General features: G+C 43.8%; 1 protein-coding gene across 1 annotated transcript; it reads right to left on the bottom strand.

Annotated features, from left to right (window-relative positions):
* Nucleotides 1–33,509: 33,509 nt before the first annotated feature.
* Nucleotides 33,510–62,056, bottom strand: ANGPTL5 (angiopoietin like 5). The gene is made up of 7 exons (XM_040422476.1): nucleotides 61,993–62,056; nucleotides 61,132–61,235; nucleotides 59,580–59,673; nucleotides 56,464–56,564; nucleotides 44,190–44,310; nucleotides 34,200–34,385; nucleotides 33,510–33,905 (listed from the first exon to the last, which is right to left on the bottom strand). Exons 1-7 carry the CDS (start codon nucleotides 62,054–62,056, stop codon nucleotides 33,586–33,588), a joined length of 990 nt encoding a protein of 329 aa, XP_040278410.1. The 3' UTR covers nucleotides 33,510–33,585.
* Nucleotides 62,057–72,089: the final 10,033 nt, after the last annotated feature.

The following is a 72,089-nucleotide window of genomic DNA, read 5'->3' as shown; positions in this document are numbered from 1 at the left end:
CTCTCAACCAGCATGGGTATATGTAAAATGACACCCCAAAACACATTCCCCAACTTCTCCTGAGTACGGCGATACCAGATGTGTGACACTTTTTTGCAGCCTAGATGCGCAAAGGGGCCCACATTCCTTTTAGGAGGGCATTTTTAGACATTTGGATCCCAGACTTCTTCTCACGCTTTAGGGCCCCTAAAATACCAGGGCAGTATAAATACCCCACATGTGACATCATTTTGGAAAGAAGACACCCCAAGGTATTCAATGAGGGGCATGGCGAGTTCATAGAAATTTTTTTTTTTTGCCACAAGTTAGCGGAAATTGATTATTATTTTTTTTTTCTCACAAAGTCTCCCTTTCCGCTAACTTGGGACAAAAATTTCAATCTTTCATGGACTCAATATGCCCCTCAGCGAATACCTTGGGGTGTCTACTTTCCGAAATGGGGTCACATGTGGGGTATTTATACTGCCCTGGCATTTTAGGGGCCCTAAAGCGTGAGAAGAAGTCTGAAATATAAATGTCTAAAAAAATTTACGTATTTGGATTCCGTGAGGGGTATGGTGAGTTCATGTGTGATTTTATTTTTTGACACAAGTTAGTGGAATATGAGACTTTGTAAGAAAAAAATAAAATAAAAAATTTCCGCTAACTTGGGCCAAAAAAATGTCTGAATGGAGCCTTACAGGGGGGTGATCAATGACAGGGGGGTGATCAGGGAGTGTATATGGGGTTATCACCCCCCTGTCATTGATCACCCCCCTGTAAGGCTCCATTCAGACGTCCGTATGTTTTTTACGGATCCGATCCATGTAAAGGGGGGTGATCACCCCATATAGACTCCCTGATCACCCCCCTGTCATTGATCACCCCCCTGTAAGGCTCCATTCAGACGTCCGTATGTGTTTTGCGGATCTGATCCATGTATCCGTGGATCTGTAAAAAACATACGGACGTCTGAATGGAGCCTTACAGGGGGGGTGATCAATGACAGGGGGTGATCAGGGAGTCTATATGGGGTGATCACCCCCCTGTAAGGCTCCATTCAGATGTCCGTACGTGTTTTCCGGATCCGATCCATGTATCCGTGGATCCGTAAAAAACATACGGACGTCTGAATGGAGCCTTACAGGGGGGTGATCAATGACAGGGGGGTGATCAATGACAGGGGGGTGATCAGGGAGTCTATATGGGGTGATCACCCCCCTGTCATTGATCACCCCCCTGTAAGGCTCCATTCAGACGTCTGTATGTGTTTTGCGGATCCGATCCATGTATCCGTGGATCCGTAAAAAACATACGGACGTCTAAATGGAGCCTTACAGGGGGGTGATCAATGACAGGGGGGTGATCAATGACAGGGGGGTGATCAGGGAGTCTATATGGGGTGATCACCCCCCTGTCATTGATCACCCCCCTGTAAGGCTCCATTCAGATGTCCATATGTGTTTTGCGGATCCGATCCATGTATCCGTGGATCCGTAAAAAACATACGGACGTCTGAATGGAGCCTTACAGGGGGGTGATCAATGACAGGGGGGTGATCAATGACAGGGGGGTGATCAGGGAGTCTATATGGGGTGATCAGGGGTGATCAGGGGTTAATAAGAGGTTAATAAGTGACAGGGGGGGTGTAGTGTAGTGGTGTTTGGTGCTACTTATTACTGATCTGCCTGTGTCCTCTGGTGGTCGATCCAAGCAAAAGGGACCACCAGAGGACCAGGTAGCAGGTATATTAGACGCTGTTATCAAAACAGCGTCTAATATACTTGTTAGGGGTTAAAAAAATCGCATCTCCAGCCTGCCAGCGAACGATCGCCGCTGGCAGGCTGGAGATCCACTCGCTTACCTTCCGATCCTGTGTGCGCGCGTTCACAGGAAATCTCGCGTCTCGCGAGAGGACGTGTATATGCGTCCAGGAGGAATGAATCGACCACCTCCAGGACGCGTCCCTGCGTTCGGCGGTCCGGAGGCGGTTAAAAGTGCAATACCAAGCGATCAAAAAGGCATATGCCCCCCAAAATAGTACCAATCTAACCGTCACCTCATTCCGCAAAAAATTTGCCCCTACCTAAGACAATCGCCCAAAAAATAAAAAAAAATATGGCTCTCAGACTATGGAGACATGATTGTTTTTGTTTAAAAAATATCATTGTGTAAAACGTACATAAATAAAAAAAAAAGTAGACATATTCGGTATCGTCACATCTGTAAAAACCTGCTCTATAAAAATATCACATGACCTAACCCATCAGATGAACACCGTAAAAAATAAAACCAGTGTCAAAAAAGCCATTTTTTTGGCACCTTATATCACAAAAAGTTTAAGAGCAAGCGATAAAAAAGCCTAAAATAGTACCAATCAAACCGTTATCTCTTCCCAAAAAAAAGAGCCCCTATTCAAGATCAGGGCCATAAATATTGAGTTTTGTTTGGCTGTTAACCCTTGTTTTGTAACTGAAAAAAATGGATTAAAATGGAAAATCTGCCAAAAATGTGAAATTCTGAAACTTCATCTCTATTTTCCATTAATTCTTGTGGAACACCTAAAGGTTAACAAACTTTGTTAACAAGTTAACAAAGTTTGTAAAACCAGTTTTGAATACCTTGAGGGGTGTAGTTTCTAAAATGGGGTCATTTTTTGGGTGGTTTTTATCATGTAAGCCTCACAAAGTGACTTCAGACCTGAACTGGTCCTTAAAAAGTGGGTTTTGGAAATTTTCTAAAAAACTTCAAGATTTGCTTCTAAACTTCTTAGCCTTTTAATGTCCCCAAAAGATAAAATGACATTCCCAAAATGATCCAAACACATAGTAGACATATGGGAAATGTAAAGTAATAACTATTTTTGGAGGTATTACTATATATTGAAAAAGTTTTTTAATTTTTTTTACTCAATTTTACTACTGTCATGAAGCACTTACTATAAAGTTGCAAGAAAAAGTATGTGAACCCTTTGGAATTATATGGATTTCTGCACAAATTGGTCATAAAATGTGATCTGATCTTCATCTAAGTCACAACAATAGACAATCACAGTCTGCTTAAACTAATAACACACAAATAATTAAATGTTACCATGTTTTTATTGAACACACCATGTAAACATTCACAGTGCAGGTAGAAAAAGTATGTGAACCCCTAGACTAATGACATCTCCAAGAGCTAATTGGAGTCCAATCAATGAGATGAGATTGGAGGTGTTGGTTACAGCTGCCCTGCCCTAGAAAAAACACACACCAGTTCTGGGTTTGCTTTTCACAAGAAGCATTGCCTGATGTGAATGATGCCTTGCACAAAAGAGCTCTCAGAAGACCTACGATTAAGAATTGTTGACTTGCATAAAGCTGGAAAGGGTTATAAAGGTATCTCCAAAAGCCTTGCTGTTCATCAGTCCACGGTAAGACAAATTGTCTATAAATGGAGAACGTTCAGCACTGCTGCTACTCTCCCTAGGAGTGGTCATCCTGTAAACTGACTGTAAGAGCACAGCGCAGACTGAGGTGAAGAAGAATCCTAGAGTGTCAGCTGAAGACTTAAAAAAGTCTCTGGCATATGCTAACATCCCTGTTAGCGAATCTACGATACGTAAAACACTAAACAAGAATGGATTTCATGGGAGGATACCACAGAGGAAGCCACTGCTGTCCCAAAAAAACATTGCTGCACGTTTACAGTTTGCACAAGAGCACCTGGATGTTCCACAGCAGTACCGGCAAAATATTCTATGGACAGATGAAACCAAAGTTGAGTTGTTTGGAAGAAACACACAATACTATGTGTGGAGAAAAAGAGACACAGCACACCAACATCAAAACCTCATCCCAACTGTGAAGTATGGTGGTGGGGGCATCATGGTTTGGGGCTGCTTTGCTGCGTCAGGGCCTGGATGGATTGCTATCATCGAAAGAAAAATGAATTCCCAAGTTTATCAAGACATTTTGCAAGAGAACTTAAGGCCATCTGTCCACCAGCTGAAGCTCAACAGAAGATGGGTGTTGCAACAGGACAACGACCCAAAGCATAGAAGTAAATCAACAACAGAATGGCTTAAACAGAAGAAAATACGCCTTCTGGAGTGGCCCAGTCAACCCAATTGAGATTCTGTCCTCAATCCGATTGAGATGCTGTGGCATGACCTCAAGAAAGCGATTCACACCAGACATCCCAAGAATATTGCTGAACTGAAACAGTTCTGTAAAGAGGAATGGTCAAGAATTACTCCTGACCGTTGTGCACTTCTGATCTGTAACTACAGGAAACGTTTGGTTGAAGTTATTGCTGCCAAAGGAGGTTCAACCAGTTATTAAATCCAAGGGTTCACATACTTTTTCCACCTGCCCTGTGAATGTTTACATGGTGTGTTCAATAAAAACATGGTAACATTTAATTCTTTGTGTGTTATTAGTTTAAGCAGACTGTGATTGTCTATTGTTGTGACTTAGATGAAAATCAGATCACATTTTATGACCAATTTGTGCAGAAATCCATATCATTCCAAAGGGTTCACATACTTTTTCTTGCAACTGTATGTGATGAGAAAACATTCTCAGAATGGCCTGGATAAGTAAAAGCGTTTTAAAGTTATCACCACATAAAGTGACACATGTCAGATTTGCAAAAAATGGCCTGGGCAGGAAGGTGAAATGTGGCAGGGTCCTTAAGGGGTTAAGCCATCGATCATGATGGCAGCTATGGTACCTGCACATAAGGCACATGCTTGAGAAAGGGTCAGATCCAACAAAACGTCGCACACGCATGTCTCCACACTCATTCCCCTCTGACAGTTGTAGTGTACGGGGACTGTAATTCCCGTCACTACAAAAGTGTCACTTGGTGTGCTGTCGTCCCCCCTTAATTATGGGGAAGTTGGTATATGTCATCTTTATAAATTGTCATGTAATGTAATGTTATGTATTTCCCTGTTACTGTGAAACTTGCATGTACAGGCCTGCTAGGGGTGTCATTCCAGCTTCTAGTCACTAGAGGGAGCTAGAGAGCCCTAGTTTATATAAGGCCCAGACAGGGAAGCAAAAGTCAGTCTAGTCTAAAGTCAGTCTACAGCAGTTGGAGTTTAGACTATGTCTGAGTCAAGCCCAGGCCTGAAGCCTGCGGACCAGGAGAGGGTATTGTAGTCCCTGTAACCGGGTTCCAGATCCAAGGAGAAGGTTCCCCTCCTGAATTCCCATATGCCGAAACAGGAATACCTCAGTTAAAGAGCCTGAGGAAACTGAGAGGGAGACAGAGGCAAAGCGCAGAAAAGCAAGAGGTACTCAAGATAACAGAGGAGGTACTTTATAAAGAGAGAACCAAGGATATACGCCAGAGTTAAGGTATTGGGCCTTGGAGAAGATTTTCTATGTCCCAGGATCAGTCAGGAATAGAGTGCAAGCTCCTGTACTGCAAGTCCTGTGTTTCACACTCTGAAGTCACCTTGCTTAATCTGTATTGCCTGCATCGACCGTATTGAAAAATCAACTGTATGCAAAGGAACTGTGCTTCCATTAATGTCTCTACATGGAAACTACTAAAGTTGGAGTTTTGTTTTAACATCACGTGGTTCCTCAGTTATTCCTGCTATCAGCAAACGGCGTGCCACCGTTTAATTGGCACTGGCGTCACGAACATTTTCCTACCATCAGCTGCCTATGCAGAGAGTCAGCCGTCTCAGGTTAGTGTCATTGCACTACTACACCCAGGAACACATTTCTACACACAACTTGAGTACGCTGCACCTCTCTTTTGGCGTCACGAACAGGATACGCACGCTTTCTAGTGCAAGAAGCGTGAACTTTGTGCCTTATACAGTTGCCCTGTGACCAAAGTGACAAATTGCCTGTTTATTTAAAGTGGACTTTGTGAACTGAAAATCATACCAAAAGTGTTCCTAAAACCTCTAAAAAGCGCTGTGCAGTGTTGCGCTACCAAGAGGAAGGAAATCGCCACATCGGAGTGTGGTTTTGTGGACTTTTCATCATCCTGCTTGCTGTCAGTGAATAGACAGCGTTTCTTGCTAAAGATGGCCGCTGAGGCTACTAAAATAACTGCCGCGTCATCTTCATCCCGAAAAGGCGGGAAAAATTGGCGCCTTTCTGAGGAAATAGCGGGAAGGAGTTCAAGGTCAGGCGCCACTGCTTATCTGGACATTTGCATGTCTGCCAGCATGGACACCGCCTTCCATATACTGGAATACCTGGGGGGCGGCCTCCCAGTGCGAGGGGAGGAGCTGGCTGATTTAATTGATGCGACCCTATCGCTCTCCAGAGAAGGATCGAGCATGTTGGAAAGTGAACAGAGCGTTGCTGCAGCGTCCGCACCTGAGATTTCAAAAATGACTGATATTGGTGTAGAGCCAGAGGAGGCTCCACCGGCCTACTCTCTGGGACCGGAGAAACCCGCCTGCCCGCCACGGGAGAAAGAACCAGAGCCCTGCTATGGCTCCTGGAGAGACTTCTTTCAACCCTCTTTCAAGTGGTCGTCACTTATGGCAGAGATCCGGGAGGCCGCTATAAAGCGGAATACAAAGACCAAGATCTATTATGAAGAGTTGACCAAGACAATCCATGAAAGACACACCAACACCCAACCCCGCCTGGAAAGGAGAAAGGGAGTGGTGGTGTCCTTTGACAAAACCCGTGGCTACGGGTTCATACAAGATTACCTGACTGGCAGAGACTTATATGTTAATAGAAGGTCTGTCAAGAGAGACTACCTCCCTTCCTATCAGCACAGCCTCCGCGAGGGAGAGGAAGTGGAGTTCACCCCTGCCGAGAGCCTGAGAGGCCCTTATGCCACTGCCGTGACCCGTCCCAAGCGAGTACCTGAGGACTGGGAGGCAGAAGAAGAAGACTACTCTGGCTGCGAGCGGGAACCGGAACGCTCTCCAGAGCCGGCCCATCACGCCTTCCAGGAGCGGAGCTCCTTCATTAGGCCTAACGTCTTCTGGCAGCCAACCGTGTTGGAAAAATGGGTGAGCCCTTACCCTTCCCCCGAGCTGCCTCGTCGGGAGAAGACAATGCAAGAGATGGAAAATCTAAAGGGACTTCGGAATACCTTTGAGAACATCCGGAGGGGTCGGAGACCCGATGCATCACCAGAACCTGCAGAGGCCGAGTCCGCGCCATCGGTGACTGTACCTGCGCCGGCGGCGCCAGCAGATGACCGCGACTCTGACACGGAGAGCATCGGTGAGCAGATTGTCCGGCTGGAGGAGAAGTTGCGGGAGCTGCGCAAGATCGCGACCGCCAGGATCCAGATGCCGCCAAAGAAGGACGAGGTAAGGGTGCCTGTCACCACCCATAGACTACCTTCTGCTGCCACCGCTCCGCCAGTGCCCCAAAGAAGACCCCCTGTTGCTGTGAATTGCTGCACAGAGCCCACCGGACCGCTTGCGGCGGCGGTATCCACTCCACTTCATCCCACAATTATCATGCCGGGACCGGTACGGTCCACCCAAGGGTTTACCCCTAGGCCCATGGGGCCAATACCTATTAGGGGTCCCTTCATGTTGCAGCTTCCCCCTAACACTGTTATGTGGGCCCATCCTCCTGTAGAGGACTACTACAGGCCGTACTTGCCAGCAGAGCCGGGTAATGATGACATACCCTTGTGAATCAGCCTGCTAGGCCTTTGATTTATTTCACCAATGATAAATGCTGTTAACCCTTCCAGGACAGGAGTCCTATGTTTCCTGGTCGTTTGTTGCTGCTGCCAGTTTATCCACGGCTCAGTGGTGGGTGTTGACCACTGAAGTATTAAAGTCAACAAAGCCAAGTTTGTTTCCAGGACCTCCTGCCTGCTTTTGCTACCCCACGCCAAGTTGTGCCTGTTCCTGAGTTGCACCTTTTACCCTTAACCCCCTTTTCAGGTTGATCAGGGGTATTACAGCACTTGTCTTTGCTGTCATTTTATTGTGCAACTTGATACTAAGGAACCGTGCCCGGAGACAGACTCAAAAGAACCTGAGCCTCTGAGATTTTTGCTCTTTTAAAAGGAAATGTGCCCAGAGATGGACTCCACCGCACGAGAGCCTCTGTGATTTAATAGGAAAATAACCTGGGTACGGACTCATGTTTGTTCTTTGAGCCTCCAAGAACTTTTATACTGTTTTATCTATTTTGCTGTTCTATTATGGACTTATTCATTGTCATGGACTATCCTGGTTATAATGTTACGCTGTGCCAGGTCAGCGCCCCAGTTCCATTCACTATCCTGAGAGAAGAGAACGACGCCCCTTGTCATCACCCTTCACCTTTGCCAATTGGACCTGATATGAATGTAAATGCAGATGAATTACATGTATGTATGCCTGCATGTCTCTTTTTCTGTTTCAGGTAGAGATTCCAGTTGGGCGAGCCCTGATGGAGTACGAGGTCGTACTCAGCTTAAAGCAGTGGGGTATGTAGTGTACGGGGACTGTAATGCCCGTCACTACAAAAGTGTCACTTGGTGTGCTGTCGTCCCCCCTTAATTATGGGGAAGTTGGTATATGTCATCTTTATAAATTGTCATGTAATGTAATGTTATGTATTTCCCTGTTACTGTGAAACTTGCATGTACAGGCCTGCTAGGGGTGTCATTCCAGCTTCTAGTCACTAGAGGGAGCTAGAGAGCCCTAGTTTATATAAGGCCCAGACAGGGAAGCAAAAGTCAGTCTAGTCTAAAGTCAGTCTACAGCAGTTGGAGTTTAGACTATGTCTGAGTCAAGCCCAGGCCTGAAGCCTGCGGACCAGGAGAGGGTATTGTAGTCCCTGTAACCGGGTTCCAGATCCAAGGAGAAGGTTCCCCTCCTGAATTCCCATATGCCGAAACAGGAATACCTCAGTTAAAGAGCCTGAGGAAACTGAGAGGGAGACAGAGGCAAAGCGCAGAAAAGCAAGAGGTACTCAAGATAACAGAGGAGGTACTTTATAAAGAGAGAACCAAGGATATACGCCAGAGTTAAGGTATTGGGCCTTGGAGAAGATTTTCTATGTCCCAGGATCAGTCAGGAATAGAGTGCAAGCTCCTGTACTGCAAGTCCTGTGTTTCACACTCTGAAGTCACCTTGCTTAATCTGTATTGCCTGCATCGACCGTATTGAAAAATCAACTGTATGCAAAGGAACTGTGCTTCCATTAATGTCTCTATATGGAAACTACTAAAGTTGGAGTTTTGTTTTAACATCACGTGGTTCCTCAGTTATTCCTGCTATCAGCAAACGGCGTGCCACCGTTTAATTGGCACTGGCGTCACGAACATTTCCTATCATCCCCTGCCCTTGCAGAGAGTCAGCCGTCTCAGGTTAGTGTCATTGCACTACTACACCCAGGAACACATTTCTACACACAACTTGAGTACGCTGCACAGTGTCCCCACATTAAACTCCAATATGTAATAAGTCTATGGATTTAGGATAGGGCCGTTTTAACACATTGGTGGGCCCAGTCCCGAAATTTCATCAGTGCCTCCACACTCCCTGAAAATTGTCATATCTTTCACAGTATTGATGCTTCCTTAGTGTCTGCACACAGTAGTTGTAGTGCCCTGGAGCAGTGGTACTGGAAGTCTGGACATTTGTGGACATTTACCCCTATTTCCCCTATGCAAAGTCATGAACTTTTCATTTTACTTTACTTTAAAGGGAGTCTGTCACCTACCTGACCGGTTTCAAACAGGTGACATGACACAGATGTTACCCGTGTTTAGTTTTTATCGTATGCTAATGAGCCGTCGCAAGTGCCCAGGGGCGGAGAGTTTTCTGAAAGTGCCCCAGTTCCCCCGCCTCACTCGCGCCTAACTCCGCCCCTCAGTAAGCTCAGGCCAGCCCTGTGGCTCTGTGACATCATATTTACCTGAGTGAGGCGGAGGAACCTGGGCACTTTCAGAAAACTCTCCGCCCCTGGGCACTTGCGACGGCTCATTAGCATATGATAAAAACGACACTTGGGCGATTTGAAGCATCTGAAGAACTAAACACGGGTAACATCTGTGTCATGTCTTGGTGCCCCACTGAACAATGTCACCTGTTTGAAACCGGTCAGGTAGATGACAGACTCCCTTTAAAGGGTCAACTTGCACTGACTTATACTGTTTAATACTGTGTAACTGCATTTTATGTTTGCTGTGATACATACAGTATCTTGCTCATTTGCACTGTATTTGCACAGCACTGTGGAAAGGGTTAATGAATACTGAGAGACTTTTTGGGACTTTCTAGCTAACAATGAGAAGCTGGTAAATTCCACAGTTACCATAAGGGTTAAAGAAGTCTGCATTTTGGAGGGAAAAAGCTTCTACAAATGCTGGCTAGTTTACCACCAAGACCAGACATACTGACTAGAGATGAGTGAATTTTATATTTTGAAATTCGTTCACACTTCGTTTGTCGGTAAAAGGTGAATTGCGTTATGGATTCTGTTACCACGGACCCTAACGCAATTCTATGACGGAATGTATAACGGAATGCCTTTAGAGGCATTCCGTTATTCATTCCATCATAATAGAAGTCTATGGGCTGCATAACGGATCCGTCCTGTTTCCGTTATGCAGTGGAGGACTCGCCTGCGGGACGGATCCGTTTTGCAGCCCATAGACTTCTATTATAACCGAATGAATAACGGAATGCCTCTAAAGGTATTCCGTTATACATTCCGTCATAGAATTGTGTGATGGTCCGTGGTAACGGAATCCATAACGCAATTCTGCTTTTACCAGTAAACGAATCGCAAACGAATTTCATAAGCGGAAATTCGCTCATCTCTAATACTGACCTGGTTTAGTCCTGTTATTATGTCTGAAAACCTGTTTTTGTTTGAAAAAACTGCAGTCTCATTGCCATTGAAGCTCTAATGCAAGTCTATGAGAGACAGGAATTGTAACATTCCAACCAGGCACTCAATCACCAGGAAATGTACCGAGAACAGATATTTATTATATCCAAATACTTAGAAACATATCAATATGAGCAAAAATATCCAAACATAATAGATGATGTATAAAGATATAAAAAAAATATGGTTAAAAACTAATAAACAATACACACAAGATAATACTGTGTTTTCCTGTCTGGCTCAGTGAAGGCAGTAAATTGCTGCAGATATGTGAGTCTGTAATGGGGAAGACAGGAACACATCTTATCAACTATATACAATGTTATTGAATCCAAAAGAACGGAAGCTCTATGTACTCCTGTTGTATCTACTTCATCCAGTAAACAAATATATCCAGAATAAAAAATGTCCTTTTTATAAAGAAAAAATCAGTGTTCAATAATTGTAAATACCGCATAACAATCTCAATTCTTCATGATTCCATTTCACTCTCTAATTGATGACCATGATTGTATACAATAAAAATTGATTTGATCAAAATATTATATGCAGATAGATTTATCAGTCGATACTCCTATTAGATAGTTGTGCTCTTCATAAGGCAAGTGGTAGTATTGTGAGATGGGGAAACAGCTCTCCTTGTCTGAACACTGTGATTAAATTAAATGTTCTGGACTGACATTTTGCTCTTTGGCCACAAAATGCCGCTGTTTCCTAACGCAGCTACAGACTGCACATATATCTCCATGTTTATGAGAGAGCAGGGCCGGCCTTAGGCCTTTAGGCGCCCTGTGCGAGAAAGCTTTACAGCGCCCCATAGTGACCACGCCCCCTCAGTAACCACGCCCCTCCATAACCACACCCTTTCAGTGGTCACACCCATTTCTCCAATATCTGCTCAATTTAAAACCTTCCATTCCGTTAAGTCCCCAAAAAACAGATTACAAGCTATGATAAAAATACAACTTTTATTCAAAAGGTATTAAACTTCTAAGCACAATATAAATCATTCATATCAAATAAAACAACAGTAGACAATCAAGTGGTAAACAATAAATGTTAGTGCTGATAATGTGGTAGTGTTACCTGCAGTCCTATGTAAAACCACAAATAACACTAGTGCTGATAATGTGGTAGTGTTACCTGCAGTCCTATGTAAAACCACAGATAACACTAGTGTAGATCATGTGGTAGTGTTACCTTAGTCCTTAGTGTGCCTTCCTGTGTCTATCGCACGGACTCCATGCTGCTGGCGCTGCCTCCTCTTTCTTCTTCCTCCGCACAGAACGTCCTGATGCAGCTGCGTCAAGACATAGGAACAGTGGGCATGGTGATGGTGACACACAGGAAGAGACACACACACACACAGGGACGGACACACACACATACATATGATAAATATGATCACATCACAGTTCCTGCCTGTCTGCTTTGGTAAAGCTGGGCTATGCCAGGCTTTAGCAGAGTGGGCACAGGACAGTGGACACAGGGCACGATATGTATGCAAGCACAGCTGAGCGAGTGCAGGGCAAGGGCCCGCATACACATTACTCCTCCTGCCTGTCATACCCCCCCCCCCCCACACCGGGCATTTTGGGGGGCATTAGGGGTTGGATGATGCGGAGTGTGCACATAGCCACCAATCATATCCCCCCTCCTAAAGGTAACTGATGTGCTGGGGGATAGGAATATGATTGGTGGCTATGTGCACACTCAACATCAGCAGCAAGGAGTTAAAGTCCAACCCTTAATGGCCCCCAAAATCCCTGGGGGGGGGTTGATGTAGTAGCAGGAAAGCACACTGTCCCCCTGTCCTCTCTGAGCCCCCCCCCCCCTCACCCATTGCACATTTTTTCCATTCCAGATGGGCCAGTGGGCTGGCAGCAGCACATCCCCCCGCCCAGTCACCATGGCATTGGCACATTTCTCCCTGTCCCCTCCAGATGGGCAGCATCAGCACATCTCTGTCCCCTCCCCCCACCCCTGCGTCACCATGGCATTGGCACATTTCTCCCTGTCCCCTCCAGATGGGCAGCATCAGCACATCCCTGTGACAGAGATGTGCTGATGCTGACCATCTGGAGGGGACAGGGAGAAATGTGCCAATGCCATGGTGACGCGGGGGGGGGGGGCAACAGAGACTCTGTCCCCCCCCCCCAGTTACCATGGCAAGATTGGCACACTTCTCCCTGTCCCCTCCACTTGGGCAGCATCAGCACATCTCTGTCCCGTCCCCCCATGGCACTGTTGGCACATTCACATAAATCATAATCATTTCTCCAAATAAAAAATACCTATATGTTCTCTAGCTGTAGTGCTGCCGGCTGCCGCGTGGGCCTTGCTGTGTCTGCTGGCTGGGCGCGCTCTGTCTTCTCTCTGGGGGCGGAGCTCAGTGGCTACGCTCCAGCAGCCACTGGTCTGCTCTCTTAAAGAGACAGCAGGCAGGCCAGCCAGGCAGCAGAGCGGAGCTCAGAGCGGCCCCGAGCCCCGCCCCCTCCTCACTCCTTCAGTCCAGATCGGAGCGCAGTGTCACACTGTGAGTGTGACTGTGTAAGTCCGCCGCCCGCCCGCAGGCCCTGCAGAATAAAGATTCAGAGTCACCAGCGGATGCAAAGAAGACCCGGGTCGGTAAGATCGTGCACGCACCTCATCACAGTGTTAACGCCTAGAGACTGAGACCAGGTTGGTAGTTAGTTAGTTAGGGTTTCTGTTTGTGTCAGACCACAAGTGTTACTCCTGTTCATTTCAAGGACTTCATAACTTAAAGCGACATTCCACATTGGGGAGCTGATAAAATTCCCACAAACTCAAGTCAGGCTGGCATTTTCTTGCTCAGGAGGAATACTCAGGCACGTGTTACAGGACCAGTTATGGGAGGGGGAATACTGTAGAACTTGTTAAGATTGTAAACTGTTGTTCTGCACTGCAGGCTAGCCCGTACCACACACCCATACAGTGGTTCTTGTTTTTAGGGTAATAACAGGTAAGGTGTGGCAGTTTAGTTGTGCCCGCCAGCAGGTAAATTGCTTCACTTTTATCCTACATCCATCGGAGTGCAGCACAAGGGTCTCAGCCTTCGGGTTGGGTGTATGTAAAGTGATTGTATGTTCTCAGCATTTGTCGTTGTGTTTATTGCCACATTTAAGTAAAATTCTGTTTACAGTATGACTAATCTGGTTTCATTCATGGATCAATGTACATATTTGTTAGCAAAAAAAGAAAGTCCGATTTCATTCATAAATCAATGTACATGATAGTTAGTATCAGCAAGTAGCTTGATCCGGATATACCTGATTAGTTTTCATAATTCATACTGTATACATATTATGTTCCTTATTCAATATAGATGAGTATGTATATATATATAGCAACTTAATCGGTTGTTACCGCTATACATTATGCATTATATACCGTTCTTTGTTGTAAAAGATAAAATGTTACCACATTGTTGGTTTCTCCAGAGTGGGTCTTTTGCTTTAGCGGTATTTAACTCTTAGGCCGGACCTCCTGACTCCCCATATCGCAGCCAGTGCGCTCCCTTGTTCGGCGTCCCATGTGATCAGACTATCTGTTTGATCTCCGATTGTCACGGATGTAATAAGGGAGAACACCAAAAGACAACAAGAAGGAAGGGTAAAGACACTAGGCCTCACCGCTAGGGAAGGAAAAGGGTCACCACCTATAAAACCCTGCTCCTGGCCTTAACTCCTATCCGTATGGGCACCTCTCGATGGTAGAGATGCCCATACACAGTAACAAAGAAAACCCTGGTGGCCCTCGGATGCCCTAAAGGTAATGACAGGGCAGAGACAACCCGTTCCTTCCCTGGTGAAGGAACTAGCGTCTCGCTGAGGCCTAGTAAACAACCAGGGGGGGGGAATACAAAACACAAAAAGCAGAACACTTAACTTCTGAGGATGATGGATGAACAGGACTTCAACACAAACCACACTCCAGCTCTTCCAAAACCAAATGAAGCTATCCAGAGCAAGGAGTGATGGGTAAAGTCAGACTAAATAGGGATGGGTAAAGGTCACATGATCCACACCTGAACAGGAGGTGTGGACATACCAGCAACACACAGACAAAGTGAAACCAAAAGAGGCTGTCAGATCACTAATGTGCAGATAATCTTTCAGACCTTCTAAGACCTGTCACAGGAGTGACACCAATGCAGTTACTTAGTATGCTTCAGATCTTTACATGGTTGCACTACTGTATCAAGTGGCAAATAGAGGTTATGCCGGGGGTCTCTCTGGATTACTGTAGTACCAACGGTTATGTCAGGGATCTCTCTTGATTACTGTAGTACCAAACAGTACTAAAGATCTGAAGCATACTAAGTAACAGCGCGCTGCATCGGAGATCAAACAGATAGTCCGATCACGTGGGATGCCGAACAAGGGAGCGCACTGGCTGCAATGCGGGGAGTCAGGAGGTCCGGCCTAAGAGTTGAATACCGCTAAAGCAAAAGATCCACTCCGGAGAAACCAACAATGCAATAACATTTTATCTTTTACAACAAAGAACGGTATATAATGCACAAGGTATAGCGGCAACAACTGATTAAGTTTCTAAATATATCATCATCTATATTGAATAAGGAACATAATATGTATACAGTATGAATTATGAAAACTGATCAGGTATATCTGGATCAAGCTACTTGCTGGTACTATCATGTACATTGATCCATGAATGAAACCAGATTAGTCATACTACCACTTGCATTATGAAGAGCACAACTATCTAATAGGAGTATTGACTGATAAATCTATCTGCATATAATATTTGGATCAAATCAATTTTTATTGTATACAATCATGGTCATCAATTAGAGAGTGAAATGGAATCAAGAATTTACATTGTTATGCGGTATTTACAATTACTGAACATTGATTTTTTTCTTTATAAAAAGGCAATTTTTTATTCTGGATATATATGATTATTGGATGAAATAGATACAACAGGAGTACATAGTGCTTTCGTTCCTTTGGATTCAGTAATAGTGTATATAGTTGATAAGATGTGTTCCTGTCTTCCTCAGTTACAGACTCACATATCTGCAGCAATTTACTGCCTTCACTGAGCCAGACAGGAAAACACAGTATTACTGTATATTGTGTGTATTGTTTATTACTTTTTAACCAAATATTTTATATTTTTATACATCATCTATTACGTTTGGATATTTTTGCTTTATATTGATATGTTTATTTGTATCTGTTTGTGCTGAGTTTCTCCACTCCATCCCTCCCACTAGAAGGTTCTAGTTCAGCCACAAACTGTATATAAGGAGAGCAGTCAGAGGCCGTAGTGTTCTGCAGTTTGGGAACAGTGCTTAGCAGAAGAGACTCCGCCAGACTACTGAGTGACCAGAACAGTGCTTAGCAGAAGAGGAGACTCCGCCAGACTACTGAGTGACCAGAAGAAGAATCACACATGCCAGTAAATGATGGAGCAAGGAGTTGATGGCTCACTGCTTCACCATTGTATTCAACTGTATCTGTTTCCTGAGAGTTCAGATACAGTTGAAATTGGGAAATGCCACATCCCTCCCAGGCCTGAAATGCCACATCTCTCCCAGGTCCGAGTAAAGTAAAGAGAGACATTTATTCTTCTACTACTGGCACATGTAGGGCACTCCAGCTACCATCAGGGCACTCCAGCTATCATCAGGCAGCTTCAGAATCAGGGTGTGCCCCAAGGGTGCACCCGCCTTTCACTACATGGCCCTAGGGAGCAACAGTGAGCCACTATCACTCCCATTCTCTGCTCAGGCTCCTCATCGGCTCACTGCATTGGTGGCTGCAATACCGTTGCACCATTTGCCTTAAGGTTAAAGCAGCCCTGATTTAGGCAAACCACTTTTGTGTTACTGCACTACAGTGACTATTGTACTATACCCCATTGAACTGTATTGAATTTCATCCTTTTTGCTAAAGCTGAACATTTTAAAGAGATGCGCACTTGAGTTTTGGTCTCTCAGTGGTATCAAACCTACATCTGAAGGTCCTTACTCCAGATATGGAGTATGCTTATTACTTGTCTATGACAGCTTCCCAGATGTCTTCTGTAGCACTGCCACAAAAGGATGAGATCATCTCTACAAATATCATTCCATTGTTATGTATCCAGTCCCAAAAACTCTGCATCGGGGATGGAGGTCAAGTATGTAGTGTTGATAAAATAAAAAATCACAGCATGGAAGTCTTAATTACCTTTGTAGACTTTTACCCGAGCCACATTTTTGGATCCAGCCATAGAATCGGCTGATAAAGTGTACGGTTACTATTGTTATTGTGTTATCAAACCCATATGTGTTGCTGCTATTGAGTTCAGCCCATTTGTAAACACTCAGATTTTCCCATCATAAAGTATAACAGACATCCAACATTATATAATACATGGCACTGCTAGAAGCACAGATGCAAACTCACTTTTGTAGATTCCATTATCAACACGTATGTGCACATTTGTCACGTAAAATATTTTTTTACAAGATACGTGCATGTGACGGAAGAGGTCCACATTCTACTACATTGTGTTCTGATTTCTGCATTTCTCTTTTAACTCTTTTTTTTTTTTGCATTTTGGTTTTTTGCTCCCCACATTTCAATTGCCATAACTCTTGTTGTATTTTTTATGGCACCATTTAATTTACCATGCCTGGTATTGGAAAACGCTAAAAATATTCTTTGCGGTGTTAAATTGAAAAAAACAAACACAATTCTTACAAGGTTTTTTGGGTTTTGATATTAGTGGCGGTAGCACTGCACGCTAAAAATGACATCCTTATTCTGCAGCTCAATGCGATTACGGCGATACCAAATTTGTATAGGTTTTTTTGTTTTACTACCTTTACAAATATAAAAACCTTTTTATTTTTATACATCACCATTTTCTGACAGCCATAACAGAGCAGTGCACAGCTCAGCAGGAAGCTTACCATGACAGGCCTGGGAAGCTTCATCAGTTCCCAGGCTGTTACAGTAACCAATCAGAAGGCAGAGGGAGCCGCATCTCTCTGCCTAACCTCACAGATGTTGAAAGCGGCATCTGAGGGGTTAAATGACAGGATTTGCTGTGATTTCCATTTCCTGTCATTGCGGCCAGGTGTCTGCTCCTATTATACAGCCGGCACCCACTTCGTATGGAGCGGGCTCACTGTAGCAGACCACACCATTCAAGCCCTCAGCTACTGTGACATACAGGTACTTCATGGCGGCTGAAGGGGTTAACTTTCAAGACGTGCTTTTTCTGATTGCTTGTGGAGCTGCAAGTTTGGGGATCGGTGCTTTTTCCCTTTGAAGCTGCTCTCTCTGCCCTCTCTTTCCTCAATCCTTTAAGCCTCATTCACACGTCCATGTCCGTACTCAAATCCGTGAGCAGCTGGTCAGTGATGCATCCAGGAAGCTGTCTGTGAAGGATCCGTGTGTCCGTTTTTTGCTGTCCATGTTGAATCCGTGTTTCACTGACACTGAACAGCTGAAAAATAATTTTCAAAGAATCTCTTCTTAATGATCCGTGAAACACGCATGCAACGTGGATGGCATCTGTGGTTTTCATGGACCCATAGACTATAATGGGCGTGATGGATCCATGAACACTGACAAAAGAGAGCATGCATCCGTGCTAAAAACACGAATCAATGGACCGTGCTAAAACACTGATGTGTGAATACACACATTAAAATGAATGGGGAAGTGTGCTGTCCGTGGAAAACACGTACAGCACACGTCCGTGAAACACTGACGTGTGAATGAGGCTTTAGGCCCCTTGCAGACGAGCATGTTCGGATTAGGTCCGGATGCGTTGCGTCTGCGATCAGGGAAAATCGTGCGAGTAGGTACGCAATTGCAGTCAGTTTTGACTGCGATTGCGTTACGATGTTCAGTTTTTATTGCGCGGGTGCAATGCGTTTTGCACGCCCGTGATAAAAAACTGACTATGGTACCCAGACCCGAACCCGGACTTCTTCACTGAAGTTCGGGTTTGGGACCGGTGTTCTGTATATTTTATTATTTTCCATTATAACATGGTTATAATGGAAAATAATAGCATTCTTTAATTCAGAAAGCTAAGTAAAAGGTCCATTGTGGGGTTAAAAAATAAAAAATAAATTAACTCACCTCATCCACTTGATCGCGCAGCCGGGCTCGTCTTCTTTCTTCTTCTTCTTCTTGCAGGACCTGGCTGGAAAAGGACCTTCAGTGACGTCATCGAACTCACCACGTGGGGAGCGCGATGACGTCACCGAAAGGTCCTATTCCAGCCAGGTCCTACAAGAAGAAGAAGAAAGAAGACAGTGAATGGGTCCGGATTCAGTGCGGGTGCAATGCGTTCACCTCACGCATTGCACCCGCGTGGAATTCTCGCCTGTGTCAAAGGGGCCATAGTCTTTATGCTTGGATCTTTCCCCTTCCCTCTTTCACACTGACATGGTTGTACAAGTGGTTATTGCTGGAAGTAAATGCAGCACCTCAATCTCCTCTAGGATATATAACATACTAGTAAAAAAAACAAAACACAATAAGCACAACCTTATTCTTTAGCCACCTGTGATTTTTGATGCATTTTTTTCTGGTCTTTTTTGCACACAGTGGGGATGATTTATCAAGACTGGCATTTCCATACACCAGTCTTGATCCCCTGTGTGCTGAATAATATGTGCACAGCCAATTACCGTCTTTTACACTTTATAAGATGAAGTGCTCACTGCGCTCACTAGTATGCAGGAGGCGCGGGGAGCTTTGACTGTACTCACCCTTCCTGGTTTTCTTCCCTGGGGCTGCGCTGCACTGTCCTGACATTGTATGCAGTCCAGTCACAATGCAGCGTGTGCCCAGAGAAGAGCCCCCATCCATCAGGCCCCCCATGTCAGCCATCATGCCCCCATGTCAGCCATCATGCCCCCATGACAGCCATTAGCCCCCCATGTCAGCCATGAGCCCCCATCCATCAGCCCCCCATGTAAGCCATCATGCCCCCATGTCAGCCATCAGCCCCCCATGTCACATTTCCCCCCTTCCATGTCACATTTCTCCCCCTCCTTTTTACATAATCCCCTCTGTCACATCACCCCCATGTCACATTTCTCCCCCTCCATGTCACATTTCCCCCCCCTCAAGGCCTCAATGTCACATTTCTCCCCCTCCATGTCACATCACCCCCTTCATATCACATCACCCCCTTCATGTCACATGATGATCACATCATTACCCCCTATTGTGTCACATTTCTTTCCCCCCCCCGGCTGGACCTGGCCCCATCCCCATGTCACAGACTACCATGTTGCCATGCTGCCGGGCCCGTGCCGCTCTGTGAGTGAGGGCCGGGGCCGCACAGCGCACGCAGGCTGGGGTGGGCGGCCGGCGGCTCTGCGGCGCTACTCACAAGTAAATGATAAAAAAAAAAGAAGGTTCATTTTTCCGCCCTCCCCCAGGGTGCGCCCTAAGGCAGCCGCTTGGGCTGCCTTATTGTAGCACCTGCCCTGGGTCTGATATGGGTGGTTTATGGAGGTCTGATGGGGGTCTGATTTGAGGTCTGATAAGGGGGGTCTAACATGGAGGTCTGATTAGAGTCTCATCTGAGATTTGATATGGGTGTGAGATCCGAGGTTTGATATGGGGATCTAATCTGAGGATCTCTTATGGAGGTCTGATTTGAGGATCTGATATGGGGGTCTGATCTGAGGATCTGATTTGGGGGTCTGATTTATACGTCTGATATGTGGTTCTGATTTGAGGTCTGATATAGGGGTGTGATCTGATATGGAGGTCTGATCTGAAGATCTGATATAGGAGTCTGATCTGAAGATCTGATATGGGAGTATGGGATATGGGAGATCTGATACGCATTATGAACAAGGATAGTACGGAACGCACGCAGATGTCATCCGTATTTTTTGCGGACCGCAAAATACATACGGTCGTGTGTATGAGCCCTAAAGTGTTTTTTTTGTACTGGCACACATTATAAGGGGTATTTTTGTATTGGCACACATTATAAGGGGGTATTTTTTGTACTGGTGCACATTATAAGGGGGCATTTTTTGTACTGGTGCACATTATAAGGGGGCATTTTTTGTACTGGCACACATTAGGGGGTGTTTTTCTACTGGCATTCATTAGGGGGCATTTTTTTCATCTGCATGGTACTAGTATTTGCAGGGGGACTGGCTCTGCAATAAAGTATTAGGGGGCACGGTGGGTACAGTTTTGGGGGTGGCAGGATGGGCTTTTCAAAAGGTGGGAGGATGATGGAAAAGTAGGAAACTAAGATGTCTTTATGTCAAACTTTGCAGAGACAAGAGATGGTTGAAAAAATCATCATGGCGGTCTGGACTGAATGGAGAAGATGAACAAAAATGTACATCAGAGGAGACGTCACTGAATGTAAGCGGTATGTGGCACTGTATTCTCCAGTATGTTTTGTAGTGTGAAGTGTAGGTTGAGAATTTGGCGTGCGGAGATGGAAGGGGTGCCGTTTCAATTTCTGCCTCAGGCAGCAGAAAGGCTAGGTGTACTCCTGCCCCTTGCCACAAAGCACTGAGGTAAGGGGGCTCAAGCTGAACTCTTTCCCTATGGACCATGAGACTTTATCTACGCCACTGGTGTAAAAGCTTTAGTAAATGTCCACCTGTGTGTCTTGCCATTAGCATTTTTCTCATGGCTCACAGAGGTGATGTCAAAACGCCTGAAAAAACTGCATGAAAGAGCTCCAGCATGATGGGTTTTGAAAAGAAGTCAGAAAGACATAAAAAGCCACCTAATGAAAAAAAAATTCAGGAGTAAACAACCACTTGTGTGTCCTGCATTTCATATTTCCCATAGACCGTCAGCAACATACAGAGCTGGCATTTTTACTGCGAAAAATAATGCCAAAAAGCAGTTATAAAAAAAACACAATAAAAACTACAAAAGTGTAGAAAAATTACAGAATAAAAACCTGTTTGAAATCATCCCTAATGGGGTTTTGCAAGTTCCTTATCATATACAGTCAGGTCCATAAATATTGGGACATTGACACAATTCTAACATTTTTGGCTCTATACACCACCACATAGAGCCAATGGATTTGAAATGAAATGAACAAGATGTGCTTTAACTGCAGACTGTCAGCTTTAATTTGAGGGTATTTACATCCAAATCAGGTGAACGGTGTAGGAATTACAACAGTTTGCATATGTGTGTACCACTTGTTAAGGGGCCAAAAGTAATGGGACAATTGGCTTCTCAGCTGTTCCATGGCCAGGTGTGTGTTATTCCCTCATTATCCCAATAACAATGAGCAGATAAAAGGTCCGGAGTTCATTTCTAGTCTGCTATTTGCATTTGGAATCTGTTGCTGTCAACTCTTAAGATGAGATCCAAAGAGCTGTCACTGTCAGTGAAGCAAGCCATCATTAGGCTGAAAAAAACAGAACAAACCCATCAGAGAGACAGCAAAAACATTAGGCATGGCCAAAACAACTGATTGGAACATCCTTAGGCCCCTTTCACACGGGCGAGTATTCCGCGCGGATGTGATGCATGAGGTGAACGCATTGCACCCGCACTGAATACCGACCCATTCAATTCTATGGGGCTGTGCACATGAGCAGTGATTTTCACGCATCACTTGTGCGTTGCGTGAAAATCGCAGCATGCTCTATATTCTGCGTTTTTCACGCAACGCAGGCCCCATAGAAGTGAATGGGGTTGCGTGAAAATCGCAAGCATCCGCAAGCAAGTGCGGATGCGGTGCGATTTTCACGCATGGTTGCTAGGTGACAGTCTATTCACTGTGTTATTTTCCCTTATAACATGGTTAGGCCTCATGCACACGACAGTATTTTTTCACGGTCCGCAAAACGGGGTTCCGTGATCCGTTTCCGTTTTATTTTCCGTGTGTCTTCCTTGATTTTTGGAGGATCACCAGACAAGAAAAGTGAAAAAAAAATCTAAGTCAAGTTTGACTTGAAAATGATAGGAAAAAAACGGACACGGATCACGGACGCGGATGACAATCTTGTGTGCCTCCTTGTTTTTTCACGGACCCATTGACTTGAATGGGTCCGCAAACCGTTGTCCGTCAAAAAAATAGGACAGGTCATATTTTTTTGACAGACTGGAAACACGGATCACGGATGCGGATAACAAACGGTGCATTTTCCGAGTTTTCAACGGACCCACTGAAAGTCAATGGGTCCGCAGAAAATCACGGAAAACGGAACAACAGACACGGAACCCAACAACGGTCATGTGCATGAGGCCTTATAAGGGAAAATAATAGCATTCTGAATACAGAATGCATAGTAAAACAGCGCTGGAGGGGTTAAAAAAATTTTTTTTTAATTAACTCACCTTCTCCTCTTGTTCGCGTAGTTCCCGGTCTCTTCTTTACTTCTCAAAAGATGAACTATCGGCTAGGACCCTTGGTGACGTCAGATCACATGCTCCAATCACATGGTACATCACCACGGTGATGTACCATGTGATTGGAGCATGTGATCTGACGTCACCAAAGGTCCTTTAGCCCACAGCTCATCATTAAAGAAGTAAAGAAGAGACCGGGAACTACGCGAACAAGAGGAGAAGGTGAGTTAATTTTTTTATTTTTTTTTAACCCTCAATTGATCACCTACTATGCATTCTGTATTCAGAATGCTATTATTTTCCCTTATAACCATGTTATAAGGGAAAATAATAAAATCTACACAACACCTAACCCAAGCCCGAACTTCTGTGAAGAAGTTCAGGTTTGGGTACCAAACATGCGTGATTTTTCTCACGCGCGTGCAAAACGCATTACAATGTTTTGCACTCGCGCGGTGTTCCCGCAACGCACCCGCACATTTTCCCGCAACACCCTTGCAGCGTTCGGGTGTCCGCCTGGCCATGCGGAGGCGAGCGGATCCGTCCAGACTTACAATGTAAAGTCTGAACGGATCCGCTCAGGCTACTTTCATACTTAGAAAATTTTCTAAGTTTTAATGCAGACGGATCCGTTCTGAACGGATGCGAACGTCTGCATTATAGGAGCGGATCCGTCTGATGAAACATCAGACGGACCCGCTCCGAACGCTAGTGTGAAAGTAGCCTAAGATGAAGACAGAAGGAGATGCCGGGCTCCGCGATCAAGTGGATTAAGGTGAGTTAAATTATTTATTATTATTTTTAACCCCTCCAGCGCTATTTTACTATGCATTCTGTATTCAGAATGCTATTATTTTCCCTTATAACCATGTTATAAGGGAAAATAATAATGATCGGGTCTCCATCCCGATCGTCTCCTAGCAACCGTGCGTGAAAATCGCACCGCATCCGCACTTGCTTGCAGATGCTTGCGATTTTCACGCAACCCCATTCACTTCTATGGGGCCTGCGTTGCATGAAAAACGCAGAATATAGAGCATGCTGCGATTTTCACGCAACGAACAAGTGATGCGTGAAAATCACCGCTCATGTGAACAGCCCCATAGAAATGAATGGGTCGGGATTCAGTGCGGGTGCAATGCGTTCAACTCACGCATCGCATCCGCGCGGAATACTCGCCCGTGTGAAAGGGGCCTTAAAAAGAAGGAACGCACCGGTGAGCTCAGCAACACCAAAAGACCAGGAAGACCACGGAAAACCACGGAAAACAACTGTGGTAGATGACCGAATAATTATTTCCCTGGTGAACAAAACACCCTTCACAACAGTTGACCAGATCAAGAACACTCTCCAGGAGGTAGGTGTATGTGTGTCAAAGTCAACAATCAAGAGAAGACTTCACCAGAGTGAATACAGAGGGTTCACCACAAGATGTAAACCATTAGTGAGCCTCAAAAACAGGAATGCCAGATTCGAGTTTGCCAAACAACATCTAAAAAAGCCTTCACAGTTCTGGAACAACATCCTATGGACAGATGAGACCAAGATCAACTTGTACCAGAGTGATGGGAAGAGAAGAGTATGGAGAAGGAAAGGAACTGCTCATGATCCTAAGCATACCACCTCATCAGTGAAGCATGGTGGTGGTAGTGTAATGGCGTGGGCATGTATGGCTGCCAATAAAACTGGTTCTCTTGTATTTATTGATGATGTGACTGCTGACAAAAGCAGCAGGATGAATTCTGAAGTGTTTCGGGTAATATTATCTGCTCATATTCAGCCAAATGCTTCAGAACTCATTGGACGGCGCTTCACAGTGCTGATGGACAATGACCCAAAGCATACTGCAAAAGCAACCAAAGAGTTTTTTAAGGGAAATAAGTGGAATGTTCTGCAATGACCAAGTCAATCATCTGACCTGAATCCGATTGAGCATGCATTTCACTTGCTGAAGACAAACTTAAGGAAAATGCCCCAAGAACAAGCAGGAACTGAAGGCAGTTGCAGTAGAGGCATGGCAGAGCATCACCAGGGATGAAACCCAGCCTCTGGTGATGTCTATGCGTTCCAGACTTTAGGCTGTAATTGACTGCAAAGGATTTGCAACCAAGTATTAAAAAGTGAAAGTTTGATTTATGATTATTATTATGTCCCATTACTTTTGGCCCCTTAACAAGTGGGAGGCACATATGCAAACTGTTGTAATTCCCACACCGTTCACCTGATTTGGATGTAAATACCCTCAAATTAAAGCTGATAGTCTGCAGGTAAAGCACATCTTGTTCGTTTCATTTCAAATCCATTGTGGTGGTGTATAGAGCCAAAAATGTTAGAATTGTGTCGATGTCCCAATATTTATGGACCTGACTGTAGATGGGGATTTGACTCTTGTCACCCCCGCTGACTAAGGCCTTTTGCACACGAACGTGTGCGACTCGTGGCCGTGCTGTACGAACACCCACCATGGGGCAGCCGCAGCGGATCGCGGACCCATTCACTTTAATGGGTCTGCAATCCGTCCGTTCCGCAAAAAGATAGGACATGTTCTATCTTTTTGCGGAACGGATGTACGGAAAGAAAACCCATGTGCTTCCGTTCCGCACCATTCTGCATCTCCGGATTTGCGGACCCATTGAAGTGAATTGGTCCGCATCCGTGATGCAGAATGCACAAGGAACGGTGCCCATGTATTGCGGATCCGCAAATGCGGTCTGCAATACGGCCATGGAGCGCACACCGAATGGCTTTTTCAGTATTTTGCGGTGCGCAAAAAAACGGATCCGCCAAAAATACGGATGACGTCCGTGGGCATTCAGTTTTTTTGCGGAACAGAACAGCTGGCCCCTGATAGAACAGTACTATCCTTGTCCGTTATGCAGACAAGAATAGGACATGTTCTATCTTTAAACGGAATGGAAAAACGGAAATACGGAAACGGAATGCATACGGAGAACATTCCTTTTTTTTTTGCAGACCCATTGAAACGTAAACAAGAGGCCTAACTGTCTGAAGGAACCATGGCATTCATGCAAGTTCTGCAGCCTCTTCATTCTTCTGTCTGTCTACTTGCACTGCCTCTACTTAGCACAGGTGCAGAGTTTTTTGGATAAATATGACCTTACCTAGCGTTCTTCACTAGCCTTGTCCCTCTCTTGGAGGAGTGATATCAGGAGTGCATAGAGTCTGTGTAAACAGAGGCTGTAAGTCACCACACACTGTGCAGTCATCCCTATACACATACTGGACATCTCGGGAACGCCACCCACACACTGCAAAATCCGCCTTCAGGGTCACTGGAGCAGAATACAACTTGGTAATAGTAAAAAGAGATGGAGGACTAATTTTGATGGCATAGCAATCAGACAGAAAGGTAACGAGAGTAAATTCTCACAAGGAAAACGCTAAAAACGGGTAATAAAGCAATTTAAAAGGTGATGTATTTTAACATTACAGTATTGTTAGAAAAAAAGTTAAAAGTGCAGTTACTCTTTAAATATATCCCATTCATCTAGTTTTCACAACCGTGTTGGAGGAAATTTCTCTTGTCAAAATGTCTCTTGTGTAAGGCCGGGTTCACACGAACGTGTGTGACCCGTGCCTGTGAAGCGGCCCGCAAATAGCGGGCCGCAATGCTTGTTCGCCGGCCGTAGGTCAGCCGCATCGGATCGCGGACCCATTCACTTTAATAGGTCCGCGATCCGGCCGTTCCGCAAAAAGATAGGACTTGTTCTATCTTTTAGCGGAACGGAACAACGGGACGTAACCCCAGGAGGCACTCCGTAGTGCTTCCGAGGGGTCCCGTCCCGTGCGGCCGTTCCGCGATTCCGGATTAGCGGACCCATTGAAGTGAATGGGTCCGCATCCGTGATGCGGAATTCACACGGAACTGTGGCCGTGTATTGCGGCCCGCGATTTGCGGGCCGCAATACGGCCACGGATCACACACGTTCGTGTGAACTTAGCCTAAGGCCTCGTTCACATTTCCGTTTTTCACTGACGTGTGCCGTCCGCATTTTCCGCGGAGAGCACACATAGTCATTGATTTAAATGTGTCTGTTCACATTTCAGTATTTTTTTACTGACTGTGGGTCAGTAAAAAAATCACAGGGACATGCACTACTTTGATCCGTGATGCGGACCAAGCACACCCATTGAAGTCTATGGGTCCGTGAAAATCACTGACACACATCCGTTTTGCGTCCGTTTTTCACTGAAGACTAAAAGGAGATTCTTTGGAAATTTGAAGTGAATTACGAATGACACACGGATGGTAAAAACGGACACACGGACCAACCACGGATCCGTCACGGACAGCTTCACGGATGAAACACGTACACTTTTTTAACGGACGTGACACTGACACGGAAATGTGAACGAGGCCTAAGGATGATGGTTGTGCCCAAAGAACTGGACTTTATCTATAACTGCAGCCTTTCACAACTGTCCCAACTGTGTCTCTGTACTATCGTGGGTCCGTATGTAGACAGGGTTGGTGATGACAGAATTCATTGGATTCAGCAGTTTAAATGTTGAACTAATGCTTTATTTTTCATCCAAGTTATACAGTCACTTGAGTGAATCCATGGCACCTAAACATAAAAAAAAATACCTTTCCCATCTGGCCTCATCTAAAACACTCAGCAACACATGGGAGATCAGGCTTTCAGCAAGTAGGACATCCAGCTTTCAGGCTCTGTTTTTATCCCTGCAGTAAATGAGCCCAGCAGCCACACCTGGGTTTGCCTCAGGCAAGGGGAATGTGTTGTACTAGAGTGGGGAGGGAATGGCACATCCCACTACTAACACCTACATATCATTCCATAAAAATCCAGCCCAAAAAACACTTTAAATAAAAGTGTCTGAGAAACTACACTTTGCTGAAACCATCCAGCTTTCCTAGATTCTTTTACCTCACCCATCTGAGCATTCTGGGTGAGATATACACCGCCTCCAGTACTTTACCAGCCACCATGTTACAGTACTCAGATACCCCCAGGACTTAGGCTACTTTCCGTGGATCTGCAAAAACGCATCCATTACAATAATACAACCGCATGCATCCGTCATGAACGAATCCGGTTGTATTATGTCTTATATAGCCATGGCGGATCTGTCATGAACACTATTAAAAGTCAATGGGGGATGGATCAGTTTTCTATTGTGTCCGAGAAAACTGATCCATCCCCATTGACTTACATTGTGTGTCAGGACAGATCCGTCTTGCTCCGCACCACATCGCGGACAGAAAACGCTGCTTGCAGCATTTTTCTGTCCGCGATGGGGATGCAACCAAACAGAACGGAATGCATTCTGGTGCATTCCATTTCATTCAGTTCAGTTTTGTCCCCAATGAATGGGGACAAAACTCAAGCGTTTTCTTCTGCTATTGAGATCCTATGACAGATCTCAATAGCGGAATTGAAAACTCTAGTGGGAAAGTAGCCTTACTTTATGGATGAATTGCGCAACAGTCACAAAAATAACATATATCAATCGCCTATCAGCACTAGCAGAAAACAAGGTGCTAAAATAGTGGATCCCTGAATACACAGTAAACACACAAGACAAGAACAAGATACAACTGTGGAACAACACATCCAAGAATATAGAACAAAGTACAAAACATTCAGATGGGAATGCACCTAGCAAATACTATACTAACTATACCTGGAATATATAAAGGCTCAGCAATCAGCAACTCTGCCCTAATCAACAAGGCGAAGCCAGGCGATAACCAAACTCAGATTCAGATGCAAGGCACAACTGTCCAAACTAAGTTAACTAAGTAAGAATAAAGCAAAAGACCCATGTTACTCATAACAGCTTAGTCATTAGTTTGAAGTTCTGACATAAAAAAGGTAAAAATATAAATAAATGTAAAGTAATAGAATGTCCTGCATATGCTACAGTCACATGACATCCATAGATTCATACAGCATTGTTTTCAATTATCTTCTACCAACATCTGTAGCTAATTTACCCACTGAGTAAAGCAATGGTTTGTCCTGAGGAGACACCAAAAATATATGACATGAGAAATGAATTAAGATTTCTTTTAATAGCTTACGTCTACGTCTGTTTATCCTTCATTTCCGTTACTATCAGTGACATTCGGTACATATAAGATTTATATAGTTTGTGGTTGTTGGAGTTCATAACCAGGCCACGTATGGAAATTTTTGTACCATATGACCCAACTGTCCTATTGTTCATACAACTGCCCTCTAAAAAGCACCTAAAAAGGGCTGCAGCCCATTCACACGTCCGCAAAATGGGTCCGCATCCGTTTTCAATAGGGCCGGAATGTGCTGTCCGCATCCGCATTTGCGGATCCGCACTTCTGTTCCGCAAAAAAATAGAACATGTCCTATTCCTGTCCGCAATTGCGGACAAGAAAAAACATTTTCTATGAGAGTGCCGGCGATGTGCGATCCGCAAAATGCGGACCGCACATTGCCGGTGTCCGTGTTTTGCGGATCCGCAAAACGCATACGGGCGTGTGAATGGACCCTTATAGATGGTACAGCGCTATACAACTCGGAGCTTGTACATAATACACCTTCGTGAGTCTCAGGGCAGACTGGCTATTGACCCTACCAGGAAACTTCCCAGTGGGCCAATGCTCAAGGAGCCACCTGAGCCACTTGCACCCTACTCATGGCCATCAGCCAGGTACAAACCGGCCTAATTCTCCCAGTATTAAGAAACATTGGGAGTGCCACATGTTCAGTCCTTAGGTATACTACAATGGGGCAGGAAAGCTGATGTTCCCTCCCCGACATCGACCATTAAAGGTCACAGGCCAAGCCTGAAGCCTTTGAAGTAGTGAATCAATAGTGCTGGTGGTCGCAAAGTGATGACATCATCGCAACCACCTGCGTTAGGACAGAGATGGCAGGATAACATCAAGGTGACAGCCTATGCCAGAAATAAGGCATCTCAGGCCACAGGCCAAAAAAGGACTGTGGCCCAAATGGCAGATGTCGGCATGGAACAGGAAACAGGTGAGTCTTTTTTTTCTTGGCCACTTGAAAAGCATTCTACTAGGGGCACTATAAGGGGGATTTTTATTATTACTGAGGGCACAATAGGGGCAGTCAATGCTGGAGGGCATTGTTATTGCTGGAGGCACTATAGGGGGCATTATTGATACTGGGGATACTATAAAGACTTTACTAATTCTGGAGGCACTATGGGAAATTATTATTACTAAGTAACTATAGGGGCATTATTACTACTGAGGGCACTATAGAGGGATTATTAATCCTGGAAGCACTAAAGGGGGCATTATTGACAGTGGGGGTACTATAGGAGCATTTTTATTATTGGGAGTACTGAAGGGGGCATTATTATTACTGGTGGCACTACAGAGAGTATTATTACTAGTAGAGGCAGCTCTCTAGCTGTTGAGGGTATTCTGCTTGTCATAATAATTTTTGCATGATACTACTATTTTCAAGGGCACTATTTGTACGGCACTATTATTTATCCAATATAATATTTGCGGTCATCTGGGAGCACAGCTAGCAGTGTTGGGGTTAGCAGCAGGATGACACTTTTGGGGCACCACAATGATGATTTCATGTTAAGAAGGTGAGGAGGAGGATGGAAAAGTGAGGAATCTAAGAAATCTGTGTAGCAAAAATTAAAGCAGAAATGAAATATGGCTGAAAGTAGTCATCATGGCGGCCAGGCAAAAATAGAGAAGATAAGGAAAAGAAAATATCTTCAACCAGAAGAGATATCACTGGATGTAATAGTTAGGTAGTGCTGTTTTCTCATGTATTTTTGGTAGTGCTGAAGTACCAGGCAGCTTGTTGAAGGTAGGGCTGGCCCGATGCTATGGCACATGTCTCACCTCCTCAGTCCCTTCCTCTATATCTTAATTAGAAACAATTGGAGGAAGAGAACAACAAAACATGATAGCTGGAGCTGCCACCACATTTGGCAGCTTTTGGGAAAGTATTTTGTGCTGCACTGTGGGATTTGTTCTCCTGGGAAGGTATTTTATGCTGGGCTATGGTATTACCAACCCTTTCATACTTGTTTTGGTCCTGACTTCTACCAATTTGGACCCATCTACAACATAGGGCCATGTTTAGTTTTTCTCCAGGGCCACTTTAAGTTCCCAATCTGACGCTGCTCACGTTTGATGACAGTGATGTAATAAAATTCATCAAATACTATGACATCACTAACAGAGACTTTCTATTTTAAGAGCACTAAAAAAAGTTATCATTTTAGACCAGAAATTGCTGTATTATTACAACCAGACCTTGTCCATTGCATTGCAAACCTACTCCCTCTGCAACAGACCCTCTGAAACCCATAATAACATAATAAATAAAAACTGATTTTTCATGTTATGCTGTAATAATATGTCCAACAGTAAGTAAAAATGGGAAAGAATAATTGAGTCATTTAGCTTCTTTTTATTGAATTTTGAAAATGAATAAAACATGAATAATGCAATTAAAATGATCTTGTAGTAAAATACTGCACGTCGCTGCAGTTAGATTTCATTAAGGGAATGTCAGACGAATAAAACTAAAATCATAAAACATTGGAAATTTTTTTCCCGCAACACAAAAGTACATTAAATTTAATACATATATTATTTCACCTTCAGTTGGATTGCATTGAGAAAAGTATTAGGCAAAGCACAGAACTTGATTAAAAGCATTACAATCCAATAGAGGCAAAGGGCCCCACAGCGGTTTAAAGTACATTGACTAGCAAGTTGAAGAACCCCCAAGCATAGGTGTCATTAATCATAATGTACGACACATAGAGGAGGACATAAAACACAAAAACAAAGGGGGGGGCACACTGATATATATATATCAGGAACCCAAAGCAGAGATCAAAATGGGTGCTCCCATAATGGCGCCAGGTTGTGCACCCCAGGGCAGAAGGATGTGGTGCTTGTTTCCCCTCCAAGCCCTGTCCAAGATAAGGAATCTAAGAAGTCTGTGTAGCAAACTCAGCAGAGATGAAATGTGGCTGAAAGAAGTAATTATGGAGGTCTGGGTCGAATGGAGAAGATGAGGAAAGAGAATGAACAGGTTTTTGCCACAGAGCAGAAAATGCTGGTTGTGGGCCCCCTAGCAACTTTTGTCTGATTTTATGCTACGTAAACCCTTGGGGACAATAGCAAAGAAAAGGTCAAGTCAGAAACAAAAGGGGAAGACAAGAAGGAAGGGACAACCCGAAAGATGGGAGGGTGATCTAAAGGAGCAAAGCAAAACCCAGAGGATAGCTAGGCTGGGGTAAAGCAGTATTAGGCTACTTTCACACTGGCGTTTCTGGGTCCACTTGTCAGATCCGTTTCAGGGCTCTCACAAGCGGCCCAAAACGGATCAGTTCAGCCCCAATGCATTCTGAATGGATAAGGATCTGTTCAGAATGCATCACTTTGGCTGCGTTTGGTCCCCATTTCGTTTTTTCGATGGTCACTAAAACGCAGCTTTCAGCGTTTTGGTGACCGTCTGACTATGCGGAGCCTAACGGATCCGTCTAGACTTACAATGTAAGTCAATGGGGACGGATCAGTTTTTCATTGACACAATATGGTGCAATTAATAACGGATCCGTCCCCCATTGACTTTCAATGTAAGTCAAGACGGATCCGTTTTGACTTAGACTTTTTTGAATTATTAATGCAAACATATCCGTTATTAACGGATACAAGCGTTTGCATTATTCATGGGGATCCGTCTGTGCAGATACAAGACGAATCCGCACAAAACGCGAGTGTGAAAGTAGCCTTAGTCAATCCACTTAATCCACTTAGGGTTAAATTACCAACTGTGAGCCCAAATTACAAAGTTGTAGGAAGGCATAGAATCCCCCTCCCTATCCTCCATGCCCCGATGTGACAAGACCCCGCCAACCTGCTTTTCTATTGTACATGCTCAGTCCTCAGGATCCACAGAGGCAGACATAAGAATTACGGACAGAGACCAAAGGCAACAGGATTTGTAACCAAAGGAGGCACGTGGAGAGACAAATAAGTTCATAACGCTAAAGAAAATGAAAAACTTGTTTATTACAAAGATGTTTCTTGTTAACTCCCTAATCACTGTGGGCCCACTTAATGGGAAAACCCCTTTAAGTCACATTTTAGCCTTTTTTTCCCCATAATCTTCTCATTCTTCCTGGTCTGTGAGTGTGATGGGCCAAATACAGTCCTGTGCAGCATATAGAGGAGGACTCTTGTGTATCAGATGGAACTTCTTGTGACCACTAGTACTCAATAGTGGTCACCAATACAGGATGTAAGGTGGTTGCTAGGCAACACGAACACTTACATCCTATTGGAAACTCTAAGGGGACAGGGGGGACTGTAAGAAGAGAAATAAGCACAGCGGCATATAATATAGGTCTTAAATACGCTAAAAACTAATGATGCAAATCATTTTTCATTTATAAAACGGGTAGTGAGTTCTCTTAATTTTCATTGAAGCTGATTTAATCTTAATAGTCGTATTGTTCTCGATCCACGTGTCCCACTGGATCCCCGATATGTCCACGCCTCTAGTTACTCGGTGAACACCGTTCAGGTTGGCTAAACCACACTGGCTGAACCACCAGCCGCTCCTGCTCTCGTGCTGGCTGCAGCTGGCCACTTTGGTGCCATTGACGAAGCAGGAAGGATAACAGTTATCATTGTCCACATCATATGTACTGAAGGGGACGGCATTTTGGTTGTCCTCTTTCCGGTTTCCCCTTATAGCATCACCTAAACATGAATAGACTGTTAATAAATGCAAAATATGAAAAAAGGTGAGAGCATGCAAATTTTCACTAAAAAGGTTGTCTCTGTCAATGTCGGGAGTACTTCAGGTGGGGCTAATACTGAACGGACATCTCAAATTCATTGTCGATCAGAGGTCATTTCTGTTCATAAGGAAGCCCTAAGCAGAAAAGCCCTCCTCTTTGAGCTCCATATGCCCTAATGGAGCACACAGGCAGGGTTGACTTCATGAGATGAACCTTATAAAGATATTGGAAACTGACCTGATAAATACTTTACCTGCAGTTCCAAAGTAGCGTCCAACATGCATTATAAATGCCGTCTTCTCATCTTCGATCCAAAAGCTATCATAAGTTGCATAGGCTGAAGAGCCATCTTCTGCCTCTAAGGCTATATTCAGCATAAAGCTCGTGTTCTTCTGATTGAGAATGCAGAACGTTTTCTTCAAACCTAGCCAGAACTCACCTGCAAGTACAAAAAAATAAAATTAAATATCGCATTGAGATTCAGTATCAAAGGGTCTTCCACTTGTGATTATTCCTTTTGGTTGGAAAGTTCCCAAAGAAATAAGTTAATATAAATAAGGATGTCCTGCATCTAGGACCCTCCACTGATCAATTGCTTTTGATGGAGACACTTGGGAGCAAGGGTTCAATTTCCCTGCAGGCTTGGATCCGTGACGTTCGAGCTGGGATGGGAAGCAGAGGCAGAGACTTGATGCTACAGACGTTCCCCGTGAATCTTATGCTGGGATGTAAACACAGGGTGCGGGTCACAAATCGAAATTATGCTGTAGTCAAAATGTACTCAGAACTTCCATCATCTGACTTACATAATGCAGTGAGGTTGACTGCTGGTGTTTTTATTGTGTAACTCGAAAACCCCTTTACAGGGGTGGATTGGCCATAGACCCTACAGGGAAATTTCCCAGTGGGCCGATGCCTAGGAGTGCCACCCCAGCCAGGTACATAATGTTCTTATTCTCTCTTACGCACCTGGCCAGCAGCCGCAGGTGCCCTCCTGAATTCAACTGTATCGACATCCTCAGGACAGAAATACAGTTGGATACTGTGACACGACTGGCAGTTTTCTGTGCTGGGGCAGTTGGGGTGGTATATTACTCTGCACTATGGTATTGTTGGCCTTGCTTACTTCTGTTGGCCCTGCCTAATTATGTTGCCCCGCTTTCATATGGCCACTTTTACCTTTTTTTTCGAGGGTCACTTTTAGTTCCCAGTCCGCCCCTGCCCAAAATGTCTTTTGCAGGGGATCTGTGATTATCAGATAAAACAAAGCTTCAAAAAACATGCATCACCTATATATTTTCTTTACTAATTAAAACCAGATAATTCCTTTTTTCATATCTTATTTATTTTCAATTTTTTTTTAATTCTCTGAACAATATTATGGGGGGCAACCATCATGCCTGAGCTACTGGTAACTTAGAGATATTTAGAGATATGCTTTTCAATAGCCACATGGACTATAGGACATAATGGACATGACATGGTCTATTGACATATAGAATTTTTCTAGGCATGTTCTGTGAGGGGTAGTAGATACATTGAGGGGTAGTAGATACATTGTGAAGATCACCTATTGTGAATGGTTGATCCTTTGCTAGACCTAGTTCACACTTCAGCGATTTGGTCAGTGATTTCCATCAGTGATTGTGAGCTAAAACTACAAGGTATAAATAGAAAGATCTGCACCTGTTCTGTTTTTGAGCTGCACCTGGTTTTGGCTCACAATCACTGTCCAAAATCTCTGAAGTGTGAACTCGGCCTTATCTATACATGAAATCTGTCTTTGTAATCCTGCCTGTGAGGATAAGGAGATGACTGCTGAGAAGTGATCACAGAACAGGAAATACCATCCTACCGTATCATTAGGCTTAGTGTCCAGTGTGAAAACTGTACCATGTTAGTATTTTTTTAAAACACAGTCACATGGAAAATCAAAAATAACATCACCAAAAAGTCTTTAAAAATGTGGTTATCATATTCCCTTTAAGAAATTAATCAGTACAGAATGTTGGATCTAAAATGATATGATGTTGAAAGGTGAAGATTCAATTTGGGGAGGCCAAAACCAAAAAGTACAAAAAAAGATATTTCTGGCAGAATTTAGAAACTTCCAAGGACAATGAATTAAAACCTGGGATTGTCTGTAGTAATTATACATACCTCAGAAGTTTATCTATCATGCTTGATAAATGTGAGACATCTGGCAATAAGGCAAACACAGGGCCACCTGTCCATAACACTTGGCTTTGTAAAGTCATCTCTTCCTAAACAATGTTGTTCCTATTTTCCATTTGCTTATTAAACTGTGGTGCGGGTGGGCAGACCCATGAGTCACAGGGGCCAATGAGTCAGTGCAAAACAGTCTGGCCAAAATTTCTCAAGAAACCTTCTAATGCAAATTAAATTAGAGGAGTTTTCTACAGAAAACGGAGAGAAAGATAAGCAGATGCACCTCTGCATATTGTATGTCAAATCCTCAAAATTGAAAATGGTTTCCCGAAACTTTCCTAATAATGGCTTATCCTATGGATAGGTCATCAGTGTCTGATCGGTGGGGGTCTGACACTCAGGGTCACCACTGATCAGCTTTTTGAGAAGGCACCAGCGCTCGCATTAGCACTGTGGCTTTCTCTCAGCTCATCAAGCACAGTTCTGTACATTGTATAGCGGCTGTGCTTGGTATCGCGCTCAGCCCCATTTACGTCAATGTGGCTGAACTGCGCCTAGGCCATGTGACCGATGAACATGACGTCACTGGCCTAGACTAAGCTGAGAGAAGGCCGCGGCATTACTGTCAGAGCCAGTACCTTCTCAAAAAGCTGATCGGCGGGGGTCCCGGGTGTCGGACCTCCACCAATCATATACTGACAACCTATCTAGAGGATAGGTTACCTGTAGAAAAGGCTCGGAAAACCCCTGTGTAATGCTTAGTAGATGTGCCTAGTGTCCTCTTTGTGCAGCAGATCCGCCAATTCCCAGGACCCTCTTCTTTCACTTAAAGGAATTGTCCGGGCTCTTTCTATTGATGTCCTATCAGGATAGGTCATCAATATCAGATCGGTGGGGGTCTGACACCCGGCATCCCTGCCGATCAGCTGTGTGAGGAGGAGAGGGTGCTTGCAAATTTACCAACTGCCATAGTGGTAAGTATGGTTGAATGGGGTTGTCCGGGCATTTTTTACTGATGAACTATAACACGCATAGGTCATCAATATCAGATCGGCGGGTGTCCGACGATCAGCTGTTTGAGGAGACGGCGCACGCGTACTGCGTCGGACACCCGCCGATCTGATATTGATGACCTATGCGTGTTATAGTGTTGTCTCCCGTCTCTCTTCCTGCTCTGCTGCTGTATGTCTATGGAACAGCAGCAGTGGCATCTCCTCAAACAGCTGACCGTCAGACCGCCGCCGATCTGATATTAATGACCTATGATGAGGATAGGTCATCAATAGTACACTGCTCAAAAAATAAAGGGAACACTTAAACAACACAATGTAACTCCAAGTCAATCGCACTTCTGTGAAATCAAACTGTCCACTTAGGAAGCAACACTGAGTGACAATCAATTTCACATGCTGTTGTGCAAATGGGATAGACAACAGGTGGAAATTATAGGCAATTAGCAAGACACCCCCAATAAAGGAGTGGTTCTGCAGGTGGTGACCACAGACCACTTCTCAGTTCCTATGCTTCCTGGCTGATGTTTTTGGTCACTTTTGAATGCTGGCGGTGCTTTCACTCTAGTGGTAGCATGAGACGGAGTCTACAACCCACACAAGTGGCTCAGGTAGTGCAGCTTATCCAGGATGGCACATCAATGCGAGCTGTGGCAAGAAGGTTTGCTGTGTCTGTCAGCGTAGTGTCCAGAGTATGGAGGCGCTACCAGGAGACAGGCCAGTACATCAGGAGACGTGGAGGAGGCCGTGGGAGGGCAACAACCCAGCAGCAGGACCGCTACCTCCGCCTTTGTGCAAGGAGGAACAGGAGGAGCACTGCCAGAGCCCTGCAAAATGACCTCCAGCAGGCCAAAAATGTGCATGTGTCTGCTCAAACGGTCAGAAACAGACTCCATGAGGGTGATATGAGGGCCCGATGTCCACAGGTGGGGGTTGTGCTTACAGCCCAACACCGTGCAGGGCGTTTGGCATTTGCCAGAGAACACCAAGACTGGCAAATTCGCCACTGGCACCCTGTGCTCTTCACAGATGAAAGCAGGTTCACACTGAGCACATGTGACAGACGTGACAGAGTCTGGAGACGCCGTGGAGAACGTTCTGCTGCCTGCAACATCCTCCAGCATGACCGGTTTGGCATTGGGTCAGTAATGGTGTTGGGTGGCATTTCTTTGGAGGGCCGCACAGCCCTCCATGTGCTCGCCAGAGGTAGCCTGACTGCCATTAGGTACCGAGATGAGATCCTCAGACCCCTTGTGAGACCATATGCTGGTGCTGTTGGCCCTGGGTTCCTCCTAATGCAAGACAATGCTAGACCTCATGTGGCTGGAGTGTGTCAGCAGTTCCTGCAAGACAAAGGCATTGATGCTATGGACTGGCCCGCCCGTTCCCCAGACCTGAATCCAATTGAGCACATCTGGGACATCATGTCTCGCTCTATCCACCAACGTCACGTTGCACCACAGACTGTCCAGGAGTTGGCAGATGCTTTAGTCCAGGTCTGGGAGGAGATCCCTCAGGAGACCGTCCGCCACCTCATCAGGAGCATGCACAGGCGTTGTAAGGAGGTCATACAGGCATGTGGAGGCCACACACACTACTGAGCCTCATTTTGACTTGTTTTAAGGACATTACATCAAAGTTGGATCAGCCTGTAGTGTGTTTTTCCACTTTAATTTTGAGTGTGACTCCAAATCCAGACCTCCATGGGTTGAAAAATTCGATTTCCATTTTTAAATTTTTGTGTGATTTTGTTGCCAGCACATTCAACTATGTAAAGAACAAAGTATTTCAGAAGAATATTTAATTAACTCAGATCTAGGATGTGTTTATTTTTGTGTTCCTTTTATTTTTTTGAGCAGTGTATAAGCCCGGTCAACCCCATTTAACCATAGTTACCACTATGGCAGTTGGTAAATTTGGGACATGTAAGCTTACATGCCCCAAGTGAACACCCCCAAATCCGCCTGAAAATGTCCAGGGAATTTGCATGGATTTCCCTGAAAATTAGGGGACGTCCCTGCAAATTTAGGGTTGGTAGCAACTATACCTAACATGTCTCCCAGCTTCTCAGACTACCTATAGCACCGTGTGCTGCAGTAGTCGGACACACTGCCCCTGCCTTTGACACTCGTCAAGAGACCTGCTGGGGAAAACACAGAATGGACATGGCGATGATGTCAGACAGCTACCTATAGTGTGTCACCATTACTGGCCATTGGTGAGCTGAGACCATCAGCTATTGTGAATGGTAACTTCCATGTTATTTCTATATAGGTGTTACCTGCCGTTGTAATCCTGCCTGCGATGATAAGGAGATGCACACTGAAAAGTGATCCCTACAGAATAGGAAGTATTAGCTTATCGTGATGCTCAGTGGCCATTGTGAGAAATTGTAAGATTTCAGGTTTTTTTTTAAATAAAATATAAGGACATGGAAAATTAGTAAAAAAATTAAAATTCTTTAAAATATGTTCAATATAAATACATGATTTAAACAATACATCATTTTCTGATGATGTATTCCATTTATCTTGTACTACAGTATTACTGGTGTGTGGATGAGGTCCTGACCAAAATGTAAAACAGCTGCACAGGTAAAACAAGGATAACATAAGGAAAACAGTAGGGAGATGATGTATAATAGGTGGATTCTCATTTTAGTCCAGCTCCCTGTGCAATGCTATTAACGGATCCTCTTAAACACATTGACTTAAATTAGTCCCACTGTGGTGATATACAACAGATGTAATAAACATATATGGATGTAGCAGAGCTAAATCAGTAACTTAAAGGAGACAACGACCCGCAGCTTGGTTATCTCCCCCTACAACATAATTGTAAATATATGTGAAGTGGTGGAGTAACCCCCTCCAGATGTGTTTGGGACTGTTGCCACACGTACATTTATTTCTGGCAAAGGACTGAGTCTTAACATATTGTAAACTGATATCTGAACGGCATTGAAGATGTTTATTCAAGGCTAGCCTCGTCCAGTGACTGTTATTGTATTATATAGTAATACATCTTTTATTGTATTGCTTCTGGTGCTTCTTTTTAGAACAAGCTAGGTTGACAACAGGGAAGGATAGCCCCAGGAGCCCTGCCTGGTTAAGAGAAATATGTAATGCAGAGCATGAGAAAGGATAGTCATGCCTAACGCCTGAGTGCAGCGTCCCACTGCAGAGCAGCGGTGAACTGCAAAAGGTTTAAAAATGTACTTTTGTGTGGTATATGCATTTATTGTATTTTTTGCATGCAAGGTGTTAATCCACCGTTTTTTTTGTTTTGTTTTTACGGTATTCACCTGAGGGTTTAGGTCATGTGATATTTTTATAGAGCAGGTTATTACGGATGCGGCAATACCTAATATGTATAGTGAATTTTTTGTAATTTTTTTTAATCAGTGATAAATGTGTTTTTGTTTTTTTTAAACTTTTTTTCACTTTTTTGTTTTTTACAAATCACTAGTTGGACCACACGTGAAGTACTGTGTACAGTTCCGGGCTCCTGTGAACAAGGCAGACATAGCAGAGCTGGAGAGGGTACAGAGGAGGGCAACTAAAGTAATAACTGGAATGGGTGGACTACAGGTCCCAGAAAGATTATTTAGGGCAAAATTAGGGCTATTCATCTAAAAAAGATGACTAAGGGGCGATCTAATAACTATGTATAAATATATCAGGGGTCAGTACAGAGATCTCTCCCATCATCTATTTATCCCCAGGACTGTGACGAGGGGACATTCTGTGTCTGGAGGAAAGAAGGTTTCTACACAAACATAGAAGAGGATTCTTTACGGTAAGAGCAGTGAGACTATGGAACTCTCTGCCTGAGGAGGTGGTGATGGTGAGTTTACTAAAAGTGTTCAAGAGGGGCCTGGATGTATTTCTGGAGTGTAATAATATTACAGGCTATAGCTACTAGAGAGGGGTCGTTGATCCAGGGAGTTAGTCTGATTGCTTGATTGGAGTCAGAAGGGAATTCTTTCCCCTAAAGTGAGAAAAATTGGCTTCTACCCTTTTTTTTGCCTTCCTCTGGATCAACTTGCAGGATAACAGGCCGAAATGGATGAGCAGATGTCTTTTTTCAGCCTTATTATAAACTATGTTACTCCTATCATCTCTTCTGCTCTCCTCCTCCTAGGTCGCTACATGGGCAGAGTTATAGAATCATAAAAAAGGTTGCACTCCATGCCAATGAGAGAGGAGATATGGCCATAAGGGAGTAAATGGGCTTGTGTAAAGCCAAGTTGAGGGAAAGGAAGGGCCACAGTAAAATAGAGACAGTCAGTACGACAAGAGTGGGCTCCCTGACAGACACAGAGAGGTGGACAGAGAAGGGAACTTCCTCACAAATTTTACAAAAGGCTGCATGTGGACCCAAAACTAAGAGCCAATACAGGCCTATAGAGAGGCCATATCACAGTGTCAAGAATATACCTTTATATCAGGTAAGATGAATGTGCTGTTAAAGGGGTTTTCCAGGAATGCTATGATTTCTAACAGATATGCAATATAGTTTTTTTTTTCTTCATTTTTGACCCTCCTGACCTGTTCTCATGTAAACAAATCCCTCAGATTTGTTTCCATCCTGTAGGTAGCACTTCCTGTTCCTGTATCCAACCAAAACCATGATGCACTTCTCCTTTCTCTGCCACAACTCCAGCACCGCCCCTAAAAACACCCAGCTACTTTATATGACCTCCCACCCATATAGTTATGAAGACACTCCCCTATCACTGCCCCACCCATGGACACGACTGTGACGAATACCACGCCTCGTGCCCACTTGACGTCACCCATGTCAAGCTCACGAGACGCAGTATGGTCACTTGTTACCAAAGCGTGACGTTACGCCCCCCAGAGGAGAAGGTAAGGTCAGCTTAGTACAGTTTACACAGACACCTCCTGTCCACGCGGGCACAGAGAGTCAACAAGCTGAGAGATCCTTTTCACTGCCGCAGTGAAAACAGCGCTGTATCAGCCCGGGTAACTGCCACCAGCTTCTCATTTGATATAAGCCCGGTCCGCTTACGGGATTATATAGGGTGAGAAACCAACCCACGGTAGCTTATAACTAGGCCAAAACACGGACGTGGGGATTCGTGATCGAGATACAAGATAGCACAAGATTAAATTATATATTTAATCGCCTTAAAGAGGACCTTTCACCGATTCTTACCCTATGAACTAACTATACCGACATGTAGAGCGGCGCCCGGGGATCTCACTGCACTTACTATTATCCCCGGGCGCCGCTCCGTTCTCCTGCTATGCCCTCCGGTATCTCCGCTCACTAAGTTATAGTAGGCGGAGATACCAGTCCCTAAGTTATGGTAGGCGGAGTCTGCCCTAGCGCTGGCCAATCGCAGCGCAGAGCTCACAGCCTGGGAGGTTATTTTCTCCCAGGCTGTGAGCTCTGCAATGCGATTGGCCAGCGCTAGGGCAGACTCCGCCTACCATAACTTAGGGAACGGAGATACCGGAGGGCATAGCAGGAGAACGGAGCGGCGCCCGGGGATAATAGTAAGTGCAGTGAGATCCCCGGGCGCCGCTCTACATGGCAGTATACTTAGTTCATAGGGTAAGAATCGGTGAAAGGTCCTAAGGGCACACTAGATGACACAATATACACAGAGAATATATACAGTGGTCTGAGATTACAGATACAGGTGATATAGGTACAACAGGGTTAAGCAGAACAATAATTTAGTTTACCAGATATATGACCCCTTTAGGTAGTGATGAGTTCTTAGCTGTATTCACGTCGGAGGCAGTGATGTCAGCCGGTTGCAAGTCCCTCTAAACACATTGCACGATGTGACCCCCTTTCAGAGAAAAAAGACACGCCCACTTGCTGGCACAAGCCTTTTAACCTGTAGCCGGCCCTTCTCCTCCCGGATCCACCCCCCTCTTGCTGGGCTGGCAGCAAATGACCCACAAAACCCTTTAGGGTTCATAGCTCCAGGCCAGAAGGTCACAGGGAGATGGTTCTGGGACCAATGGATCTGCCTGGGTTCTGGCTACAAGTAGAGTCCAAACATGGTACCGTTAGTTGGTTTCTGTGGGGAGAGATGTATTTCTCCCCTCCCGGGCATCCTAGCCTAAAGCCAGGACTACGAGGACGTTTGGCTTTGCCCCAGGATTGAAAAAAGATCACTGAATTATGCCAGGGATGGACGGACGATTCATAATTCCTTATGAAATGTAGGTGCCAACATGTCTAGGACGTATCATTGATCCTGGCAAGGGCTGATACCTCCTGCTGGGGGTTTTCCTGCAGGATCCGTGCTGTCTAACTGGAGGTGTGAAATGTAACCAAATGTGGCCTGCTAGGAGTTTTCTGCTATCTGGCTGCCGCTTTGAAGCAGGGCGCCCCTGTGGAGCTTGATTTCCTTTGCCATTTTTCAGCAAATGGTGGGTGTGAGGACATGGCTGACAGTAAATATTAATCCATATTCCTCACAATGACATTACAGGAAGTAAGAAAGAGCTGCATGGACATTGTCAGTTGACCACAGCCCAGAACGGGAGATAGGAGAAATAAAGGGAAAAGAAATACATTGCAAAATTACATCACCCTCTATAAATGATTAATTATTTTACAGGATGTTGCAAACTGGAAAACCTTTTTAATCATGGGAAGGTGAGCCACCATCGCTACCTATAAGTTGTGACTAGAACCTGTGCCATAGTTTTGAGCAACTTTTTAAAACTGTACCTCTTTCTGTGAGAGGAGACTGTGTGCACTCCCTCTGAGGTCATACCACCTTACCTCTGTAAAGTTGACTGTTATCTTATCTGCTGCACCTCGGCTGCATCTTTGACCTTTATTTGCAACTCAGCCTCACTAGACCTCCGCTTGGCATACACATGGATGCAGGGATTTCAAAGAAGGCTCGACATCTTTCAAAGCAAAAATTTGAATTTGACAAGCCTCTTGGCTCTGGAGCCCCTCACCCTCAGCATTCTTTATTAGGCAATTTACATATGTATCTATGATAAAATTGTAGAAACATTGAGCATAGTATAACACAGAAAAAGATTATTCAAAGGTTTAATCACCTGAAAGTTCTCCAAATCCATCCATGTAGTCCAGCCAAGTTCTCTGGAAGTCAACAATTCCATCAATTCTCTTCTGAAGAACGGTCCAACCTCCTCCTCTGTAATCCATGTCACAGAAAGCCTACAGAGACACTTCATTAATGAGATGTATCATCTGTATTTTCCTTGATAGCAACTGATTTATAAGTTACCTACATTTCTGGTCATAAGCCACCCTTTGAGCTATCATGTCTAAATAGTTGTAGTTCTGTACTGCCGAGTTTAGAGGAAATACCACCCATGTCCCTAAGTGCCCTGCTCGCCAACTTAAAAGGGTTAGGGGACGCTCGCACAATGTCTTTTTAGTTTCAATGGGAGGCCATGCTGCCATTCATGTGGCTGCGGCTCATGGTCACGACCTTTCTTGGCATGGTTGCAGCTATAAACCTCGGTCTCCCATTGAAAACAATGGGATGCAGATTCTGTATGGCCACCTTGTGACTTTGTGGCACAAAATGCTCACCAAATTCTGCCACCAAAATATGCCGTGTGAATGGGCCCTTACAGGGAACACTGACAGCCGTGCAGCTTTAAGTTACATACAGGCTGATGTGAAAAGAAGTTGTACAAAGGAAGGGGGAAGCCAAGCTGGACTCTTCCACAAGGGCACAGAACCTTTAGTTATGCCCCTGGTTGGATGAATCACCACCTACCCACACGGAATTTGTAAAAGGGTAACCGATGAAAGAGGGATCTATATAATCAGAGTCATAACATAATGAGGAGTATTGGGGTAAGTTGTAAGATCCTCTTAGGCTGGCTCTGCTTCACCTTATTAATAATAATCTTTATTTATATAGCGCCAACATATTCCGCAGCGCTTTACAATTCAGGGTTTCATGTATAATCAGTCATAAATAACATAGCAACAGACAAGTCAATAATTGGAACAAAAGGAATGAGGGCCTTGCTCGCAAGAGATTACAATCTATGAGGGGGAAGGGGTGACACAAAAGGTAAAAGTTTTGTGCAATGGTCTGGCCGTCTTGGGAAAATAAGGTAGTAGATATAAAGCTGCATGAGCCAGTCACCAGACACTATCTGTAGTGCTTTTAGGTGCATTGGTGCGATGGAGAGTTTGGTGGAGGATCAGGTTCAGGAAATGATAAATGGGCTATATAGTTAGATCAGGGGATGTGATAGGTGTGTTTTTAGGGAGCGCCTAAAACTGTTTATACACTGCCCGTCCCAAAAAAAAAAGTCACCACCAAAAAGAAAAAAAAGGTCACACACTCTAATATTTCGTTGGACCGCCTTTAACTTTGATTACGGCACGCAATCGCTGTGGCATTGTTTCGATAAGCTTCTGCAATGTCACAAGATTTATTTCCATCCAGGGTTGCATTCATTTTTCCCCAAGATCTTGCATTGATGATGGAAGAGTCTGACTGCTGTGCAAAGCCTTCTCCAGAACATCCAAAAGATTCTCAATGGGGTTAAGGTCTAGACTCTGTGGTGGCCAATCCATGTGTGAAAATGATGTCTTATGCTCCCTGAACCACGCTTTCACAATTTGAGCCCAATGAATCCTGGCATTGTCATCTTGGAATATGCCCGTGCCATCAGGGAAGAAGAAATACATTGATAGAATAACCTTGTCATTCAGTATGTTCAGGTAGTCGCTGACCTCATTCCTGGAGCACATACTGTTGCTGAACCTCGACCTGACCAACTGCAGCAACCCCAGATCATAGCACTGCCCCCACAGGCTGGTACAGTAGGCACTAGGCACGATGGGTTCATCACTTCATCTGCCTCTCTTCTTACCCTGATGCGCCCATCACTCTGGAGCAGGGTAAATCTGGACTCATCAGACCACATGACCTTCCATTGCTCAAGAGTCCAATCTTTATGCTCCCTAGCAAATTGAAGCTTTTTTTCTGGTTTGCCTCACTAATTAGTGGTTTTCTTACGGCTACACAGATGTGCAGTCCCAATCCCTTGAATTCCCTTCGCATTGTGTGTGTGGAAATGCTCTTACTTTCACTATTAAACATAGCCCTGAGTTCCACTGTTGTTTTTCTTCGATTTGATTTCACCAAACGTTTAAGTGATCGCCGATCACGATCATTCAGGATATTTTTCCTGCCACATTTCTTCCTTGAATACGATGGGTCCCCACTATCCTTCCAGTTTTTAATAATGTGTTAGACAGTTCTTAACCCAATTTTAGTAGTTTCTGCAATCTCCTTAGATGTTTTCTCTGCTTGAACCATGCCAATGATTTGACCCTTCTCAAACAGACTAACATCTTTTCCACGACCGCGAGATGTGTCTTTTGACATGGTTGTTTAAGAAATGAGAAGCAACTCATTGCACCAGTTGGGGTTAAATAACTTATTGCCAGCTGAAAGATAATCGCCCATGCAGTAATTATCCAATAGGAGGCTCATAACTATTTGCTTAGTTAAATCCAGGTGGCAATTTTTTTGGGGGACAGGCAGTGTATTTGTATATGTGTGATTTAACCTAATTTTTTGAGGTAGAATATTCCAGAGAACTGGTGCAGCTCAGGAGAACTCTTGAAGCCACGAGTGAGAAGTTCGGATTATGAAAGATGTCACTCGTAAATTGTTTGCAGAGCGTAGAGCACAGTTAGGGTGGTAGACAGACATGAGGGAGGAGATGTAGGGGGTGCAGCACTGTGAAGAGTTTTGTGGGTGAGAACAAACAGTTTAAATTGGATTCTATACTGTATGGCCAACCAGTGCAATGACTGGCACAGGACAGAGGCATCGGAGTAGCTGTTAGATAGGTAGGTGATCCTGGCTTAGACAGATAGGTGACCCTTATTAGACACTTGTATTAGTGTCCCAGTCCCACTTGTGAATTGTGCATAAACCATTTTTCTGTAAGTCTTTAGTCCCTTATTTTATCCCCTTCTCATATGCACATCAATATGACACAAGTTAAGGTTGGCCAATGATATATGCTATCTAGGTTCCTTCTTGGACCTGCGGTCTACGGACCTTGATTTCTTCTGCAGTATGTTCTGGAAAACTGTGACCAAGGATTTTAATTGGAGCATAGTGTGGCTGGATCCTACATTACCCTGAATTCATTTTGTAGTCCTAATCTCCTATGAAGTCTGATAGCGCAGGTTTCCATCCAAAGAGGTCTCCTTATCGTTGCAGGATTGGCCACACAATTTTGATCATAAATTTGCACAAAAAGCCACAAATATTTCTGTAGAGTAGGTATAAGAGTAAGGAAATATAGAATAATTCATGTTTTCAATGTTAGCACATGGAGCAGAGTGTGCTATTACATTAACTGTTTGTTTGCATGTCGGCCATGGTAGTGTGCACCGTTCCTTTCATATTGTTTAGAGGTGCTGGTCTAGCTTTGTTTTTGCATGGGACCAGTGTGTATGGACAATGGACCTACAAATAACTATGTGGCACTTGAGTTAAGACTACACCTCCTGCATTTTATTACAACCCCAATACCAAAGTTGGAACACTGTCAAAATGTAAATAAATGTTAATAAAAACAGAATGCAATGCTTTGCAAATCTCATAGACCCATATTTTATTCCCAATAGATCATAGAACACATATCACATGTTGAAAGTGAGACATTTTACCATTTAATGAAAAAAATTAACTAATTTAGAACTTGATGGCAGCAACGCATCTCAACAAAGTTGGGACAGGGTCATGTCTACCATTGTATATTCCCCTCTTCTTTTAACAAGTCTGCAAATCTCTGGGAAGTGAGGAGACCAACTGTTAGAGTTTTGGGAGAGAAATGTTGTCCCATTCTTCTCTGATGTAAGATTCTGGCTGCTCAATAGTCCTGAGCTTTCTTTGCTATATTTTTTGCTTCGTGATGAGCCAAATGTTTTCGTATTGGTGAAAGGTCTGGATGCAGGCAGGACAGTTCAGCACCCGGCCTCTTCTTCTGTGAAGCCATGCTGTGGTGATGGATGCAATATGCGGTTTAGCATTGTCTTGCTGAAATATGCAAGGTCTTCTCTGAAAGAGATATTGTCTGAATGGGAGCATTAGTTGTTCTAAAACCTCTATTTACTGTTCAGCATTGATTGTGCCTTTCCATATGTGGAGCTGCCCAAACCATAGACACTAATACAATCCCATACCATCAGAGATGCAGGCTTCTGAACTGTGCACTGATAACAAGCTGGATGGTGCCTTCCTCTTGAGACTGCAGGACATGGTGTCTAGGGTTTCTAAAAATAATTTCAAAGTTTCATTCATATGATGACAGAAGAGTTTTCCATTTTGACTCAGTCCATTTTAAATGAGCTTTGGATCATGTTGACATATAACTTCTTTTTTTCGTTACAATTTTAACTTGCATTTATGGATTGCACGATGAACTGTGTTCACAGAAATGTTCCTGAGCCCATGCAGTGATTTCCAGTACAGAATCATGCCTGTTTTTAATACAGTGCTGACGCCCTGTAGCTCACGAGCATCCAATATTGACCGTTGACCTTGTCTCCCTTGCGCACATGGATTTCTCCAGATTCTTTGATGATATTATATACTGTAGATGGTGAGATATTCAAAGTCATTGCAATTTTATGTTGAGAAACATTTCTCTGAAATTGTTCAACAAGTAGTTTTTTTGCAGAATGTTGAACCTCTGCCCCTCTTTGCTTCTGAGAGACTCTGCCTCTCTGTCATGCTCTTTTATACCCATTCATGTGACTTAACAGCAAATTGTTCCTCCTGCTGTTTTTTATTAGCACAACTTACTTTTCCAGCCTTTTGTTGCCCTGTCCCAACTTTTTTGAGATGCATCACTGACATCAAGTTCTAAATGAGTTAAATTTTCAACATCTGATCTGTGTTCTTTGATCTATTGTGAATACAATATGGGTCTATTTGAATTGCAAATCATTACATTCTGTTCATTATCTTACATGGTGCCTAGTGGCATACCTCCAATAGAGGCAGATAACGCAACTGCTATGGGGCCCCTGGGGAAAAGGTTCTCGCAGTGAATCAAAGGCCCGCCCCCTAATTAGACTCATTACTGTCCAGCTCTAGTATAGTAAACCTATCATCACTGGAGAAAGGTAAAGGACCTGTGATTATATCATCACAGGTCCTATACATCTAGTAAAGGAACTGCACAGAGCATGGAGTAGTTCCCAGGTTAGATAGGGGGATCTGCCAGGACTTGTGATGACACAATCATCATCATTATTACAGGTCCTGTACATATAGTAAAGGAACTGCACAGAGCATCATCACAGGTCCTTCAACCCCCAACAGCATATAGAAGAACTGCAGGACAAGCTCTACACTGAGACTAGAATGGCGTGGTAAGAGGAGGTCCTCCTCCTTTCTCTTCATTTCCCCCCCATTCCCTATTTTCACTCATATCTCATTCATATATATAGTACTCCAGACAGTTACAACTACTATTACCTCATGTACCTCACACAATAACCATATTATATAACTGACCACATATATCTGTAGACACTGCACTATTATACCTTGTACTTCTCACATCAGTACACTACTCTATATATTATATACACATATATACATGTGCAATGCCCGCGCCCTAGGGGTGCTATATGAGTGTAACGGTGGTGATGTGCCGAGTGAGGGTAGTAGTACTCACAGTTCAGTTGTCCCCTGGGCCAGCGTGCAGCACTAAATCCTCCAGGGCACTCTCTATTGCAGGGAACAACAGCCAGATGGTGGTTGAGGTGCCCTTGATGGTAATGGGTATTTAAGGTGCTTTGGAGGCTGGGCCTCTGTGTTGTTTGCGACGCCAGCACATTAAGGTGCAAAGATTGGTGGTGTAAAAGATGAGGAGTCAGTGGTAATAAAACAATTAAACTTCTACTTGAATCTCCTGTCTTCAGGTAGTCAATACAGTTAATTTAGATGGCAAAGTTGATAATCCCAATAATATTCACTGTAATCCTATAACAGGCTTGGCAATTGTACTTTAAGGAGTTACCTTCTCTCTAAATCTGTCTATGTTCTAGCACTCAGGTACTGAATAGTAATAAGCGAGCATGCTCGGCAAAATACCTGTTTGGCTCAAGCATCGCTATGCTCGGCAGATCCAAGTGCTCGGCCGAATAATTTGGGTGCTCGAATACAATTTAATATAATGGAAGTCAAAGGGAGAACCCCAGGCATTCTCTGCTCGGAAGAGAAGAGAGTGTCTGGTTCATAAAAAAAGGTTAGAAATTGATGGAAACCCTATTAAAAAGGTTTGGCAACAGCTTTAAGAGGACAGCTGGATGCATCTTAGACTCCTATTATGTACAACATGCAACCACACAAAGGCTATATGCCAGAAACCAGGTATGTACAAGCCATCTATCTATCCATGAGACAGATGGCAGCCTTGTGCACTATGAGATATTCCAAACCAGCTCTCATCTGACTGAGAACCAATAAATCTATATCATTAGGGCGACAAAAAGTTTTCCGATTGTCCTAACATAATTTTCAATAACCTTTCTATACAGTTTTGTCATGTAAAAACTCATTTGCATAAACATGTGCTTATGGGAAAGACATGCAAATGAGCAGAATCTGCCTTGTTTTTCAGCTGTCATAAGACTATGAAAACCAATAGATGGCGCTATTGTGTTGTGAATAGTGCCCTCTATTGGTTTTACAGTCTTATGACAAGACAAATATTCTTGTCAGAAGACTATGAAACCAATAGAGGACGCTGTTCATAACTCAATAGCGCCCTCTATTGGTTTTATAGTCTTCTGACCAGGATATTAGACTGAGTCTTATGACAAGCTTATTAGTGTAGCCTTTTGCATGGAAAATTCACGATTAGAATATTCGCGATCTACACTAGGATGATATCTGACACTAGGAAAGCTGGGTAATAACTCAGTGATAAAATCTGACACTGGGAAAGCTGGGTAATAACTCACGATCTACACTGAGTTATTACCCAGCTTTTCCAGTGTCAGTCAGATATTATCACTGACTTACTACACAATTATTACATAATATTCGCTATATTGCTATATATTCGTTTTTTAGAATATTACAAATATTCTAAAAAACGAATATATAGCAATATAGCGAATATTATGTAATAATTGTGTAGTAAGTCAGTGAAAATATCTGACACTGGAAAAGCTGGGTAATAACTCAGTGTAGATCGTGAGTTATTACCCAGCTTTCCCAGTGTCAGATTTTATCACTGAGTTATTACCCAGCTTTCCCAGTGTCAGATATCATCCTAGTGTAGATCGCGAATATTCTAATCGTGAATTTTCCATGCAAAAGGCTACACTAATAAGCTTGTCATAAGACTCAGTCTAATATTCTTGTCAGAAGACTATGAAACCATTAGAGGGCGCTATTGAGTTATGAAGAGCGCCCTCAATTGGTTCCATAGTCTTCTGACAAGAGTATTTGTCTCGTCATAAGACTGTGAAACCAATGTTCATAACTCAATAGCGCCATCTATTGGTTTTCATAGTCTTATGACAGCTGAAAAACAAGGCAGATTCTGCTAATTTGCATGTCTTTCCTATATGCCCATGTTTATGCAAATGAGTTTGTAAATGATAAAACTGTATAGAAAGGTTATTGAATATTATGTTAAGACAATCGGAAATCTTTTTGTCGCCCTAATGATATTGATCTAGGTGTGCAGGTCCACCCAAGCCATCCAACAGATGCAAAATAACTTTGAGGTTTACTGGTTCTCAGTCAGATGAGAGCTGGTTTGGAGTATCTCATAGTGCACAAGGCTGTCATCTGTCTCATGGATAGGTTGATGGCTTGCACATACCTGGCTTTTGGCATACAGCCATTTTATGTTGTACATAATAGGAGGATAAGACACATCCAGCCATCCTCTTAATGCTATTTCCAAACCATTTCAATGGGGTTTCCATCAATTTCTAACCTTTTTTTTATGAACCAGACACCCTCTTCTCTTCTGAGCAGGGGGTGCCTGGTTGTCTCCCATTGACTTCCATTATACTCGGGTGCTCGGCCGAGCACACGAATATAGCAATGTGTTCAGGCCGAATACTTGAATACTTTGGTGCTCGCTTATCACTAGTACTGAATATAATGGTTTCCTTACTTTATGTTGAGCAATCCAATAAGGGCGTTCTCCCTCGTGGCTGGCAAACTCTCTGTTACATTATTTGATGCAGGATGCTCTCCTGAAATATTCAGGTTCACTATGTCCCAGAAGGCATTTAGTAAAAAAAGGATAATTCTGCGTAATAATCATCCAGTTGTGTCCAGGTACCTTTAAGTTCCTCCCGGTCACTGGTGCTTGTGAAGTCCACTTGTTAAAGTAGCTCTCACCTTAACTAGACTTCCTCTATATTCAGACGTAGACCCGCTGTTCTGTGCTATGCTGCTGGAATCTGTACTTCTTGCTCCCTTGACCTGGCCAGAGCCAAGGAGCTAACATGGCAGCTACATGATGGAGTAGGGCTGGACTGCTCCTCTCCTAACTCCTCTCAGACACACACTCACTGACTAACTTACTTCCTATTTCTTGTTCTAGCTAAATGAGGATAGCACCACCTAGGGGTGAAGGGTTGGAATAATACTCTACCAGCCTGTTATTGGGATATACAGGGTCAATACATAAATATATTACATTGGCAAATATCACAGTGGGACACTGCACATGTACATACATACACTGCATCTGTTATACCGTATAATAGATGCAGTGGACACAGGTATGTAGTATTCCCAACAGTGTACTAATATGTGAGGTATACAAGGTATAATAGATGCAGTGTGTACAGGTATATAGTATATACAGCAGGGTACTGATATGTGAGGTATGAGGTATAATACATGCAGTGTGTACAGATACAGTATATAGTATATACAGCAGGGTTCTGATATGTGAGGTATGAGGTATAATAGATGCAATGTCTACAGATATATAGTATATACAGCAGTGTACTGATATGTGAGGTACGAGGTATAACAGATGCAGTGTGTACAGATATATAGTATATACAGCAGTGTACTGATATGTGAGGTATGAGGTATAATACAGTAGATGCAATGTGCACAGATATACAGTATAGTATATACAGCAGTGCACTGATATGTGAGGTACGAGGTATAATATATATGCAGTGTGTACAGATATATAGTATATACAGCAGTGTACTGATATGTGAGGCATGAGGTATAATAGATGCAATGTGCACAGATATATAGTATATACAGCAGTGTACTGATATGTGAGGTACGAGGTATAACAGATGCAGTGTGTACAGATATATAGTATATACAGCAGTGTACTGATATGTGAGGTATGAGGTATAACAGATGCAGTGTGTACAGGTATATAGTATATACAGCAGTGTACTGATATGTGAGGTACGAGGTATAATATATGCAGTGTGTACAGATATATAGTATATACAGCAGTGTACTGATATGTGAGGTACGAGGTATAATATATGCAGTGTGTACAGATATATAGTATATACAGCAGTGTACTGATATGTGAGGTACGAGGTATAACAGATGCAGAGTGTACAGATATATAGTATATACAGCAGTGTACTGATATGTGAGGCATGAGGTATAATATATGCAGTGTGTACAGATATATAGTATATACAGCAGTGTACTGATATGTGAGGCATGAGGTATAATAGATGCAATGTGCACAGATCTATAGTATATACAGCAGTGTACTGATATGTGAGGTACGAGGTATAACAGATGCAGTGTGTACAGATATATAGTATATACAGCAGTGTACTGATATGTGAGGTACGAGGTATAATATATGCAGTGTATACAGATATATAGTATATACAGCAGTGTACTGATATGTGAGGTACGAGGTATAATAGATGCAATGTGTACAGATATATAGTATATACAGCAGTGTACTGATATGTGAGGTACGAGGTATAATAGATGCAATGTGTACAGATATATAGTATATACAGCAGTGTACTGATATGTGAGGTATGATCTGTAATTTAAACCTCATACTTCACATATCAGTACACTGCTGTTTATAGTGGCCAGGAATGGGTAGTGGGAGGGGCTATGAATGGAGCATGAGGGGCCCAATTTAGATTCTTTCTATGGGGCCCAGTGATTTCTATGTATGCCCCTGACAGTGCTCCAAATTTTTTGATTTTGGTACTGGCACCCTTTTATCAAGCTGGAAACACATCCACATCTGTATAAGAAAATCAGAAGCCATCCAGAAGGTTTGCCATGTTAGACACCTTGAAATGTTCCCGGACGTCTGATGTAATATGCTGGCACCAGGATTCACAGCAAGAGAACTCAACAAGTTTACGAGACTGAGAGAACAGAACGTATGATGTGCTCCTCTGGTATATAAATTACAACTCTATACAAGGCTCCCTTATTATTTAACTTTCCTGGTCCATCATAACTTAAAGGGAAGCTATCACCATGAAAATGCAGTACAATCTGTAGACAGCATGTTATAGAGCAGGAGGAGCTGAGCAGATTGATATGTAGTTTTATGGGGAAAATTCTGTATTATTTGTAATTTATTCATACTCTTTCTATACTTCGGAGTCCCTGTATGTACACTTACACAGGGAAGGCTGCCAATCACAGAGTAGGACCGCCCACAGGACTTCTAAGTATAGAGAGTGCAGAGGTTTACGTAAAATACAAGTTAGGACGGGTTCACATCAGCATTATAAATTCCGTTATTGCTTTCCATTATAACGGAAAATAACGGGCGGGCACCATCTTTAAAGTCCTGACCGCCAACGTATATAGCCGTATGGCAGTTGGGAAGGGGTTCATTTCTGAGCCAACCTACATGTATTTGATATTTTTCACAGGACAGATTAGATCTTTCTTTTATGCCATTAGATGACGGATATAATGTTTAAAGAAAATTGAAGGATAAACTGTAATAATTATGAAAAAAATTATATTTTCCTTTCGTATCATTTTTTTTCTAACTGCAAAATGGATGCTACTTGTGTACCACAAGACTTCAAAGGACTGGAGCGCATTTTGTAGGCTTATTTTTCTATTGATGGTTCTATGGCACCGTACTGCCAGAAGAGATGTTGTACAGTGCCAAAACATTAGAAACTCCTTCAAAGTGACAATTTCTTCAATGTTGGGGGAATTTGGACATTTTAAGCTTTTGAGTAAAAAAATAAATAAATGTATAAGTGTTAAAAATATTTGCATGCTTTTTTTATAGTTTATGCACAAAAAAGCTATACTAAATATACTTAAAACAAATACCTATATTTTTTTGTTTTTTTTGATAGAAAAAGGGAAAAATGTATGTACATTTGTATATTTTACACTCTATACTACTGCTAAAAGTAATAAATATATTTTTTATTAAATTTTTTTAATGAAAGAAAAAGGGAAAAAGTGAGTGTAAGTGTTTATACATCGTCTGCTATACTTTTTCTAAAACTAATAACTAGAGATATAACTTTTTATGTATTTATATTTTTTTTATGAAAAAAGTGAATTAATCCCCCATCCACACACACACAGACAGGGTAGGAAAGGGTTAATACACAGACAGCATGATCAGAGCTAACTTTACAACCAGCAGGGGTCACGCTCACATTAAGGATCTTAGCTGAGAGAACCCCTGCTGAGTTTTCCATCCCCTTACAGCCTGTCACAGGGATCAGATCCCGGGAGACCACTTCGGCTGATCTCCAGGATCTTCACTTGTGACCGCAGTTGACAGCACGGTCACTGCGATCTGCAGCGTCACACAGCTGACAGATCATAACGTAACTCGTTTTATACGGCGGGTTACAGTTAAAAGCTTACTGCCTTGATGTATAAAGTCATGTGGTGGTAAGCAAGTGGTTAAAAAAATGTCTGTGTATTTCCATAAACAGCGCCACACTGGGCAGAGTCGGGTATTCCCACTCAGCTACACTGCAGTAAATTGGGCTTCACCGTCATATCATACACAACTTGTGGACAGGTGTGGCACTACTTTTGGAAGAAAGCAGCCAATTTCTTCTAACCTTGGACAACTCCTTTAAGATTTTCATGACATTGTTTGCCATTTATAGCGATTCAAATTCCCACGGCAGATAAAACATCCTGTAACATACTACACGCAGTCAGCAGTTCGGTCAATGCGAGGGCTGAGATAGCTCTTTTTGTATGAGAAGGTCTGGATTCAATTTTGTGATTAATCGTGTGCGACCCGAACTGTGTGTCTCCTACACATCACACTGAGCAGAACATAGGGCTGTCTGTTCTTAGGTGATTACCTCAAAAGGGAAGTGAGTTCCTTCTGGCTGGATGATGTATATCCCACTTGGAGTTTTTGAATTTGTTCCAAAATTGTCCTTAATATCAGTGCAATCAAATCCTGAGAGAAACAGAAGGGAAGGGTCTCCGAGTTACAAGTAGTAGCCAAGAAAATCAGCAATGCAATGTCCTTAACGTCTCACATCGATCGGAAAGTGTAACCTTTGGCACCAAGGCTCGTGACCATGACAAGTCAGGGACAATGCTGGTATTCTCTTATGGAGGAGTGTAAAATTTATACTGTGTATCTGGACAAAAAAACTCTCCAAAATCCGCATCGGAATCCAAAGATTTTGGTGCGGATTGAGCCACAGATTTCACTGCTTGCATTAAAATGAATAAAATCCGCAGTGAAAATCCATGGAATTTCCTCAACAGATAGGGCATGCTGCAAATCTGAAAATCCACAACATGTTTAAAACCCTATTCACTAACATTGTACTGAAGTTTGCTGTGGAATTTCAGTGCAGAGTCAGCAAGCAAACTTCCAGAATGTGATGTGTGAACTCAGCCTTACGGTATGTTTAAATGATGGAATATTTTCCAATGTGTATTTTCCGGAAAGGAGATCTAAAGCAACGCTTCAGACTGTGCAGATTGCACTTCTATGAATCCTCACAAGGATTAGCTCCATTTTCATTTCATGCGGCTAAGGCTACTTTCACACCTGCGTTAGGTGCGGATCCGTCTGGTATCTGCACAGACGGATCCGCACCTATAATGCAAACGCTTAGATCCGTTCAGAACGGATCCGTTTGTATTACCATGAACAAAAAAAAAAACATTTTTTTTTTTTTGTTCATGATAATGCAAACGGATACGTTTTGACTTTACATTGAAAGTCAATGGGGGACGGATCCGTTTGAAAATTGAGCCATACTGTGTCAACTTCAAACGGATCCGTCCCCATTGACTTACATTGTAAGGCCTCTTTCACACGACCGTTTTTTTTTCCGTTTTGCGGGCCGTTTTTTGCGGTCCGTATACGGTCAGTATACGAAACCATTCATTTCAATGGTTCCGCAAAAAAAACGGAATGTACTCCGTATGCATTCCGTTTCCGTATTTCCGTTTTTCCGTTCCGTTGAAAGATAGAACATGTCCTATATTTGGCCGCAAATCACTTTCCGTGGCTCCATTAAAGTCTATGGGTCCGCAAAAAACGGAATGCATACGGAAATGCATCCGTATGTCTTCCGTATCCGTTCCGTTTTTTGCGGAACCATCTATTGAAAATGTTATGCCCAGCCCAATTTTTTCTATGAAATTACTGTATACTGTATTTGCCATACGGAAAAACGGAACGGAAAAACGGAACGGAAACGGAAACACAACGGATCCGTTTAAAACGGACCGCAAAATACTGAAAAAGCCATACTGTCGTGTGAAAGAGGCCTAAGTCTGGATGGATCCGTTTGCCTCCGCACGGCCAGGCGGACACCCGAACGCTGCAAGCAGCGTTCAGGTGTCCGCCTGCTGAGCGGAGCGGAGGACAAACGGTGCCAAACTGATGCATTCTGAGCGGATCCGCATCCACTCAGAATGCATTAGGGCCGTACGGATCCATTCGGGGCCGCTTGTGAGACCCTTCAAACGGAACTCACAAGCGGAGCCCCGAACGCAAGTGTGAAAGTAGCCTAAACCTTATGGGGGTCATTTCTAAAGACCAGCGTTTTAGAAGCCGGTCTTAATAAGCCCCTACACTGGCGATGTATCCGCCAAAGTTATGCAGAGGCGCAGGCCTCTACATAACTTTGGCGCACCCAGTGTCAGTCTGAATGTAAGCCAGCTTCTTTGCTGTAGCAGATTGCGGCACAACTAACCGTTGTGCTGCCATCTGCGCCTGAAATACACCAAATATAGGCATATTTTAGTATAATAAATGACTCCCTATGTTTTTTGCTCCCAAATATGCAACATGCCACTTATTTCTGTATTTTAATAGAAAAAATATTTTCCGATGCATGTCAATAGGGCCGTTGAAAGCCTGTCTACAGGCATCCGATGCAGACACACACAGTCTAACTAAACAATTAAAAGACAAAGGGGGTCATTTATAAAAAAATATACGCCACTTTTTGGCATATTTAAGGCTCAGATTTTGCAGCAAAACACCTTTGCGATGCACCTTTCCCCATGTACACCACTTACCACTTTTTTTGCCAGTTCTGAAAAAAAGTGGGCATAGCGTTGATAGGGAAGGGGGTGGGCCAGCAGGCCCATCTGATTCGTCATTTACTACGCCCGTTTTTGACGTAGAAATGAGTGTGCTGGCGTAGATTGAGCTGGCGTAGATTTAGGCAAGTTGCACAGCCACCGGTGAAGCGCCTAAGTTAGGGCTCATGCACACTAACATTTTCTTTCCGTGTCCGTTCCGTTTTTTTTTTACCATTCGTTTCAATGGGTCCGCAAAAAAAAAAAACGGAAGGTACTCCGTGTGCATTCCGTTTCCGTATGTCCATATTTCCATTCCGCAAAAAAAAAATAGAACATGTCCTATTATTGTCCGGACAAGGATAGTACTGTTCTATTAGGGGCCAGCTGTTCCATTCCGCAAAATACGGAATGCACACGGACGTCATCCGTATTTTTTGTGGATCCGTTTTTTGCGGACCGCAAAATACATACGGTCGTGTGCATGAGGCCTTATGTAGAGGCCAGCGCCCTGTGCAATGAGATGACTGCTGAGAAGGGATCTCTACAGAACAGGAGGTGTCAGTCTATTCTGAAGCTCAGCAGTCCGTGTAAAAACTGCAAGATTTCAGGATTCTTTTTTTAGAAGAAATGTTTATCAGAGACGTTGCTTTAGGCTCTGCTCACATCCGTGTTGTGGTTTATCTTATAAATGGAAACCACTGCACTGTGCCAGGTCCATTAAATGCTGGATGCTGGCAGTGCTCAGCGGACCTTAACTTAAAATAGGTCCAACAAGTTCCACCGAGATGTCCCATGAAAAAGACAAAACCTACGAAGGGACCCTGACAGACCCCACTATAAGTCAACGGGTCTTTCAGACACCACGGGGATTGACTTTTGACTCATCCCGTAGACCCTTAAATATAACTAATATTCTTACCATGTGTCTGAATGGGTCTATTAAGAAAAGGATCTGTGTGTTTTTTCATGACTTCTGCATTCAAAAGAAGAACCTTATTGGTTAGTTCACGCACCTATAGGTAATAATGGAAATATTAAGCACACCCTTACAGTATGTTATAATACAAGCTAGATACCAGATTGGTGATATGAGAACAGGTGATATATTGCTGTACTGATTAATTAAGCATAATACATACAAGATAATAAAGGCTATGGACACTTTTGCACTGTTTTTTTTTATTAATCTTCTGCTTTCTAAGTGAAAAATAAGCAAGTTTCTAAATAGCATTCATTAAAAACCTCCTACTGTTTTTCTGCTGCAGAGTCTGTCCAACTCTATACATATCTGGCTGTCCTGCACACTGTTGTTGTTGATGGCTCTCTCTGCTCTCCCCCTACCTTCTCTCCAAGTTAGACATAGCAATAAGTAGGGAAGGATGTTGCAAATGGCATATCAGAGTGTTGATAGGGAGAAAAGCATCCAAGTATTCAGTGAGGAGAGGTTACACAAGCCGTACTGTATCTTTGTGTAGACAGGGAAGAGAAGACTCACATAGCAGTCCGCAGAGGAAAGGGTTAATGAGTTTATTGGGAAGAGAGAATTCATGCAGATTCTGCAAGGAGAGGGGGAATCACACAATATTCAGTGTCTGCAAAAGTTGAGGAGATCCCTAGTGGATTGCAGAAGGAAAAACCAGTCCATGAACGAAGGTGTGATGATTAATGAGAGCAAGTGAAGGCAGCAGCATGCTGGAGACACAGACCTCACATCCAGCTAGGAAGCGCGTACTGCATAGGAAAATTCTGAAATTAGTGGCATATCTAACTGTATATCAGGGAGTCTGAAAATGAATGAAGTAATGAAGACTGCACACCGAAACTTCAACTCAAAATATGCAAAAATTATTTTTTATATGTCAAAGGTGTCCACAATCTTTAAAGGGGATTATGCATATTGGATAATCTCTTTTTGTTAAAAATGTTAGCCAAATAAAAAAGTTCCATAAGTTGCTAGCACCCCCACTGTCCAGCTTTCATTTGCAGTGAAACCTGGCAGAAAATGCCAATATAGGTGAAATTAAAGGGGTTGTCTCAGCTTAGACATTGGCGATATGCCACCAATGTCAGATAGATATCTCCAGAATGGAACCTTTGAAGTAAACAAAGGGCATCCGTGCATGCGCAGCCAGCCTCCATGGGAGTTTCGAAAATAGCTGAGCGCTGGCTCGGCTATTTCCGGCAGTCCCATAGAGGTGAATCGACAGGTGGCTCTCTCTGTTCATTTCTATGGGACTTCTGAAAATAGTTGCGCCCTCTTGCCTAGCTATTTTTGGAACTCCCATACAAATGAATAGAGAGCACTTTCAGGGGCCTGCTCTGGAGATAGGTGCGGGTCCCAGAGGTGGGTAAGATTTGTAATCTCCAATATGATCAAAACCAACCAAGCATGGGTCGTCCATGAGCTGATTAGTGTGCTGTACAAACAGGGAAACCACAACTCAAAACTCACAAGACAGAAGTATTTGCACCTGATTTGAGAGGAAATCCAGAGATTTTTGGTGATCCTCCATCAAGTTCTTCAACATATTCTTTGTACTTCTTGCATAAGTAATAAGAGAGTGTTGCAGATTCCCTGAAGTGAAATAATATTTAGTTCCATATGTTATTACTGTGATTTATATGTGAAGAATCATTTATGAACACTCTGAAAATTAAAAAGATTATTTCCATCTAATTAAGTCTTATTTTTTCTATGATCAGTGGAGTCAGACATCTTGAACCCCCACTGATCCTGAGAATCAAAGGGTTCGTAGCGTTAAACTAGCGCAGCATAATCTTCCTTGCACGGCAGTTTTCCTTGCACGGTAGCGCTCCCAGCCATCACGTTGAGCAGAGACCTGCAGTCTGCTCCACACACATACACATGTGGACAATTGTTGGTACCCACAATGGTCACTGAAATAACTTGAAGCTGACAAAAGTAATAATAATTAAAACGTTACTGAAAATCAGCTAATAAAAATCACATTACTTTTGAATTGTGGTTAAACAGAATAATAAAAAATAAAAAAAATAATGAAACTGGCGTGGACAAAAATCATTGCACCCCTAGAAAGGACTGAAAATAGTTTGACCATAGGGACATGTTAATGTGTGTCCTATAATTAGCATCACAGTTGTCTTCAAACTTGTAATCAGTCAGTCTGCCTATTCAAAGGGTGAAAAGTAGTCATTGTGCTGTTTGGTATCATGGTGTGTCCCACACCGAACATGGACCGAAGAAAGCTAAGAAGAGAGTTGTCTCATGAGATTAGAAAGAAAACGATAGACAAAAGTATTAAAGATTAAGGCTATAAGGGCATCTCCAAACAGCTTGATGTTCCTCTTACTACACTTCCACATATTATTCAGAAGTTTAGGGTCTACTGGACTGTAGCCAATCTCCCTGGACATTGCCGCAAGAGAAAAACTGATGACAAATTGAGGTGAGGATAATAAAAATGTTACCAAAGAGCCCAGAACAACTTCCAAAGAGATTAGAGGTGAACTCCATCGCTGTCTTAGCCAAAGCAAATCATAAAAAAGCTAGACTGGAATTTGTCAAAATGCATATTGACAAGCCACAAAGCTTCTGGGAGAATGTCCTTTGGATAGATGAGACAAAACTGGAGCTTTTTGGCAAGTCACATCATCTGTATGTTCGCAGATGCAAAATGAACCATAGAAAGAAAAGAAAATTGTACTTACTGTGAAACATGGAGGAGGCTTGGTTATGTTTTGGGGCTGAATCTAGCACAGGGTGTCTTGACTTTGTGCCGGGTACAATGAAATCTCAAGACTATCAAGGCATTCCGTGTTGCGTCCGTTTTTCACTGAAGACTGATCTCTGGAAATTAATTTTCAGCTGAGAAACGTCAGTGAATTACGGATGACACATGGATGGTAAAAACGGACCAACCACGGATCCTTCACAGACATCTTCCCAGATGAAACACGTACGCTTTTTTTCACGGATTTGACACTGACATGGAAATGTGAATGAGGCCTGAGAGTCACAGAAATCACTTGATTGCAGTGATTGCCTCAAAATATTAAGTTAAGGCTACCATCATTTTTGTCTCGGATCATTTCATTAGTTTGTTTTATAAATTATTTTGTTGACCCACAATTAAAAAGTCATGTCTGATTTTCAGTAAATTTTTATTTATTACTTTTGTCAGTTTGGAGTTATTTCAGTGCCCATTGAGGGTTTTTCTTTCTTTAACAGAAGGGTACCAACAATTTTGCCCACGTGTAAAAAAGATCACCTCTCAGCAGGATCAACTCTATTAAGCCAGATATACTGTTGGGTATGGTTGATCCTGCTGATTAAAATGGTAGTCTTGTGAAAATCACTGCAGCTTTCCAAAGAAAAATGACTTTTAGGCCTCTTTCACACGGGCGTCCCTGATCTGATCCAGATGCGTCATGTGTGCATTGTGGGAAACCCGCACAAGTAGGCACGCAATTGCAGTCAGTTTTGACTGCGATTCTGTTCCGATGTTCAGTTTTTTCCACGCGAGTGCAATCCGTTTTGCACGCGCGTGAGAAAAAACTAAATGTGGTACCCAGATCCAAACCCGGACTTCTTCACTGAAGTTCGGGTTTGGGTTAGGTGTTCTATTAATTTTATTATTTTTCCTTATAACATGGTTATAATGGAAAATAATAGCATTCTTAATACAGAATGCTTACTAAAATGTGGCTTGAGGGGTTAAAAAATAAAAAAAAATTAACTCACCTCATCCACTTGTTCGACCTGCAAAAGGACCTTTGATGACGTAGAAGGATCTTCTATCTTCATTCAGCAGGACCTGCGCTGATGTCACCACGTGGTGAGCGCGATTACGTCATCAAAGGTCCTTTTGTAGGTCCTGAAAGAAGAAGAAAGAAGACGATGCCGGCTACGCGAATAAGTGGATGAGGTGAGTTCATTTATTTATTTTTTTAACCCCTCCAGCGCTATTGTACTATGTATTCTGTATTAAGAATGCTATAATTTTCCCTTAAAACCATGTTAAAAGGGAAAATAATAAAATCTACAGAACTTCAGTGAAGAAGTCCGGGTTCGAGTCTGGGTACCACATTCAGTTTTTTATCACGCGTGTGCAAAATGCATTGCACCCGTGCAATAAAAACTGAGCAACGCAACGCAATCGCAAACTGACTGAAATTACGTGCGCACTCGCACGGCTTTCCCGCAATGCACCCGGGGCGCATCTGGAGCAAATTCAGGACACCCGTGTGAAAGAGGCCTTAGTCTTTATGCAAGTGGGGGCTTCGCATCACGGGGGGGGGGGGGGGGGGCTTGCATCTCAACTTTCCAGTGCTGGCCAAGCCCCTCGGTGCACTGAAGCACTTATTTGCACAAGACAGGTATACTTTTAATTAGCAGGATCAACCCTCCCAGGAAGTATGCCTGGTTTAATAGGGTTAATCTTGCTGACAGCAACCTCTTCAAAGGGACTCTGTCATCATGATCTTGGACTATTATCTCCAGTAAACAAATATGAAGGAAAGATCGGGTGGCACTCACCGAAATGTGAAGTGATTATTCTTTATTCTAATGGTAAAAGCATAACAGGCGTAGGGCGGACCACACACTGCAGGCAAACACTTGTGGCGACGGCCGTGGGCAGAGCACCGCCAGAAGTGAGGTATTGTTAAAGTCCGGTCACGGCTGATCCTGGGTGTCTGTTAGTGGAGGAGGATGAGCAGCGCCACCCCACTCTTTTTTACACATGTACAGTGCTGCCCATAATTATTCATACCCCTGGCAAATTTTTACTTAAAGTTACTTTTATTCAACCAGCAAGTACGTTTTTGACGGGAAATGACTTGGGTGTCTCCCAAAAGATAATAAGACGATGTACAAGAGGCATAATTGTGGGGGAAAAAAACATTTCTCAGCTTTTATTTACATTGAGCAAAAAGTGTCCAGTTGGCGTAAAAAAGGAGAAGCCTTCAACCCAAAGAACACCATCCCCACTGTCAAACATGGTGGTGGGAACCTAATGCTTTGGGGGTGTTTTTCAGCCAATGGACCAGAGAACCAAATCACAGTAAATGCAGCGTACTCAAGTTAGGTTTAGAAATGTTCCTGGGTGTTGTAGTGCAATCGTGACACTAACCTGAGACGGCTGACTCTCTGCAAGGGCAGGTGATGATGAGAAATGTTCGTGACGCCAGTGCCAATTAAACGGTGGCACGCCGTTTGCTGATAGCAGGAATAACTGAGGAACCACGTGATGTTAAAGCAGAACTCAAACTTTAGTAGTCATCATTTAGGGACATTGACGGAAGCGCAGTTCCTTTGAAGACAGTTGATTTTCAATACAGTTGATGCAGGCAATATATATATATATAGCAAGGTAACTTTAGAGTGTTAAACACAGGACTTGCAGTACAGGCAGCTTGCACTCTATTCCTGACTGATCCGGGAACATAGAAACTCTTCTCCAAGGTCCAATGCCCTAGCTCTGGCGTATATCCTTGGTTTTATCTCTATCAAGTACCTCCTCTGTTGTCTTGAGTACCTCTTGCTTTTCTTGACTTGCCTCTGTCTCTCTCTCAGTTTCCTCAGGCTCTAGAAACTTCTGAACTCCCTCAGTGTCCTCAGGCTGATTAGCTGTGGTGTTCCTGCTTCTGCATATATAAAATCAGGAGGGGAACCTTTTCCTTGGATCTGGAACCCGGTTACAGGGACTGCATTACCCTCTCCTGGTCCACAGGCTTCAGGCCTGGACTTGACTCTGACATAGCCTAATCTCTGGTTAGACTAGACTACAGACTTCAGACTCCAACTACAACTCACTTTCCTTTCCCTGACTGGGCCTTATATAAACTAGGGCTCCCTAGCTCCCTCTAGTGACTAAGAGCTGGAATGACACCCCTAGCAGGCCTGTACATGCACATTTTACAGCAACAGGGAAATACATAGCATTACATTACATTACATTTTATACTACATAAACGGCACCATGAAAAAAGAGCAATACAGGAGGATTCTCAACGACAACATCAGGCAGTCTGCAGAAAAAGACACATGCAGGCATACATATATGTAATTCATCTGCATTTACATTCATATCAGGTCCAATTGGCAAAGGTGAAGGGTGGTGACAAGGGGCGTCGTTCTCTTCTCTCAGGATAGTGAATGGAACTGGGGCGCTGACCTGGCACAGCGTGACATTAATACCAGGATAGTCCATATGTGCAAATTGTCCTTAATAGAACAGCAAGAAACGGTAAAACAGTATAAAAGTTCTTGGAGGCTCAAAGAACAAATATGAGTCCGTACCCAGGTTACTTTCCTATAAATCACAGAGGCTCTCATGCGGTGGAGTCTTTCTCTGGGCACATTTCCTTTAAAAAGAGTAAGAATCTCAGAGGCTCAGGTTCTTTTGAGTCTATCTCCGGGCACGGTTCCTTAGTATCAAGTTGCACAATATAAAACAAGTGCTGTAATACCCCTGATCAACCTGAAAAGGGGGTTAAGGGTAAAAAAAGGTGCAACAAAGGAACAGGCACAACTTGGCGTGGGATAGCAAAAGCAGGCAGGAGGTCCTGGAAACAAACTTGGCTTCGTTGACTTTAATACTTCAGTGGTTAACACCTACCACTGAGCCGTGGATAAACTGGCAGCAGCAACAAACGACCAGGAAACATAGGACTCCTGTCCTGGAAGGGTTACGCTTTCAACATCATCTTTTCTTAGCAAAATAAATCAAAGGCCTAGCAGGCTGATTCACAGTGGCATGTCATAATCACCTGGCTCTGCTGGCAAATACGGCCTGTAGTAGTCCTCTACAGGGGGATGTGCCCACATCACAGTGTTAGGGGGCAGCTGCAAAGTGAAGGGACCCCTAATAGGTATTGGCCCCATAGGCCCAGGGGCAAACACTCTTGTGGACCGTACCGGTCCCGGCACAAGGATTGTGGGTTGTGCTGCATTGGGTACCGCCGCCGCAAGCGGTCCGGTGGGCTCTGTGCAGCAACTCACAGGAATAGTGGATCTTCTTTGGGGCCTGGACGGAGCAGCGTTAGCAGACGGTGGTTTACGGGTGGTGACAGGCACCCTTACCTCGTCTCCTTTAGGCGGCGTCTGGATCCTGGCGGTGGCAATCTTGCGCAGCTCCCGCAACTTCTCCTCTAGCCGGACGATCTGGTCACCGATGCTTTCCGTGTCGGAATCGCTGTCCTCTGCTGGCGCCGCCGGCGCAGGTACAGTACACGATACGTCGGACGCGGCCGCTGCAGGCTCCGGTGGCGCATCTGGTCTCCGACCTTTACGGATATTTTCCAGGGTAACGCGGAGTCCTTTTAAATTTTCCAGGTCTTGGATGGTCTTCTCCCGACGAGGCAGCTCGGGGGAAGGATAGGGGCTCACCCATTTTTCCAACACGGTTGGCTGCCAGAAGACGTTAGGCCCAATGAAGGAGCTCCGCCCCTGGAAGGCGTGGTGGGCCTGTTCTGGAGAGCGTTCAGGTTCCCGCTCGCAGCCAGAGTAGTCTTCTTCTGCCTCCCAGTCCTCAGGTTCTCGCTTGGGACGGGTCACAGCAGTCGCATATGGGCCTCTCAGGCTCTCGGCAGGGGTGAACTCCACCTCCTCTCCCTCGCGGAGGCTATGTTGGTACGAAGGGAGGTAGTCTCTCTTAACAGATCTCCTGTTGACGTATAAGTCTCTGCCAGTTAGGTAGTCTTGTATGAACCCGTAGCCACGGGTTTTGTCAAAGGACACCACCAACCCCTTTCTCCTTTCCAGGCGGGGTTGGGTGTTGGTGTGTCGTTCATGGATAGTCTTGGTCAGTTCCTCATAATATATTTTAGTCTTTGTATTCCGCTTTATAGCGGCCTCCCGGATCTCTGCCATTAAGGAGGACCACTTGAAAGAGGGCTGAAAGAAGTCTCTCCAAGAGCCATAGCAGGGCTCTGGTTCTTTCTCCCGTGGCGGGCAGGCGGGTTTCTCCGGTCCCGGAGAGTAGGCCGGTGGAGCCTCCTCAGGCTCTACACCAACATGATCCATTTTCGGTATTTCAGGCGCGGACGTGGCAGCAAAGCAGTGCTCACTCTCCAACATGCTCGATCCTTCTCTGGAGAGCGACAGGGTGGCGCCAATAAGATCAGCCAGATCCTCCCATTGCACTGGGAGGCCGCCCCCCAGGTATTTCAGTATGGGGAAGGCGGAGTCCATGCTGGCAGACATGCAAATGTCCAGATAAGCAGTGGCGTCTGACCTTGAACCTTTTCCCGCTTTTTCATCAAAAAGGCGCCAACGTTTCCCGCATTTTCGGGGTGAAGATGACGCAGCAGTAAATTCAGCAAGCCCAGCGGCCATCTTTAGCAAAATCCGCTGTCTATTCACTGACAGCAAGCAAGATGATGAAAAGTCCATAAAACCACACTCCGGTGTGGCGATTTCTTTCCTCTTGATAGCGCAACACTGCACAGCGCTTTTTAGAGATTTTAGGGACACTTTGGGTATGTTTTTCAGTCCACAAAGTCCACTTTAATAAAACAGGCAATTTGTCACTTTGGTCACAGGGCAAACTGTATAAGGCACAAAGTTCACGCTTCTTGCACTAGAAAGCGTGCGTATCCTGTTCGTGACGCCAAAAGAGAGGTGCAGCGTACTCAAGTTAGGTTTAGAAATGTTCCTGGGTGTTGTAGTGCAATAGACACTAACCTGAGACGGCTGACTCTCTGCAAGGGCAGGTGATGATGAGAAATGTTCGTGACGCCAGTGCCAATTAAACGGTGGCACGCCGTTTGCTGATAGCAGGAATAACTGAGGAACCACGTGATGTTAAAACAGAATTCAAACTTTAGTAGTCATCATTTAGGGACATTGACGGAAGCGCAGTTCCTTTGAAGACAGTTGATTTTCAATACAGTTGATGCAGGCAATATATATATATATAGCAAGGTGACTTTAGAGTGTTAAACACAGGACTTGCAGTACAGGCAGCTTGCACTCTATTCCTGACTGATCCGGGAACATAGAAACTCTTCTCCAAGGTCCAATGCCCTAGCTCTGGCGTATATCCTTGGTTTTATCTCTATCAAGTACCTCCTCTGTTGTCTTGAGTACCTCTTGCTTTTCTTGACTTGCCTCTGTCTCTCTCTCAGTTTCCTCAGGCTCTAGAAACTTCTGAACTCCCTCAGTGTCCTCAGGCTGATTAGCTGTGGTGTTCCTGCTTCTGCATATATAAATTCAGGAGGGGAACCTTTTCCTTGGATCTGGAACCCGGTTACAGGGACTGCATTACCCTCTCCTGGTCCACAGGCTTCAGGCCTGGACTTGACTCTGACATAGCCTAATCTCTGGTTAGACTAGACTACAGACTTCAGACTCCAACTACAACTCACTTTCCTTTCCCTGACTGGGCCTTATATAAACTAGGGCTCCCTAGCTCCCTCTAGTGACTAAGAGCTGGAATGACACCCCTAGCAGGCCTGTACATGCACATTTTACAGCAACAGGGAAATACATAGCATTACATTACATTACATTTTATAAAGATGACTTATACCAACTTCCCCATAAATAAGGGGGACGACAGCACACAAGTGACCCTTCTATAGTGACGGGCATTACAGTCCCCGTACACTACATAAACGGCACCATGAAAAAAGAGCAATACAGGAGGATTCTCAACGACAACATCAGGCAGTCTGCAGAGAAACTTGGCCTTGGGCACCAGTGGACATTTCAGCATGACAATGACCCAAAACACACAGCAAAAGTGGTGAAGAAATGGTTAGCAGACAACAACATTAACGTTTTGGAGTGGCCCAGCCAGAGTCCAGACTTGAATCCAATTGAGAATCTGTGGAGGGAGCTAAAGATCAGGGTGATGGCAAGAAGACCCTCCAACCTGAAAGATTTGGAGCTCAGTGCTAAAGATGAATGGGCAAAAATACCTGTGGAGACCTGCAAAAAGCTGGTCTGCAATTATAGGAAGCATTTTGAACTGGACACATTTTGCTCAAATGTAAATAAAAGCTGAGAAATGTTTTTTTCCCACAATAATACCTCTTGTACATCGTCTTATTATCTTTTGGGAGACACCTATGTCATTTCCCATCAAAAAATTACTTGCTGGTTGAAAAAAATGTAACTTTAAGTAAAAATTTAAAAAACACAAGCAGCCTCTAGTCTTTGTGGTTACTTATCGGCGCTGCAGATCCACCAATCGTCGTGGGTAAAGTTTGCTTCACAGTCAAAGTTCCAGAAAATGTTGATCGCGCTGCCTTATGAGTGTAGAGTTCCAATCTCAGACCCTTCTTTCCAATGTTCAGGTTAATTCACCTTGTAGCCAAACAATCGGTAACCAGAGGCTGGTGAACTCACGTACAACAGCACCCTAGAGGGAAGTTATAGCACAAATAGTGAAGTTCCAAAGGAATAGTTTTTTTTAAAGATCGGGCATCCAAGGACACCGGTAATATACCACTTGCCAAAGATCCACAAGCGGCTAGTGGACCCCCCTGGGAGGCCGATAGTTTCGGGCCTCCAATCTTTGACAAGTAGCCTCACTGAATATGTCGATTATTTTTTACAAAGATATGTAGGGAAAACAGCATCTTACCTTAAGGATACGGGTATGGTTCTTTATATCATTAAGGAGATTGGGGAGGTTCCTTCTGACCTTTGGTTAGCGACAGCAGACGTAACCTCATTGTATACGGTGATTCCGAAAGATCTGGGAATCGAGGCGATTCGGGTTTATCTAGAGCAGTGCTTCTCAATTATTTTCTGTCATGCCCCCCCTAGGAAGAAGAAAACATTTCGCGCCCCCCGCACGACTGTAAATAGTATCATTTGTCTATAAAATTGTTATAGTACACCTTATTATTGGTATCCTCCTGCGGTGTGCTTTGTACCCCTTCCACTCCCGCATTCCTGCTATTATGCCCTTTTTTTATCTAGGTTACCTTCAGGGCTTAGTTTACCTGCAGAGCGTCTTTTTGCACCTTCCCCCTCCTCCTTTTGATCCAGGCCTTCTAGTTTGTATACTTTTTCCTCCTCCATCCCCTGGTTACTATTTCTTTTCCCCTTTTCAGTTTTATTATCAGATTTTGTGTTTGTCCTACCTCCTCTCCTTGACCCCTGCTCTTTATGTTCTTTCTGTGCTTCAGCTCTTGTTTTCCCACCTGGTGATGCTGCGGATGTATCTTTGCGACTCTGCCTTGATGACAAGCCGGCGTCCTGCTCTTTCTCCTCTGTGAGTGGCACTAGGAACCGGCGTATTGATTCCTGTATGTCTCCACAGGTCCTCTGCATGTGTCACGTGCGTTGGCGGTCACGTGGTCCTCCGCGTCGGGCTGCTACTGGGGCTGCGCTGGGACAATCTCCAGTGATCGCGCCGCACTGCTCCCTCTCTGTCTTAGTAAGAACTACTTTTGGTTTGATGGCACTTTTTATCTCCAGCTGACCGGAACGGCGATGGGGGCGAAATGCGCCCCCAGTTTCGCTAATTTGTACATGGCGGCCTGGGAAAAATTAGCAATTGATCCCCATCTGAATACAGCCCAGGAAGGAGGCACGTTGATAGTGTGGAAATGCTTTATTGACGATTGCTTGATTATGTGGGAAGGGGAACGTTGGGGCTTGGAAAAATTTATGAATAGTTTAAATCAGAATACCTTTAATTTAAGATTTACTAGTGAAATGAGCCCCAAGAGTATTAACTTCTTGGATTTAACAATTTTTGTAGAGGAAGGTCAGCTGAAGACAAAGACTTACTTCAAACCAACAGATGTGAATGGCTACATTGATATGCAGAGCTGCCATCATGCCCCTTGGAAACATAATATTCCGAAGGGGCAATTTAAACGTGTTCGCCGCAATTGTACTGAGGTCAAGGACTATAGGGAGCAGAGTATGGTGATTCAGGAGAGGTTTGAAGAGAAGGGATACAACCCTGAGGTTCTGACTAAGATCAGGAAAGAAGTAGTGGATTGGGATGGGGGGGTTAAGAGTTACAATGGAAAGAAGGAAACAACTAATGAGAAAAAAATGCTGGATTTTAAATTCACCTTCCTCACTCAATATAACACGCAGATAGGACCACTAAAGAACTCCTTGCAGAAAAACTGGTTTATTTTGAAAAATGACCCAGTGTTGGGACAGATTATCCTCGAGCGGCCGAGGGTAGTATATAAAAGAGCACCAAACCTGCGAGATGCATTAGTACACAGCTGCACAGTGAAAAATAAAAAACCAAGTAGGGATCAGTTCACTTGGTGCGGTTTGTGTACTGTGTGCAGGAATCGCACCAGAGAGGACAAAAAGAGAAAAAATCTGCAGGAAATTGTGTCGAGAGGAGGGCAGACGTATAAGATCAAAGGCGAAATGTCCTGTGAGACGATGGGGGTTGTGTACGTGCTGGAGTGCCCTTGTGGGCTCCAGTATGTAGGCAGAACTCTTCGGAAACTGAAGACC

This window comes from Bufo bufo, chromosome 3, assembly GCF_905171765.1.
Source record: "Bufo bufo chromosome 3, aBufBuf1.1, whole genome shotgun sequence".
Lineage (NCBI taxonomy): Eukaryota > Metazoa > Chordata > Amphibia > Anura > Bufonidae > Bufo > Bufo bufo.
The sequence above is the reverse complement of the archived record's forward strand: the minus strand, read 5'-3'. Positions and strand labels throughout refer to the sequence as shown.

Excerpts from the sequence above, each read along its gene's own strand:
- ANGPTL5 (XM_040422476.1), bottom strand. The coding sequence starts at position 62,056 with ATGTCCAGGGAGATTGGCTACAGTCCAGTAGACCCTAAACTTCTGAAT. Across the intron at positions 61,236-61,992 it reads GAATAATATGTGGAAGTGTA|GGAATCTGCAACACTCTCTT; the intron begins GTAAGAGGAACA and ends ATTTCACTTCAG. Across the intron at positions 44,311-56,463 it reads GAACTCACTTCCCTTTTGAG|GCTTTCTGTGACATGGATTA; the intron begins GTAATCACCTAA and ends GTGTCTCTGTAG.